The 72,089-nt window shown below is 48.5% G+C and overlaps 1 protein-coding gene across 1 annotated transcript; it reads right to left on the minus strand.

Moving 5' to 3' along the window:
• Positions 1-1,272: 1,272 nt before the first annotated feature.
• Positions 1,273-26,563, minus strand: LOC128719035 (B-cell lymphoma/leukemia 11B). The gene is made up of 5 exons (XM_053812654.1): positions 26,515-26,563; positions 17,187-17,336; positions 16,813-17,061; positions 15,449-15,703; positions 1,273-4,295 (listed from the first exon to the last, which is right to left on the minus strand). The coding sequence occupies exons 1-5, from the start codon at positions 26,561-26,563 to the stop codon at positions 1,273-1,275; spliced, it is 3,726 nt and encodes a 1,241-aa protein (XP_053668629.1).
• Between the last annotated feature and the right edge of the window lie 45,526 nt (positions 26,564-72,089).

A 72,089-nucleotide genomic window follows, 5' to 3' on the forward strand; every position in this document is an offset into this window, starting at 1 on the left:
CATTGCAATCGAAGGCAAACAACTAAGTGTCAACCGGTGTAAAACGATACAATTATCCTATTACATAAAGGGTAAAGTTTCCACAACTTAACAAAACAACGTTCCTAGGTAGAAATAAATTTGTGCAAATAATGGTATTCGAGATGCTACAAATTACAAACTGGCCAACATCCTTGCTTGCTTGTTTTTTTTTCTGCGCCTTGGTCACACACCAACCCCACACTGGCACTGGCACGAAAAACCAATCAATTGTGCTAACGTTTCCCGCCAGGCGGCGCTCCAACATCTAGTGTACGTCCGCATGGACGAATGTGTGTGCGTGTGTTTTTATGTGTATTTTCCGCTCAATTAACTACTACTTAAACCACTAGTTTTCCTTTAGTGTATCGTTTCGCTTTTATTTGTCACTTTACTTTTTGCGTTGCTGCTTGTGCTTTTTCTTATAATGTCGTGATTTCGGGGGTTTTGCTTTTTGCTTAAAATACTGTACACTTGTTTGCAAGCGTCTGGCAGCAACTGTGTCGTTTAGTTCAGTAAAAAAAAGGAAGGATAATAATTTAAAACATTAACCACGTGTGTGTGCGTGTGTGTGTGTGTGTGCTGCCAGCTTGCTACAAACTAAAAACGAGAAGAAAAAACTTCCTAATATATAAATGCCTTTACTGTTCCATCTGTATTCGTCTTTTTGTTGTTGTCCGGGCAGGGATTCATATACAGCTAATATATACAACAAACATGTCTGTATGTTTGTGCGGGAGTGTCTGTGTCTGTGGGTGTATACGTATATGGAAATGTATCTAATAAACCATCCTTAAATGTACGAAGAAAAAAAGGGCGAAGAAGATCTTCTAAAACCTGTATCGGAGTGGCAGTCGCTTGGCCGCTCAGCTATACGTTACTGTAACTTTGGTATTAATGCCTCGTAGAAACAAAAAAAAAACAGCAGGGATGGGAGAAAACCGTTTTCGGGGAGGATATAATGTATATGTGTGGGTGCTTTGTTTTAAACTGCTTACTGCTTATCGATCACGTTGTGCTTATATCATGTGTGTCGTCGTCGCCCCACATATGTTCACCGCATCCAGCTGCGAATGGACGTACCGGTCAGGGCATGTGCGGCTGGCGGTAGGTCGGCATGGTGACGGTCGCCCTCGGTTGCATGCCGTGACCGATCGTCCGCCGTCCGTCGAAGGCGGCCATTGCTGGCGGCTAGTAGATGCGGGACATCATCCGGTTGGGCGGCAGCTCGTAACCACTCCAGGGAGGGTAAAGTCATGCCGTTGCCGCCTCCTCCTTGATGAGGGCGGCTGCGGCGGCTGCTGCTGCTGCTGCGGCGGCGGCTGAAGAAGACGACGAACCGGACGGTGAACGGGATGCACTGTCGTCCGCCGAGACGCCAGCTGCGGCGGCGGCTGCTGCTGCGACGGCGGCCGGCAACGGTGGCAATAGCAACCCGGGTGGCAGCTGCGGTGGCCCAACGTGCGAGGGTGAGGCGGCTGCGGCGGCCGCTAGCATGGAGACGGGTGGCTGCGACTGTTGCTGCTGGTGATGGTGATGGTCGCGGTCCCGTTCCCGGTCCCGCTCCCGATGATGGTCCCGATCCCGGTGGGCGGCGAGCGCCATCTGCTGGGCGGCCAGCTGTTGCTGCTGGGCGGCCAGCTGCTGATGGTGCTGCAGTTCCCGCTGCTGCTGCTGCTGTAGGTGCTGCAGCTCGCGCTGTTGCTGCTGCTGCAGCTTACCCTGGTTGACGACACACTTGCGCATGTGCTTCTCGAGCGTGGAGGGCACACTGAAGGGCATCTCGCAGAACCGGCACCGGTACACGTCCTTGCCGAGCCGGCCGTGCGTCTTCATGTGGCGCGTCAGCTTCGAGCTTTGGGCGCAGGCGTACGAACACAGCTCGCACTTGTACGGCTTCTCGCCCGTGTGACTGCGCCGGTGCACCGTCAGGTTGGAGCAGTTCTTGAACACCTTGCCGCAGAACTCGCAAGTGTCGTTGCGCAGTTTGCTCTCCTTCTTCATCATCGGCTGCAGCAAACCGGCGCCGGATCCACGCCCAACGCTACCATCCCGGCCCGGTTTCATGTCGTCGAACAGTGCGTCACCACGGTGCAGCCCGGGAAGGCCCCACCAACTATCGCTTCCCTCGAGCTTCATGCGCTTCGAGGCGTCGAACGGGTTTTCGAACGGATTGAACAGCGGGACCTGGGGCAGCTGGGCGTTGTGGTGCTGCAGCATGTTCTTCGCCAGCTCCTGCTTGATGCGCAGTGCCGTGGGCAAACCGTTCAGCTTTTCCGCCAGCCCGGGGATGGCCATGGCGCTGTTGTTGTTGTCCCGATCCTTGCTCGTCAGCTGCAGCTTGAGCGCATTGCCCGATTCCTGCAGTGCCTGTTTGTACGCTTCCGAGTACTGGGCGATGTTGGACAGTCCGAACTTATCCATCAGCTCGCCAACGAGCGAGGTGGACATTGGCAGCGATGCACCGCTACCGTCCTTCTTGGACTGACTCTGCGTGCTGCTCATGCTGAGATCTTCGGCCTCATCGTCCTCATCCTCATCCTCCTCATCCTCATCATCCTCATCGTCCTCACCGTTGTCGTCGTCCACATCGTGACTCATCCGACGATCGTCTCCATCCGCGTCCAGCTCATCCATCAGCTCGTTGTCCGTATCGTCCGGATCGCTCTTGATCGAGTCCACATTGCTAGCACCCGAGTCCGGTTCCGAGACGGCCGCCGACGAACGCCGCCGCCCATGCACCATCTTCATATGCTGCTTCAGCTTCGAATCCTTCGCACACGCGAACTCGCAGCTGGTGCACTTGAACGATAGCTCCCGTGTGTGGGTCCGCCGGTGCACCAGCAGGTTGCTCTGGAACCGGAACTTCTTGCCGCAGAACTCGCACGAGTACAGCGCATTATCGGAGGCGGACTGGATCGACTGCTTGTTCGGTGGCGTTGAGGCGGAACGGGGCGTATTGCTGATGCTGACGCCCGCATCCATGCCGAGCAGCTCGGTGTGTTTCTCCGGCGGCGTCAGGCTCTGCGGTCGCGAATTGTTCGTTAGCGGCGTCGGAGGCAGCTGCGATGGGGACGGGCTGGCAAAGTGGGACGGTGAGTGTTGCTGTTTGCGCGGGCTGGGTGAGTTGGAGGAGTTGGAGGTTAGGTTCGCACCCGGGCTCGTCGTCCCGGCGAGCTGGCGCAGCCGCTGGGAGTAGTAGTCCATGTGCGGTTCGAGCCCTCCACCGGGCGTGAGCGTTAGGGCGGCACCTCCAGCCGATGGTGGACGTTCGGAGGCGGTCGCACCCGTCGCCGGGTTGAACTGCTGACTGTGTGACTTTAGCTGGTTCGCTGCGGCAACGGCCGCCGCCGCAAGGTTAAGCCCGTGGCTGCGGAACTGCTCCGACATCAGGTGCTCCATGCGAAAGTCATGGTGCGCCCGGCCGAACAGTGGGCTGTGCGGATGGTGCGGTGGCATTCGGAGCAATCCGAACGGGTTTGGATGCAGCTCGGGCGGTGGCAGTAGCGTGTGGTGCGCCCGCAGTGACGTCGGCGGAAGGCTTTGTGTCGATTCGCTGCGCGACGGTGTTAGCGAGGGCGCTGTCGTGATCACGCTGCTGGATGGTGGCGAATGGTGCACGGGATGGGATGGTGAGGGAGTGGTCGCGTTGAAGGGCGCCGCTGGTGGTTGAGGTGTGCTCGATTGCCGCAGTGATTGTGGCGTGGTGGTGAGAGCCTGCGGACTGGTCAGTGCCAGAGCTACCTCCATCGTGTGATTGACCGTACTGTGACTTCCGTTCGAACTGCTGCTGGTTGTGGTGGTCAGCTTCGGTCGCTTCGTTCGCACCTCCATCTCCTCGTCGGACTCAGCGTCCACACCGTTCGCGGTTGCGGCGCTGGCCGCCAGCTCCAACCCATTGCTCGGTGTGTCCTTTTCTTTGAGCGCTGGTGACCGGATCTTCTGCGGCTGTTCCTGTTCCCGCTCGATGGAATCTTCATTTCGGCTGCGGCTTGCACATCTCGAGCGTGGTAAGATCGGTTCCGGCTCGTCACTAATGTCGGTCACCTTCTGTGACTCCGGACGCGTCGTTGCCGGTCCGTTCGCTTCCTCGGAAGCGGCTGCCGATTCCGGTGCATCGGATTCTTCGGTCGGTGCCGCACCACCGTCCTGGTTGCCGGTGCTCGCCAACGATTCGACGTAAATCTTCACACCGTGTGCATGCTGGACGTGTTGCACCAACCGCCACGCCGAATGGTACTTGGTTTTGCACGTGGAACATACGTAGTTGCTCGGCTCTGCATGACATACAACGAATACGGGGAAAGAACAAACAGACAAAGAGAGAGAGAGAGAGAGAGAGAGAGAAAATAGATACGATTAAAAATAAATAACATTACGAGATGAATTATTTGTTATTTTGTAGTGGGTGATGGTTCTGTCGCACATTGTATAAACGTTGCGCATCCGCCGTGGATCAAAGCATTGCCGGCACGGGCGGGCGTAGTTTTCCCGCTAGAGAGCCGCAACAAAAAATAGCCGGAAAATGATATAAATATTTGCAAAACCACCAACCAGATAGAATGCAACCCGCGGGGTAAAAGAGTCTGAAAGGGGAATCGGGGTGGGTTTGGAAATGTTTTTGATGGAATTCACTCCCAGCGGCAATCCGTATTAATTCCACTACCTTTGCAATATGCAAAAACCGAAGCCGGATTAAAGATACGGCAGGGAGGGCTTTCGCATTGGCACAATATTTACATGTGCCCGTTCGTGCGGATTCGCAATGTCCTGTTTATAAAATTGCATCCCCCTCCCCCCTCACAAACCATGGGTAGTGATGGAACGTTGGTCACCGTGCATGTGCATCGAACCAGCTGCAAGTGAGTACGCTTTCACGAATGTTTTAATTAAAAAATAGCTGCAATTTTTTCCTTTTTCTTCTTTGTTTGATTTTTCCCCATTTATTTTGAAGGTTCAAGAATCATAGTAGACATTGCGTTTATGGTCGCGGGGTTGAAAGGTTCAGTGCTGGTGTGCTAGTGAAAATTTCATCCATTTGTGGTGCTCGAAAAATGTAACATACACTCAAATTTAACGTGCTTCAACTGTCCATAACCCACATATGGGTTTGTGGTTTTTGCAATTTTCCCGTCTGCTTTACTCGGGAAAAAGTTTCCCCAAAAGACCTACGTTTCGACTGCACATACGCGAACGCGTTTCGTTCCGGGCATCATTTGAATACCAATGAGCGGACACTTGGTGTAACCAACGACGGTTGGGCATTACTACCCCTCCTCGAAAGAAGGCTCCAAGGAAGCTAAATGGTGGTTCGCATTTCATCCCCCACCACACACACATACACGCGCAGAGAACATAACCGGATGCCACGGACCGGATGAGTAGCAGATGGTTCACGGGAAAAACGTTTTATTGCAGCATCTTACAACCGCGAACATATCTGTAGCACACCGGTCCACCACATCCATCTCGTACGTACGCGAGCCTGGCGAGTTCGCTTCCATTACATCCCATTACGCTGGCCGCTGGGTTTGGCGGTTTGGTAAAGTTCCACTGCCTAAAACAACCCCCACACATTCGCACCTATCGGAAACACAAAGGGGACTTTTCTATATATTGCGTTATGGAAATTTATAGTGTTTTTATTAAAAAAACAACAGCCGCACAAAAACCATTATCAAACACCGGACAGGATTTTTCCCTTTTTTTTGGCGCTGTTGGTACTGTGCTCGTTTTACAGTGACAAAGGATGGCCGTTATGGACAACGTATGGTTAGACAAAAAAAAAAGCAATAGGGTGCACGGTACGGTAACTACTGGGCCCGAGTTTGTTACTTACCGTAGCCTTCTTCAAAGTGAATTCTTTTAAAACCCCCCGCCCCGATGACGGTGGCTTCGGATTTTTTTTTATCTTAGCTCACGGTGATTGAAAAACTACCGCATCCAATTGACCGTAGCCGGAACATGGGACCATGGGCTGCCCCGCGTGAACACGGTGTGACCATAATCACCTTCGATACGAGCCCGGTTTGATAAATATCGAAATGGCAAAAAAAAAAACAGGGAGGTGAACATTTATTTTATTGTCCTGACAAGACTTAATCAGCCAGCGGAGTGCCTCCTGATTTGCTGACTCCTCTACCCCCGTGCCACCCTTTCCGTCCACGGTTTAGTGTTTCGATTTTTGACACATTTTCACCGATGCCATCATTCCGGGCACGTACAATGGGAAGCGGCTGGATTTTGTCCGGTTTGTGTGAGGGTTTTTTTTTTGTGTTACTGTTTTTTTTTTCTTTCTGCCCTCTAAAAGGGGGATGGTTGGGCAAATACCAACAAAAAAGCGACACAACCGCAGGGCGGAGAAAACAGTTGGCTACGGCATTTATGAGCCGTGGCCTTAAAGAGCATCCCATATGTGAATCGCCGCCTTTCGATAGCGATAGGCAGGAGGAATTTCCAATTTTGTTGAGCTTTATGATTACTTTAAAGCCAAATTCGACACGATTTTCACTTCATTTATCATGGCTAATCATCAGTTTGTGTTCTAGTTTTATGTGAGATGTAATAGGTTTAGGGCTGTTGTTGAAGAAGCGTTGCAAAAGAGACGAGAGACGACTGTTCTATATTGAAGTGATATATACATACATTTCCTGTAGGGCAAACATATTCATGTCTATATCATCAAAGTCAACGAACTTTATAAGGGATACGATCGGAAAAGGACATAATGCTGAAGACTGGCACTGCAGACAGTTTGCGTTGTGGGATGAATTCGGCTTGGAAAAGGGAGGAATAAACTTCCACCACAACAATGATGATATTGTTTTTCCATTCGCCAACGCCAATTTCTAGACACCGTCCCATTATAGAATTGACCGTCCCTGTGCGAACACAGTGCACAATGTGCACACCTACCAATGACAATTAATCACCCGACGATCGGAAGATCCCTTTTCTCCCGGGGTCCTGAGTATCCCCCCACCGGAACCTGTGCCGGTTAAGTGAGACATACATGCGTACACGCCCCTTCGGTACGAAAATGGGCGAAAGCGAACCCTGCAATTACATCTCGTCCCCACAGGGCCCCACGCAAGTACGTGCCAATTTCTCGCGTGCGCATTGTTCTGGCGAATTGTCCACCGCGGTGATGCTGTCATCACCCGGACGGTGAAAAACGCCCCAAGCCCAAGATCCTACGGGATGATGTCGATAATGTCTACGGCATCACACCCCATCCCGCCGTGCTTCGGTCGTCAGTCGACGTCCCGGCCGATTCTGGCATTCCGCTGCAAACGCTTGCAATTCACGGTTTTGATTGCACGACCGATTTTAAGGTGCGGCCACGTGTGTTTCCCGACCGTACCGTCGTCATCGATGCTTATGGTAATCATCTCGCGCTCGGTCTTGCCCATCGAAACCAGCAAAAAAGATTAATGAACAAATAACGCCACGATCGGTCGGTACGGGGTTGAAGTGTTCGATCGGAGACGGAGACCTTTCGCATGCCACCCACACACCGCCACCACAGCGATTAAGTGTGTGTGTCGTGCATTGATTGTGCCCTCCATCTGAAAGATGTGCACCGAATGGTAGTTGAGATGCGTTACCCTGTAGCCCTGTAAATACAGCTGAGTATACACGACTATCAAAATAAAAAAAAAACTTGACGAGTATAAGGCCATTCTCGGGCAAGTAGTCGTTGGTTTAAGGTATGATGGGTGGCTAAAAATATGCATCCCCCCAGACAAGGTGTGTATCGTACGGGTAGCGAAACAAAAAACAAGTTGACCCCTAATACACACTTTTTTATGACGCATGATCTACTCGCACCGCTCCGTGTACAGTATCGTTTTTTTCGACCGATTTTTTCCTACTCATTTGATTAATACAAAAAAAAGGACGGGTTTAAATGCCGACCACATCAACACCTTCCGGAGTGGATCGAGCATAAGGTTCACCCTTTTCCCTTTCATTTTCATTCCAGTTCGCTTCCGTTTTCGTGGAAGCGACAGACGGGATAAGACAAAACGCCAAGGAAGAACCCTTTTATATTCATAGAGCAACAACAACAAAAAACACACACACACACACACAGAAGCATGATGATGATCCTCGGGTTAAAGCGTGCACTTGAACGAGCGCACGGAAGCACGCGCGCGCACGAATAAAATCCACGTGCGACGCATAACCCCCAGCGCTACCACCTTTGCCGCGAGTAAACTCCGCGGTGAGCCAGGTGAGCCACTGTACCTTGCCAGCGTAAAGCGAAAGTGAATTAAGGAGCAAGGAATACGGCAACTAAAAAAAAACCCTACGAACCCTTCGAAAAGGTGTAGTATGGGACAGAGCGACAGACGGGGAAAAAATAGACGCGGAGAGTTGAGTAAATGTAAATGAATCGAAAGTGATGCGCCCGTTGCGTGTGTTAGCCACGAGCCAACAGGATACGTGGCCGCTTCCGTTCCGTCCACGGCCGAAGGGGGTCACAAAAACAGACAATCCTTTTTTCTCGCTCGTTACGGGTCGACAGCATACGGTGCGGTTTCGTACCACAGCTGGACCACGATCGAAATCGAAAGCAACTGATCAAACGCAATCCGTCCGAATGATCGGAGAGAATAACATCGATAAGATTACAAAATAATCAACAATACGAAATAAAAAAAAATCAGGGTACACCGCCCACGAAAATGCGTCACGAGGAGCAAAAAGGCACCGGGGTTGTAGGGTTATAAATCGATCGATTTTCCTTTCGTTTCGTTAAGGAAGCCACGATCGTGCTGAGAAGGGATGTCAATAAGAAAGATGATCTGATAATGATCAAGTTTGTTTTGTCTTCTTGGAACTATGTTAAAAAAAATGCGCCCAAACACATTGACCCATTAATCAAAAGGAAAGATCGAATCTGGTAGATCGGTCAACAGGGCCAAAAGGGGTCGATCGAAGATCCATTTTTATCGTGGGTTTGTTTTTTTTAATGTATATCCACTGAGTCACCATCTGATATTGAGCGTATTTATTACGCTACCGGGCGAGTGCCTGCCATATGTCCTTTTTCGGTGAACTTCCTTCTGCAGGATGTTTGTGGAATGGAAATGGTAAGCAATAAAGCAAAACCCTGATTGACCGTTCGAGAAAGGTTAGAAAGTGTACCGAACAAACGCTCACTTGTCGATTCTTATTTAGAGACATATTTTATTCACTCTATAAATGATTCCTTCTCAGGAACGCTTAAAATACGGATATGCTTCTTACCCCTTGATTTTTTTTTGTTGGCTTGCTCATCCCTCCCCTCCCAGTCTGGAGGGGTTAAACACATAAATCACACATCGTAACCACAATCCGGTCATTTTGCCAATCGCATCGGCCGTGGAAGCAACATCACTTAGGCGGCCTTAGCGGAACCGTCGGAACCGTTTTCCTCGAGTAGTCACGTACGCGTGGGAACCCTTCTCAGTGGGTTTGATTTACATATCCGTGTTGGTCCCGTCGGAAAAAAGGACCCAAAATAGGATATAGCTGCTGGGGATGGGGAGGCGAAGGCCGCAGCAGCAAACAAAAAATCTGACCGGTTGGACCTTTACCTTTACCCCGGGGTGGAAGGGTTACTCCCCTTTTTTTTCAACTTCCAACAAGAGCCTTCGCAAGAGGAAATAGCAACGGCGCGTTTAATCTGCCGAAGGACGAAAAATTGTTATCACTTCCGGTGTTGTCGGAATCCGCACTTAGCCTTATGGTGTGCGCTTTTCAATGGTCACCCAGCTTTTTTTTTTTTAGTCGAATCTCCCTGCCTTTTTTTCCTCTCAAATGGACACCTTAGAACGGACGTGGTGTCGAATTTTTACCACCCAAGGGGGAAAAAAAAGAAAAGGAATCCCATTATCAGCTTAGAAAGGTTACTTGGGCTACCCGGGGCTATCTTTTTTTTTATGGGTGAAACGAAAGAAGCGAGATTTATGCTTTTTCGCCCTTGTGGACGATGTCAATCCATCGTCCGAAAGCAACCGGAAGTGGAGATTCATTTTCAACACCACTTCCGACGCTCCCGCTTTTACGGCGCGCCCTTGCCATGTTGTGTCCGGAGGGGGGGAGGAGGGCGAAACCGGTGGGTTTAGGACATTGTCCGATCCACTTGCGATGGCGGATGTTTAATTGTTAACCCATTCATCTGTCCACAGTACACAGCAAAAGGGGGGACAGGAGGGGTGAGTATCGTAAAGTGAGAGCGCCGGATAGAGACGACACCCGTCAACCGGAAGCTCAAAAGGAGTCGAAAAAACGAAGGGGCCAGCACGAGGAAAGAAAAAAAAAAGAGAATCCCTTAGCACCCGGATCGGTACAGGAATGAAAAGTACAGAAAGAAAAACTACGTAACATGAATTGGAAATCAGTGAGCAGAAGAAGACAAAAAACCCCAAACGACACGCCATTAAAACAGACAACGTGAGCAGGTCGTGATGAGTCCTGTTTCCTCTAATTTTAAACCGAGAACCCAACCTCGCGGCTCGTGACCGGCCGTGGCACGCGAGCTTACGCACCATTTTTTGTCCATTTATTCCGTACCTCTCTACGAGGAGTTTCCCGGACGGGATGGGTTCGGTCGGGTGTGGGGAGGCCAAAGAAGAAAAAAAAACCATCGGGAGGATAATTAACATAAGTACGCCGTGGCGGTAACATGGCTTTAATATTTATGTCAACCGTGAATGCCAAACGGGTTTGTGCATGTTTGCCAGACGGTTGATACGCTCGGGCCAAAACCGTGTGTTTTAGGAGGGATTTTTTTGTTTATGCTTCAGGTGATGTTGTTGAATCAAATGGATAAATTTTGGGAATTTTTGACTCTATCCGAAGGTGCGTACGCGGTACGCGGATGCTTCCGGTTTTCGGCAGCGTTCAATCTCTCACCGTTTATGATCCTTCCGCCCCGGGGAAGAGTTGAGCGTTGATGCACGATTCCGGGGCGTAGGGAAATTTAATAAAACATTTTTTAATGAAGCACCTTACTTGGGAGCGATAAAGCGGGGTTTTTTGTTTGTGTAGTTCTAACGAAAATGATCCGTTAAGTGTGTGTTTGAATTAACTGTTTGAATAATATTATTCGTTTTTTTACGTTTATTTTTCACTTTCCCTGTTGTTTTATAGGAATTTTCTTTGCAGTGACCGGATGGCTGTGGCTGTTTTTGTTTCTATTAGATTTTTTTCCCCCAAAACTTGACACATTTTGAAACCACCCGGTGCGATCATCTGTGCTAACCCGGAAAAGCTAACCAGCGCTAAGCTTAATAACCCCCTTTATTTACAGTCCGGTACGCAGCGAAAAATCTAACCGCTCGCCAGATCAACGACAAATGAAGGTTAATAAATAGGTTATAGGGACTTTCGGTCGGTCGGTAAGGTTTCTTTTGTTTGAAAGTGAAATTTTTCCTACACACCATCGTGTGCAGCCGGGCAACGGTATTGGAAGAACACCGTACACACAACCCCTTCCCGGCCATGTATAGGCAAAGCGCAGGAAGCATTGTCCCCGGGAGCCGTTGCAGTTTTTTGAATGCGCCCGGATACTGGCGGGCAACAACACGGAACGGTTGCTGATGATGATGATGATCTCGGGACGGGACCGATTATGGTGGCGTAACGTACCCGGCAACGGGAAGAACGTAGGTGCACGTAGGGTGGGTTTAAATTTATGCAGCCAGATGCTGCGTCATTTACCAGCGTAAACCCCTTTCGAACACACACACAGCCGGGGTCACCACCGGCGGGCGACATGCAGTGCGTGCCTTTGTTCTCACTCTGGAGGAGAACCATTCGGTGGTCCTGCCTTTTGTCAGCAGAAACCGTTCGATGACAGTACGTGTGCGGGGAAAACGTTTCGTAATGTGACCACTTGTGTAAGGACATCCCCCCCTTCCCCAGCTCCCCCAGTACCGCATTGCGCAATGGGTGGACCAGTTCTTCATGGAAAAAGGATTGATTTCCAATAGACTCGGTTCGGTGAAAAATAAACTCTCCACTTGGTTAATGCACCGGCTGCTTTGCGTGATGCGTAATCCGCCACACATTGAAAGACACCACCACCAAAGGACTACGCGACGAGTGCGTGTATCAATTACGGTTCGTTTTGTCAATCAGCGAGCATCCATTTGGCCACGCAACGGGCTCGAGCGGCGAGTGGCGAGTGTAGAAAAACAAATATCATACCGAAGAAAGAAAGGATTATCTTCCGCTGGGAGGATTATGGGACCGTCTCTGGTCTCAGGTGGCCCATATGGCCCGAACAGCGCGAGACCGCTGGTCCCCCTGGCCCCGTCGTCGACAGTGCACTGTCAAACGCAGATGGCGAACAGGGAGTTAGTCTTTTCGGAGTATCCTTCGCAAACCGGGTTAAGTAGCCGCCAATCTTCCCTTTCGGTGATGCTCGGTGCGACACTGCTGCCCGTGACACATGACGTCATCCGTCTGTCCGTCCGTGCGATAACTCACCGCACTGCCTTCAGCGTACCGCTCGGTCGCCGTGGCCGAGGGGGGGCCAATATTGACATTTTAATTTCCCCCGGCCCGAAGTGTACCATCTGCACACGAAAGCCCTACGCCCCGGCGGTACCGTGGCCAGACGCAATCCCGCTTCCGCTGGAGGCGGTTACTCTCGGTCCGCGCGAAAGGATTGCGAAATTGAAGATCTAGCGCTATTGAAAAGAAGGATGCCAGCTTAGCGAGAGCTTCTTATTCGATCCGATATCCATCATGCATCACGATTGAAAGAGGGAATTAGTGCTCGGAATAGGATTTCACTTCGGCCACGTATCGGAAACCGCTTTCTATTGAAGGATCTCTCTGGTAGAATGCGTAGTGAAAATGACTTTTCTTTTGAGTCACCAGGTTTGGAGTTGGGGTACTGAGCGTGTTGTCCCAACTCTGGTGGCGTAAGAGCCCAGCTCCTGCTCCAGCTTTACCTACCGCAAGCAGATGAGACAAAAAATTACAAATCATCTAACACTTGAGCAAAGGGCCCGCCATGCTCCAGATCTCCGTGCGACATGCAAATCTGGCCACTCCACCTCCAGTAAAACAAGACACCGAAACTTGTTGGTAAGATGCCAGCGCGGTTATGATGCGAACGGATGAACCGCAAAACCGCAAGGGCAATAACGGAGTCACAAAGTGCCACAATCGACCGGAACCGACCGTGCATGGTGACCATATTTCTTCACGTACATGCGCGAGTTTGCACATAAAAACCCCCCTTTTTTTTGGCGTCCAAAAGAACAGCGAGACAACAATCCGCTCCAAACAAAAGTGTCTGCACGGGGCAAATTTCCTGCCCGCGGGGTGGGAAGTTGAAGCTGGATACGACGCCCGGAAGTCATCGGAAGCTGGGCTGGGGTTTGGGTCAGATGCTAGACAGCTACAAGATATTGCACGCGAGTGCAATAAAATAACACCATAAAGACCACTGGTGGACAAACCAAACTCGCACGACGGCAAGAGAATGTGCCTGCTTGAAGTAGGCACATCGCTCAGTTTGAGATTGGCGAAGCAATGGAAAAGAAATAATAAACTGATACTTTCTTGGTTGGTGGCCATGGTGTAGCCATGGTTGAAAAATATGCAAAACCCCCGATTCCACGAGGATAAGTCCTGACTATTGCGAAGAAGCGTTGAACGTTGAAGCGTTTCTCAGTTTGTCGCTCAGTGGTCAACTTCCGACTCGGAGGGTGATACATGATGCTCCAGGACGGTGAAATGGTTGGTTTCCGGTTGCTTAGCCATCAGCCGTACACACTCTTACACCTCACTTCAAATTTCCCTACTCCCCTACCCCTTGCTCGCGCCATTTCCCAACACTTCACCCATCGGAGTCATTGAGACATTAGACAGCTTAACCCTTTGCATTTTTTTTCGTTGAAAACTCTTTGATGCTTAAACCACTCGGGGTGCCCGAACCCCAGCGTAAAAAACGGTTGACGGCAAACGGAAGTTACTGTCCTTCCGGGTCTGGGCGTTCCGGCCCATGGTCCGTCGTTTGCGTCATTATCCCACCCAGTGCCGCAGCTCGTTGCCACTGGAAGCGGACGGTGCTCGGGAGCCTGAGCCGAACGATAAACAGTGCGAGCACACGTCCGCAGCACCAGGTAGCCGGGCCAGGGCACATATGAATGGGAAAAAATAAACCCCGGGAAACAAAGAACCGAAAAGGGCTCGTAAGCGAAATGCCACCTACGGTGGTACGATGGTACCAAAACGTTCGGACATGACATTCGGTGTGGGTCGTCGGATTACTTCCTGGCGGACCCCGTAGTCCGGCCGGTAGTAATGCGGGCAGGTTGCAGGTAACGGGCAGCGTGAGGACAAAGGATGAGAACATGCAAAAGTAGGCCCTACTCGAAAGGCCCCCCCTGTGCCATCCCGTCACCATCGGTGGGCACGTCCGTCCGAGGTGGAGTGGACACGAACACCGAACGGTGTAGAAGAATCGTGACACTTTCAATAGCCACCGCAAGGAGCACTAGTACAATGAGGTGTTTTTTTTTTTATTTCAGAATGCTCAACGCTGGTGTTCTACGTGGACAGGGCGAATTGTTTTTCGTGTTTGCCGAGCGAGATGGAATCGATTTTTCTTCCCACTGCACACACCGGGAAAATACACAACCGGCTGGCCGGCTTTTAATCAAATGCACGGGCAATGAAGGTTTTAATCACCCGGGGTTTGTTTCTTTTCTTTTCCCTCCAACCTCCCCCCTCCCCACACCCAGTTGACCAGAACGCATTAATGCCACTTACTGTCTTGCCGTTCCCATGGTTGGATGGATTTGCACAAGTGTTTTGCAGTGATTAGGTCGATTGCAGCTTGTTTTTTTTTTTATTTTGGTTCCGTGTCCCTGCGTAAGTACTCAGCCTTTTGCACCCGGCCGACGGGTTAGGTCATTTTGCAAAGCATGCCAATTCTGGGTCGAAAAAGTACTGCCCGTTGCAGAGTGATGCATTTGGTTGCCGGGCTTGTAAGCATCGTACAGGGGTGATGTGATGAATAATTAATCAACCGTAATTGATATGACCGGACATGTAAGCCCTTTGCTCCGTTCCGTCCAGAAGTGAAGTGGTCAACCCGATGGGGGGGTTTTTCCCCCGGTTGCCGACAACAAAAAAGCCCCTTTTTGCATAAAGAATGTGTAAGGATTCATCGGCAGATAGCCATCGCCATCAGCGTCGTGTCAAACCTGTCAGGAACCCTGCTGACCAACGGTCTAACATTTAACTGGGGTTTGTGTTGCTTTCTCTCTCTCTCTCTCGTTCGAGGTGTATACAGTTCAAGTGTACGCAAACCGACCACAGCCGGTGACGTAGCGCGGTGTATGCCATCAATGAGTGCAATTTTAATTGAAGTGGTCCGACGGTTTTCTCTACGGTGTACGGCCTACGGTGTACTTACCGCTGCTGGTGTTGTTGGGTTCGGGCGCATCGGAACCACCCTTCAGCCGGCTCTCGTGTGAACCGTTCCGGTGGGTGGTCTGGGATGGTTTTCGGCTGACGAACTCGTCCTCGCCACACGACGACGGATCGATGTCCATGCGTTCCTGCTTGATATCGGCCGTTCGGGCGGACGGTTTGTGGCTGTTGTCGTGAAGGTTGCAACCGAGCGGACTGGCTCCTCGCGACGTGCAGTGGGTGGATGCGTTTTCTGGTTCTGTGAGAATGAAAATGCATAAAAAAAAAACACACACACATTAATAAGAGTTAGCGAGAAAAAAGTTTGTTCAAAATGACATAAACATAGAGCTAGGAACACATCAAGCACAAATTTATGTATATAAGAATATATGTTTGGAAAAGACATTTAAAAAAAAACATAAAAGCAACCCACAAAACTAACTAACAAACAACAAAACAATAAAGAGAGGAAGAGCAATGAATGAAATAGGAGGTAAAACGAATTATCATCGAAAAGGGACACGGCTTTGTTTGCTTTTGGCGCTCTGGCTTCGCACTTTCGCACCACTTCAACGGCACTATTGCTTAACACTAGGCAATCATTTATTTATCGTAACATATTACAGCAAATGACATCTTGAATCGCGGGTGGCGTGGGGGAAAATAACAGATTGGATAAGGAAACATTAGAAGGTAACAAGACAGTGAGAGAGAGAGAGAGAGGAAGAGAGAATGAGAATAGAAAGAGAAAGTGATAAGAAATAGAAAGTTCCTCGTTGCTGTTGCTCAGCGCTAGAAAAACCAAGAAGAGCGTTAGTTAACTCAGTTAGCCGCAAATTGGACACCAGCCCACACACACACACACACACACACACACGCACAAACACATGGAGGTATTTTCGTTCCTGTCTCAACGCCAAACCCAACCGATGGGGATGGGTATGGAGAGTTTCCAGGTCTTTGTTTTTATAAGTGAATCGCAATCTAGAAAGCAAAACCGAATGCAGGCAGGACGGGCACGGACGCGGGCACGGAAAGGAGGGACGCTAAAATGAGATACTTGATAAAATTTGGTGGTTTTCGTTTTTTTTGTTTTCTTTTGCTAAGCAGTTATGAAAGCGATCCAATAAAATAATTAAAACAAAACAAGATATTTAAGATGTACGAAGTAAACAAAAAAAAGGTCACAAGAGAAAATACAACAAACTAAAGCAAACGCTAAATGATAGTAAAAGTAAAACATTCTAGTAGAGAGCTAAATAATAACAAAAAAAGAGAACTTTAAGGAAGGTAAACAACAAAACTTGACAACTAAAGTGGACAAAATAATAAGGCGAAAACAATAACCGAAACCAATATACTCACCATCGCCGAGTTGTTTCGGTGTGCTGGACGCACCGTCGCGCAGGAGTTCCGCCGGGCTGGTTGGGGGTGGTGTGTGGACACGATCGAACGTCGTACTGCTGCTGAGCGTGGTGGCGGTGGTCGTGATTTGCTTCACCCGGCAGGACACATTCGGCATGGAGGCACGTCGCGCCGTTATGCTGCTGCTGGTGTTGCTGGTCAACATTAGCCGTCGGCCATCCGAGTCCGAGTCACGATCGGTTCCGCCAGCTGTTAGAATGGCAACAACAACCACAACCGCACGGTTGCGACACGATCACCGGTGAGTATCGGTTAGGTAAGGCACCGGCCACGGACGGTTGCGGACCGTGATGGACTGCCGCGTCTATGCTTACCTTGCGTGAAACACTGGCCATAGTTTTCCTTGTTACACTGGAGCACTTTGTGCTGGATGAATCGCACGATGTCGGAGAGGGCGAACGTTTTCTGACACGACCCGCATGTAAGGATATCCTGCGTGCCGTCCGAATCTCCCGTTTCGGAATCTAGATGTTGGTGGGATGATGATGGTTGTGTGAAGAGTGTATGGCAAAGATGTAGGTGAAGGGTGGGCGAGGGAGATATGAAGAGGGGAAGGACGAAAAACGGAGTAAAAGGACACACAGTCAAGCAGTAGGGCAATGGTGGTAGTAGTAGTAGTAGTAGTAATAGTAGTCGATAAGGAATACACAGAAATATAAAGCAAGTTGATGGTGGCATTGGTGGTGGTGGTGGGGGTGGTGAGAGCACAGGACGGGGTAGGAGATTCAGATTTGGAAGGCGACAGTGAGTTCACAAAAATAGAGAGGGGGAAGAAGAAATAGGCGAAGAATTAAAAATTATTATCTCATCACAGCTAATTTAATGAATTTAATTAGATTTCTTTGGTTCGGTGGCGTTCGGCGGCCGTCTGGTGAGGGTCGGTCAGACCAGGGAGGAGTTCTGGTGCGTGCTGCCCGTGCTGCTATTGCTCCTGCTACATGTGCTACACCCCCATTTGCTGACGGATTGTACGTTCCGGGGTGGAGTGAATGAAAATTCCGGACGGCGGAAAGAGTTGCCACGGTGAAGAAGCATTTGGAGAAGAGTTTAAGAAGAAGTTCTCCCCATCCTCCAAGCGAAAACCATCAGAAGTCCACGGCGCTACGGGTATGTCCATTCGGGCATTCCAGCAGCAGGAGGACATCACCGTGTTGTTCTTTACGATTTTAATTAAAGCAACCTCGGTAGGGTTGAAGGGGAATGTCGAGCGGTGGCTGAGACCGAGGATGTCTTTGAGGGCTACCAAAATCTGACCAGTTATCCGTTTTTGCTAGTAGCGATGGTGGCCGACTTTAGAACTCCACCATCTTCCTAGGCGAGTACTGTGGAGTGGCACATCGCAGCACTAGACCGAGGGGGGTTTGGTTTTATTTTTATGAGCTACAAGAATAATAGCTACCTTTACCAAACGGTCCATCCAGAAAACGTCCACCAACCCGCAACGGTGTGGACAGGCAGGACAGACCGTGAGTGTGACAAAACCGGAAGGCTTCGGGCGGCATTCCAGCTTGACACTTTTATAAAGTACCCAGGGCTCCCAAGCCCCCTCCCCCCTTCAGCGTAGCGGGCGGCATAGACGCCACTACATTCCATCGCGGACTGGGAACTTTCTCGTCCAAAACGCTCAAGACAAAGGACATACCGAAGGATAACAGTTTTAGTGAGTGATAAAAGTCGGCTACCAATTTCCCCGCCGCCCCCGGGGACCGGACCGAGGGCACGGCCGACGCGTGCCCCCGGGCCGCTTATTTATATCGAGTGGTGTTATAAATTGCGCTATTTTCATTTTTCGGAATTAATATAATAAATTTCTCGCCATCTCGGGTCTCGGATCGTAACGAAACGGCGGCTTGACGTCTTGGCGCGGTATACACGATACACGAGCATCCCGGGTATCGGGGATAAATCCGTTCGATTTTATATCGTCCCCCTCGCCCGCTCCCGTACTCCGAGCAGGCCACAAGGGTGTTTCGGTGCAAGGGGAACGGATTTCACCCCAGTCCGCAAAAAGGATGCGAAACAACACCATCCTTGCACCAATGGAAGATGTGTAATTAATGTGTTTCCCTCGTGCGACATTCTGCTGAGGGTGGAGGAGCTCTATAGTGCTGGGTTATGGCGTCCTGGCCTGTGCCGAGGCCGAGGTGCAAACGACGCAATGGAACTCAGATTCGAAGACGCAGAAGTGGAAATAAAATTGAAATAAAAATCTCAGACCATCAGTTCCAGTTCCATGGTCGAGAGCGAGACACTAGCGCGGTCAGAAGTTAGGTTAGTCATTAAACGCTGGATTGTGGCGCTGTGTGCCATAAAGTGCCATTGGGTAGCTAATCTTTTTGTTTTTTTTTTGTTGTTGCTGGTTTGGACAACTCCGTACTCCGCTGTCGAAAAGGCAGGATACCAATTTCCGGTGGCCCATGGCAGATCAATCTTTGGCCACTTCTTCGCGGGCCGTGTGTGTTGCGGGGAGGGGGTTTATGCTCCCAATGAGTTGACCCACTTGAATCCGCCTTTGGTGTCTTGTGTTGCTACCGGTTACGGGAAATGGAAACACATTAAATGCAGGGTGATAGCACTGTCGTCAGACACTTCCAGCCGGCAATTGACCGTAAAAGTGCAGAAGCAAAACAATTAATATGATAATTTTGTTGCATTAACAGGGGCGCGCTGGAAGCCTTTTTCCAATGGATGTGGCAGTCACACACGCTCCTAAACGCTCGACTGTTAATTAATCTGTTTTTTTTTCGGTGCGGTTATGTTTCCTTTCGCTTGCTGACTGGTGCAATCGATAATTTATGATTGGCGTAAAGGCACAATGTAGCAATCGTAAAGTTAACATCGATGACACACTTTTTTTTTATCGTCAAAATCTGCGACATTTCAATCCACGGTCTTATGTTTATGCACCGAATAAATGTGGGGCTAATTTTTGTTTTATACTGCAGTAAAGCAATGTAGGAGCATGGCGCCACTCGCTGCGATATGCGCTTCAATTAAGTCCTGTACGAAACTACGAATGACTGCCGATAAGCATCACACGCGTGACACCATGTTGAGCGATATGGAAGAGTTGGGAATGGGCCCGGGTCGTCTCTTTATGGATAGCAACTATCAATAATTTGATAAATGAATTGCGACGTCCACAAAGCACCATTAGGTTTAGTTCATATTTCAGCAGTACAAGAAAACATTCTCGAACTAGTCCCGCTTTGTCCAGCAGTTGTGGTGAGCAGAACAATACCCAGCCCCCCCATAGAACCATCGATTGTGATGCCGATGTACAAAAACAAAACCCATCCAGCAGGGGCGAATGAAGCCGACTGGCGAAAAACTCGCACCCCAAAATGACTAATGATCGCGAAACTGGCTTTTATCAATCGAAGAAGTGAAAGAGTGCATACGCACAAGATAAGCCGTACCACAAACAACACAAAAACAACGCGAAACAATAGAACAGTTCCGGTTGTCGGTTGCTTTGCACGCACAGCCAAGCAGTGTCTTTTTTGGGCGATTGTTTTTCACGCTTGTTTGTCCATCCCCGTGCAGGCCCGAACGTCCACCTAATCGGGAGCAAATTGATGTGCAAACATGTAGGTGGCTGGTGGTAAAGGCGGGGAAAATAGGGGACGCAGTGTTGCGTAGAATAATGCTTCGGGCCACGACCCGGCTGTCATTGCGTCATTAAATTAATAAAACCACCACATCCCGGCCCAGCCGGACCTGGTTAGCGAGCGGAACGGGAGCTTCCAATCCACATCACAGCAGGCCGACAAATCGATTGGAATGGAATGGAATGGATCAGCGCCGGATCAAAGCAGTCGCCGTTTCCTTGGGGGGGAGGTGGTTAGTACAGGGTAGGTTCTCGCCCAGGGATTAACACCCCAGGAACGGCTGGTGTGTGCCTACACTTGTCGACTCCTCGGGGGACTCACCGTCGTAAATCAGGCTTATTTAATTACCCTTATTGAGAGTGGTCAATGGGAGAGTTTTCGGGTGTTGGGAGGGATGGTGGTGGTGGTGGTGTGAAAATAATCCCTCCACTAGAGGGGAGTTGTATGCTGGACACCAAACATTCACCACAAATCAATGTAATGTCCTGCAACTCCTCACAACTTCCGTTCTTGATTTCCTGTCCCATTCACTCGTTTGCTTCACGGATTGACCGTTGCCCATCGGTGTACAAGGGGATGATTGATTTTATTGCTATTGCTTCTTCAGTGCACGCACTTCCTACGAACAACGAACGCAAAAGAGAACGGCCACAAGAGACGAACGGACGAACAACAAGCTGACCGCTTGCCGGTGGGCCGGTGGAGTGAGCGAGATAATGGTGTGTGGGAAAAATGGGCGTCCACTTCGATTCACGCACCAGACGCACACCATACACGCGTACACTGACCAATGGACTGCGAAAGAAAGGGGTTGCGTTAGCGCGTGTGTTTGCCGCCGAGTGACCAATGGAGAATGCGATGCGTTCCGTGCACATGTGTACTGCGTGTGAGTGAGCCAGATAGGAAGCGGGTGAAAGAACGGGACGGGACGATGCTTGTAAGGGGTAAACCGAGGGGTGGCAAACGCACATCTGCACGTACCGGATCAAGTAGTGTTAATTTCGGTGGCGAAAGGATTACCCGACACCCATTACTTACCCGCTGACAGTTCGAAATGTCAAACGCTTTTCTTTTGCTTCTTTTGACGTGTGACGCGCTTTGCCAAAAATGCGTACCTAAACTGCATCCCTTCGTTCCATTGAACGGGTGGCCACTTTCTCCACCCCCACCCGCAACATGCGCCATTGTTGTGCACCGGGGGAAAAAAACCGGGATCAAACAGAAATGACAACCGACAAGATTGGACCGGTTTTACGTTTCAATGCGTTTTAAGGTCGAAAGGGGCAGCGAGAGCACAGCGATGGGTCGAGACATCGACATGCAAGTACCTAAATCTCGGTCAACCAATGGTGCATTTTTCGTGTGAGGCACAAACATCGGTCAATCATTGTCAACCATCATAATTTACCCTCCCCACATCACACATCTTCCACTTTGCACTTTCCACTTTTCCGATCTCCCGCACGATCCACTGTTTGATCCCTTAAAACCATATGCATCGACGCACATTCCTCGTTGCATGCTCTCGTTTCCACTCGAAAGTGCAACTGCATCCGATCAGCAGTTCTCGTACATGTGTGTGTGTGTGTGTGGTGTTGCAGCTGCAAGGTCGAAATAAAATCACGGAAAGGCCGTCCGATCTGTAGGGGTTGGTTGTTAGGTTGTTTTGGACGAGGAACTCGCGGCTACTTGGCGTTTGATCGCGCGTACACACTCGCATCGACAATTGTCGCCCGTTCGGATCCTTGCGTTACGTTTGTGGGTTGGATTGCATACTGCCTGCAGGACGCATAATCGAACGAACCCGTTTCCTATCGACTGCTATCGTAGGAAGGCTTTAGCGTTACTGCTGAAAATTGCCCACAGGGCGGCAAATTATTTGATGTCCTCTGGTATAAGGAAAACCCAACTTCTTACCAACAACCCTTGGCGATTTTCCCTTTTTTACGACACGAAGAATAAAATCTTGCCAATTCTTCTTACACGTCGCTACTGCTAAAACCTCACGTGAAAGTGAGGAAAGAACGCACATACTAACACAGCCATAGAGGAAACCTTTATGTAAATCCAAACGATTGTTCCAGCATCCTTCAGACGCTAGTTGTTCGTCTTACAGATATGAAGGACATCGTGGAATACAACGCGCTTTGGTCCATCGCAATCGTATCGTAAGGTGCTGTGTGTTTGTTAGACGAATTTTCCCCTGTTTTTATTTAGGGGTCCCAAATGTCCTTCAAAAACAGACGACAATCTTCAGAGCGGATTGTGTGTGTGTGTGTGTTTTTTCTTTGGGAGATTTGCTTCAAAAAAGCTGTGTACAAAATGGAAGTGTCGTACGGCGTAAAAACACCCAAACAATAAATCATGCTTGTGCCGAATGTCTTCCCACCGTGCCGGAAAATTGTTTAGTGAGCTTTGTTTATCGCGATCGCGTTCGAAAGAAACGGGTCACCGATATTGACAAGAAGCGCCATTGTACGCGGTACCATAACATATCTAATCTCGCCTAACCTTTACCAAAGCAAAAAAGCATAATGTCCACTGAAGGAAAATTGCTTGTCCACAAAATAAAGCGATACATACACGCACACACAAGGACACTGCGGTCACAGGAAAGAAAAAAAACAATACACAATATCGGAAAAACGTATAAGTTTTCCTGCAAACAGTAGCAATATTTCCGCTAAATGAGCTGATAGGTATCGCGAAAAACCCCGTTGCGCACCGTCAGCAGAAACAGCATCGTACAGTGGAAAAAAAAGGACCGGAAAACATTCTTCGCTGGTGTAATGCCTTCCGAATGGTACAACACAACGCCAACCGGACAAATATGCTTTTTCCACCCCCCAAACTACCGGTTTGGTTGGTCCGGAGAGCCAGCGGAATCAATGTTAATAACGTGTTTCGGTTCCAATGTTTTTCCCCGTTTCGGGTGGCGGTGGTGATCGACTATTTGATTGACTTTCGATGCATAAATTATTGGCCCTGTCCGTTTGTGAGACAATCGTCCAGAAGAAAAACAAAAACCAAGCAAAAGCAGTGTGACAAACGCACATCCTCCCTCACCGAGGCTCAGTGGACAAAACCAAGGGGGTGGACAAAATATTTTCATTTATTTATTCATATCGATTTTGATTGAAACCGAAACCGGCCAAATATTGTAGCTCGGGCCAGCGGAAGGGGGAAGGTCCTGTTAACCTTCGAAACCACACAAAACCGTACACTGGACGCCAGCCGTATCGGCGCGAGACGGACAAATTCGATTAGGAAGTTGTAAATGATATTTCGGTACGGTGAATTCGGTCTATTGCACGCCACCCACGGGAGGGGTACTATGTGTTTGTGTGTGTGCGTGTGTCTGATTTTTCCTTCCGCTGTTGTTCGTCGTACAAGAATTACACCGATCCGGATCGGTTGGGGTGAGTAAGATGGAAAACAAAACCCCGCTCCCGCAACAACAAAAAAAAAAGAAACGGCGGAAACAGAGATGTAGACGCCTTGGGCTATTTCCTGATGATTATGGACATGCACTCGGAAGCGTAGAATTGGGTGTTGCTTTCCGCTACCGAAAATATGTCCAATTTAGTACGTTCCCATCCCACGGTGGGATGACTTCTTGGTTCTTCTGACTTCTTGGTTCTCGTTTGGCGAGGGGGGGCAGATGTCAAATTATTGATTTGATGTCCTTGGCCATAGAAAGGAAGGACGACAACCACAAAAAAAAACAAAGCAAACCTGGAAAACCACCGAGGGATTAGGCATAACTGGGACAACGGCAACACAATCGCCGGAGGACATTCCAATGCTGTCGGAGCTGATTGTTTGATTCGCGATTATGCGCGCGGGTGGTTCGGGAAGCGTGATTAAAGCCGGTGCGGTACACTCCCATGTGTGCCCATGTGTGGTGAAAGTGACTGTAGGTCGGCGGAGAGCCGCGAAAGATCTCGAGATAAATGTGATAAATTCCAACCGCCACGCCAAAAAACTAGTTCACAGTAAATTTGAATAATCACTAAACAAACGGACGGACGGACTCGGAACGATCCACCACCTCCGGTCAATGGCTGTCCGTTTGTTGGGGTGGTGAGTAACGGTTGAGCGGCGGAAAAAAAAAGAATAAATAATGACACACCGACACACCGTCACGCAGCGGATCGTGTGGTGGTGGAAAACACACCGTCGAACCGGCGTTGATAGTGGAGTTACTGAAGTATAACAGCGCCAGAAAAGAATACCTTGTACATATATTTGCATTGTCGCGTGGGTGGTTGTGGTTGGCACGAGGAGAGAGGGGAGTGATGGATGGAGGGAAGGGACCCGCAGCTCGAAGCGGTAACAACCTTCTGGTCATTGGAGCAATAATCGGTTGAGGCCACCAGTACACACCAGAACCCATATAGAGCGCGTTATCACCCGCTTTTGTCGCGATGAGGTTGACGAGCGTCCGCTTAAGCTTTGGGTACGTTCCGCTCCACACCTTCTCACCCTGATCGAGAGCCGTACCTTATCAGGGTTGGTTGGTGATCGGGGGAAGAAGGAAGAGGATGGGCGGGGGACGGTAGGGTAACCAAAACCCAATATTTGCCAACCCGGACCCGGAGGATCACAGACACCCGACACCCGGCAAGAATAACCGGACCCGGAGCGCAGTGAGAAGGTGGACCGTTTTTTTTTATTTTTATTCTACTCCGGTGCTTATCAGTTGTTTGCGGGTGTGCGAAGGTGGACGCGTCGAAAGACCTTTTACCCGGTCTGCAATGCGCGAGACTTCCGGGGCACAGACACAAGGTGTCCGTTGGCCGTGGCTATATGCAGCGTTTAAACCCCCGGGGGAAACAAACCGCCACATTGTTGTTGGCCCTCGCGAGTTTATTTGCCTTGATCGTTTCGTATGCCTTTTGTCCCCGTTTTGCGTATCGCTAGCTCTGTTTCTCGTGCTCTTTCTCTCTCTCTCTCTCTCTCTCGTTGGAGTGCGCACCGGATTGTTGAACCGGATTCTAAGGTTAGTATAGGGTTCTGTTTTTACTTCTACCTTTTATTACACCCGTTGGGGAACCTGCCGGACTAATCGGTATGCTGGCACGGCCAATGTGCGGGCCCGTTGGGTCCTCTGTGTTCGTTATCCATCAGGTTGCCATACACCTTTAGCAGGTAAGCGGGATGCAAGATAGATAAGCGAAACCAATTCGAACAAGGTCCGGTCTGTGCTGTAGTGGGGTCAAATCCCGCTCTGTGGTGAGTCGGTTGGAGGGTGAAACACCCACGCAACCTATATCAAACCCCACCTCCCTTCCGTCTCCCCCAACACAAGATGTGAAGAGGGAGGAGGAGAGGAACCTCGAATCAACACGGCGACGTAACGTTCGACAACCGTTGCGGTCTTATCAAGTGTCAAACAACGGCACGAGGGTTGCACGGCTGCAGCTGCATCTGTCTTCCCACACCACGTACTGGGTTTCGCAGCCGCGATCGATACATGATGGACGCGCGTACGAGTGTATCGCTTATCAGTTATCAGGAAGATTTGTGTGGGAGTTTGTAGCACCCTGGCGAAACACTCCCCTTTACCCATTTTTTTTTTCAAACCTCCCGCTTCGATTAGCATTTTGAGGGGGGACAGCGGACAAAGTTTCGCATTTAAACGACCGTTGGGATTTAAATAATATTTCACAAACATACGCACGAGTGCTTCTTGTTGATTAGAAGGGCGTAAAAGGGTACATTAGAAGGGCACAAATTACACGTTTCACGGCGGACGCGGAAGGTCCTTTTCGTATGCATTTGCACTAAAGAAAGAGCCAGATGAAAGATGAAAGGTGACTCCCTGCTCGTGTGGTGATTCCAGCGGAGTTCCATTCACCCATGTTTTTTTTTGTCGATTAAGGAGGTACCCGTACGGTTACAATTATAGGCCGGAAGGTGACCAGCCAACCCCCAAGCGCACGTCACCCGAAACCAAAGCAAACCTTTATTGTTATTCTGTGTGCAAACGGTGGTTGGAAATGAAGTTGGGAACGGTTGCGAAACTCACGATCGCGATTGTGCGAGTAGAATCCGGCATCTTCGCTGGTGGACAACATCTTGGTCCGGCGGCTCGACAACGGTGTTCGGTGTCGAAACAGGCAAACAGGCAATAACACCAACTCTGTACCACCATGCACAATAGAATCACAATTTTCTCTTCATAATATTCGCGCTATTTCACGCGCTGGAAACGAATAGCAACTGCGTGCGTACTATCCCGAGATGCTCTCTTCACTATCGCCCGCGGAACACAGACCAATTTATCACGCACGCACACTGCGGTTTATCACAATACTGTCGCAAAACTCGTTGAAAACATACATTCACAAACTAAGGCTAAACGGCCACCGGTAAGGAATCAACAAAATACATCGAAAGGGAAAGGCAAAACGCACAAAGGAAAACCCCCCGGGAAGGAAAATGTTGTCTTAAAGTGTGCACTGTTGTTGCGGTGGAGGGACAAAACGCTTTAAAAGGTTGATTCCATCACATGGAACTGGAAAAAGCCCCCGAAAGACACTACGAAATTTCGCACTTTTCACACTGTTGTCACCGGGGCACACTTTTGGCGCGTTTGGTCATGATTTTCTTGAGGGTTTTTTTTTTCTTTTGAGTAGCCAAATTCCTGCAAACTGCTACTATCAGCACTGACCAATGGCGACGAAATTTGGGGCTGTGGCCAGTCGTTTCTTCTCCCACTCTCGTCGGACCAGTGGACGGCCCTGGTGCACGGTCAGCGTTAAGCGAGGTGGCGGCGGTTCGAGTGGATCAAACACGTACACGGTTCGTGCTGCTGCCGTACGGTATCGGTCCGTTCGCGACGACGATATTCCGGCGTGTGGTGGAGTTCTTCGTTCGGTTTGTCCTCGCCACGGTCGTCTCTCGTCTGGCACACGCACACAGTGAAACGCGCACGGCACGCGGGAAGAGAGCAGGCCAAAGCAGGAACGTGGTGTGGTGCTTATGCTGTGAAGACGTTGTCCACTGTGGACGCAGCCACACCACCAACCACGCACTCGCGCACACGGTACGGTGGGAAGGCATGCGTACTGCTCGCACACACGCAAACCGTCGGTCAGCACCGGTCTCGCTCACGCACCATTCGCTATAAGGAAAAAAGGACCAACGGACGGACCAACCGGGCACCCTTGTGTGAGTGTGAGTGCCCCTGTGTGTGGCACGTTTTTTTGTTGCTTTATTTGCGATCAAAAACGGGGCAACAGAGTGAGAGAGAGAGAGTGAAGGAGAGCGCGAGAAGAAAAAACAACCCTCATGACACACACAACTGCGCGGAATCGCTCATCTCGCAGTATACAGGCGTTTTTGTGAATAGGGGTGGGAAAAAGAGTACACACACCCATACAAACAACACATACACACACAGGGGTGAAGTATCCTTTTTTTTGGGTGACCCTAAACCAAAAAAAAACACACACACTGGACTAAAACTCTGGCTACGCTAGCGCGCGTATGAGAGAAAGAGAGACGAAAAGCGAGAAGGAAGATGGAGAACGACACACACAAAAAAGGCGAGTAACTCTCACCGGTGCACTCTCACCGTACGCTCACTCACCCCTAACGCAGGATCTCACCGCTGAGAAGGAGCGAGTGAGAAGGAACGACAAAAATAGAAGCAACATCTCACAACTCACTTGCGCTATTTGAGGGGTAGCATTTTTTTGTTGGTGTTGTTGCTTTATAGTTTTTCCCATCAACGCACAAACGTACGTGTGGTGAGAAGAGTGTGTCGCAGGGCCGGAAAGGAGCCGGCGGAGAAGGGAGAAGAAAAACAAATTCACCACAATTTTCCAACAGGACGCATAAACTTCCCTGCCTGAGGGTGGAAACGGCGGTGGTCAAGGGGTGCGTTTGCACGGGTGTTTCGTTACGTTGGCTCCCGCATACGGGAGCCGGAGCGAAACGAACATACCACAGCCGAACGTAACATGTGTATGTGCCCTAATGTTGTGGGCCGGGGCCACACAGTGCCAAGCACGCTTCACCCGTTCGGGTTTTTAGCCAAACCGACATACACGATTGGCCATCGGAGCTGGCCCTCGTCCACGGCTGTACATATGGGGTGGCTCCCGGGTGACCAAACGGGATAATGCTGTGTCCATTGGCATGTGCGGACCATCGTACGCGAGTGAGTGGGATGACCGAACGTGCGGACAAATGGAAATGGTAAGGACATGTCTTTGCCATCGATGCGCGTGTGTGATAAGAAATGCTCGAGATGATTGAGAGTTTTGTGCTGGAGAGCGGGTTTCACGAGCAAGGACATACGACAAGCGATTAGCTTGGGGGGTGGGGGTTTTCCAGGTTCTTGGTGGGACGGGGAAACGTTTCATCATTTCAACTCTTTGTTGAAAGTTTTTTGGTGCGATAGTATCATCGTTTATATTTTAAACAATAAAATAACTTGAACATGGATTTTGGAAGGCTTTTTCAAATATTGAATACTCCACATAAAGGACACTCCTTTGGAACACCCGTAGCGAGTTGTCTTTGTTCTTGGTAACCACAACCCCCGAAAAAAAAAATGCATCCGATGCCATCTTCAAACTGCACCATTTCTATTCCTACAAATAAAAAAAAACGGAAATTCTAAAAGATTCTGCGCGGATTTATGAACCCGTTTTTTTCTTCTCATGCAACCGATTCTCGTTCCATCGTCGAAGATTGAAGAAAGGATGTCTTTATAAGCAACACAAAAAAACACACACACCTCCTTCAAGAAATTCATTTCCGTCGAATGCATTGAGCGAACAGAAAATGATCCTTTCGCTGCGATCCCGATCCGTTCCATTCTCGGGGGGCGGCAGTTCGGTCCCGGTTTCGGCTACTGTGGCCCTCAGCACAGCTGGCAATCGATTAACGGCACAAATGGGAATGTAAAGAAAATAATCGTCTTATACCATATACGCCGCCGCATCCTTTCGGCAAATCCCTGTTCCTCCGGTTCCATGATGTGGGCGCCCCCGGCCGGAAAGAGGGAACGTGCGAGAATTGGCTTGTATCCGGTTGGACGATATTCTCTTGCTGTGTGTGCGCGTATGGGCTCGACAGTGCGCGATTCGATCGACCGTGGAAAGCCGTTTTCCGGCAGGAATCGCACTTCCGCTGCACCTTCGCTCCCAGCGATGCAACCAAATGGGTGAAGAAGTAAAAATTAATCAACATTTTTTCTTGTGAGCTCATGGAAACCGACGGCACGGGATTCGTTTGTGCGTTGAAGTGAAAACCACACAAAAACACACTCCTTATCATGGTCACGCAAGGATGCGTAAGAGATAGTGAATGCTTCGAGAATGGTTTTTCATCACGGTTTTGATATTGTTCTCCTTGGAAAAAAAAATCTAAGAAAAGGAAGCGATCCTCTCACAGGATGACAGTACAAATGACATACGAGTGCACACGTACTTTTTTCTTACAACAAATAAAAAAAAAACGCCAGAAAAAATCCTCTCCCAAACAATCACCGAATAACGGACCGTACAAAGCAGTTATGTGTGTGAATAGACGAAAAGAAACAAAAAAATACGCAGCCTTCAAAAGAAAACCATCGCTTCGGTACGTTCCGTAACGCAGGATCAAATTCACCACATCCGTCGTCCTTTGGCCGATCGACTTCCGTCCGACAACGGCCGGGCCCCGGCCATATTGCTCATTCTCCCGGGGCCGGATATACGCACCGAAACGAAAACGCAAAAGAAAACAACGCGCCGGCCGAACCGAGTGCTCGCGAAAGAGCGAGAAGCCACAAGCCAGGAATGAATGCTTAATTATATCTTTGATTTATATTAATAACAAAACCATTTCCTTACCGGCGACGGGAGAGGTGTGATGGGAAATGGGGAGTGGAATCTAAATGAAAAAAAAAACGAGGTAATACACACACACCCGTAGCGAAACAAAAGGAAAAAAAACGGCGTTAGAACTGATGACTGTTGAAGGAATATGAAGAAAAAACAAACGATCAAGCAAAAAAAAAACCCCGAGACTGCTTCGATCCTTTGGGTAGAAATACCGTTACTCTCCGAGGGGTGGTAAGGATCCGAGGCCCTGCGAAAGGAAGGCCGGCTAGCGAGTTTTTTAGGTGTGTTTGAAGGGCAAGAAAAAAATGTCCGGGGGTCTTCTTTTAACCGTGCCGTGGACCTTTCTTTCCCAATCACCTTCACTCCCTGGTCGACGGCATTGCATTAGAATATTGCGCGTTGAATGTGTGGCTGTTTGGATTGAAAATGCATGATTACATTTCCAATTCGAAAAGGATAGCTGTCTTGCATGTTCTCTCTCTCTTTCTCGCTTAGCTCATCTACAATATCTTACGTCCTGCGCGTAAGATGATCGTGCATCAAATCTTAATTCCACGCATTTCCTTACGATGACGGTGAAGAAACACTCACTCATCTCGTGCGGTGCCTCACATGCCAGCTACGACCGTGTAGAGACCCACCAGCCATGCGTGTGTGTTAGAATCCCGAAAACCCGAGGGGTAACGTTTGGGAAGCGTTAAAAAACAATTTATGCGCCGGTTTCGACCGGCCCAATCTTCGACTCGATCACTGCCGGGAGAACTCGCAGCCAAAGACGCGTATGCGTCTTGCGGGATTAGAAGACATCTCTACCCCTAAGGTTTTTTCCTTTAGTTTTTGTTTGCCAGATCTCTTCCCGTACGGACCTCCGAGGCCAAAAAGGACGAACGAATTTGCGCCAGTGCGTAAATGTCCTCGCGCGCCTGAAGGTAACCAGGGGTCCAGGGGATGAGATTTCTGATCCCCCAGGTTTAATTCAGAGGCTTTGAAAAAAACAAAACCCGAGATGCGGTGTTTTTTCCTCTTCTTTTTTGGCATCTCTTCTTACTCAAATCAATACCTGGAGGGGTATATAAAAATATTCGCCTGTGCGTTAAGACGCCTGGTTTATTAATAAATAAAAAAAGACGAGCAAACGCTTGATGATCATTGGCAAAAATGTTCCCATTCCTCATGGGATGCATTTTGCTAGCGCATCCTTTACGGGTAGCAGGGCAGCCGGGACATTAAGGACAGTTGGCAATCTTTTCCGCTTTTTTTTTTGGCTTGCTTGGAGCAAGGGAAAGGATGCGCCCTTGGACTTGGACAACGTCGTGGCACGGTGTCTTCCACCGGTAAGCGTGAGATACCGGGTGTGTGGACCATGATGGACCGTGAGAATTGGAAAGCGTCGGAATGGCTTTAAAACACGCCAGCAGGAACAGATGTTAGGGCAGAGAAATATTTGCACTTTGTTGTTGCATCGAGTTCGAAAAACAGTTACAGCTGAGAATAAGCTGAAAAAATAATCTAATCACCGGACAGTTCACAGCTGATCGTAAAGGGGAGGGGAACCGTAGTAGAGGAATGCATTGGATACAGATGTAGAGGGGTTCTAGGGAGTACTCTAAACCACCAAGCGCAAATCAAAAGGAACATCTTTTAGGTTTAAACTAAAACGTAGAATTTCAGGACATTTTTGTTTTATTTTCATGCAAACATTGCTAGCAGAAATGATAAGTTTGAAAAGCATAGCGTAAAGAATGGATACATCTATTCGAGTGAAACTATTGTGCCTTTTGCTGGAATTTTGGAAGAGCCTCCAGTAAGTGCCGAGCCATTGGAACAACGGTTGGACATCGAATCAACATCGTTACACAGAAACAAAGCCGTTTACTTACAGAGAAGATGGAAAAACGAACTAATGCTCTAGGTTTTGTGGGTTGGTACGTGAAGAAGTGGTGTAACAGCTGTGCCCTTACCTGTGAAAGAAAGAAAGACATTCAATTAGTGTGACGGTTTCGATACGGTCATCGAGCGACGTGCAGAATGAACCGCCATCGCGCGCCCGGACGGTGACAGTGGGCCAATTTATTGAAATGCTTTCCCATTTCATCGTTCGCAACTAATCCACTGCTCACGGTACGCGACGGTCGGAGGTCAACCGAACGGGTCAGGTTCGAAAAAGGCAACCCATCATAATGCGCTACACAGTGCTACAGAATGTTGAAGCGGCTGCCCAGTACCCAGAAAGCCTCCAGTGATCGAGACCTCCCCGCAGCATGTGATCTTTTGCGAGTGCGAGGTTTGTTTTGTTGGTTTGCTCCGTTTTCGAGCCGGGGCTCTTTCCCTTCATGCGCGGGAATCATACTCTCTGTTGCATCACCTCAGCACGCTACACACGGGTACAAGAGCCCCTGCACCACGGCAAAGGGCTTCTCCAGCTGGATCATGCACAACGGGGCACACCTTTTCCACCGCGATGTGGTCGCGAAGGTGGAAAACGTGAGTAACCCCATCTGGGTGGCGACGTGTAGCGTCGCTCTCTGACCATTCCCGTGGGGTGTTGTTCGGAAGGAGGTTCGGCTGGCTGAACCGATTCGCGAGATTTGCAAATGATAATGTGGTTTTTATATGGGACCACGAATCCGAAGCGCACACTAAACGATGCTTTTGCAACACAACATAAAACTAGACCGAAATGGAGCGTGTTGGTCACACAGGAGGTGAACGATTTGGTTTCCCACCCAAAAACTGCAGCAAAAAACGACCGCAATTTCTTCAACAACGGCAAAGCAACTGCATCCCACGGCTAATCCCTTGTCCGATAGACGCACATCAAACATAAATCATACTTCGCAAATCACTTGTTTGTGCTTCCCGGGCGGGAATTCATCCTCCAACACAGGGATTAGCTACCGAAGGAGGGAAAAGAAAGCAAAAAGGAAACGCACACAATCGACAGCAATTCGTCCATTCGTTCGCCCACGCTAGTGTCCGTTTGATGAAGGATTTGAGCTTTCGCCCGCTGCCAAGGGTTCCTTCGTTTGCCCCCTTTCCTTTCTGCAAGCTACAATTATCGCATTGTGGTCTTTTTTGTCCAGCGTTTGTGGGGTGAACGCTGGAGGAGAATGTGTACCTTCCCGGCCCGATTGACCGATTAAAGGATGCACTTTCCAAGGGATCAACCGTAAACGGGATGACCGATGAGAATGCCGGGACACGAAAATGAGGAGACAGATTTATGCCGCACCGAAACTTTGATTGATACGTGCGTGGGAAAGTGAAATGGGCAGGTGGTTTTTGATGAGATGATTGGTGGAATTCTGGGACCAGAAATTATACTTCGAAGGTGTCCAATTATTTTTATAGAATTGTGTGGAAATTAAGGATACCCAAGAAGGATCTCCTTGTTTTCCACAGTAAGTTGAACCGTTTTCAACAAGGAAATGGCTTGTCTCATCTCTGTTCTATACCGCGCTCGTTCGGGGTAATATTTCTACGGTCAAGTTTAGCGGCAACTCATCAACGAACGCTCTGTTGTGTCCAGAAATAATTTGCATATTATTTCTAGCATAAACAATCCACCCCCTGGAAATGGAACCGATACGTTTACGCCCCGTGAAGGTAGTTTGAAGGTAAACGAAGAAAGGTATCATCCCCGTGGACCTTACAACCACTGCTGCACTGCCAGACGAATGCTGCAACAGCATCAACCGCGGGTAGGACCCTTCATAAAAGTAGCAAAAAGAGCACAATTAAGTTTGGACAAAAAATTCCAAAGCAAAATAAGCGTCCCATAAAACTGTTCGAACAACCATAAATGAAAGCGGGACGGTGGGTGCGTGTGGGTAGCATTGGGCAGTGTTTATGGTTTTATGGTTTGTTTTGAATGTAGGCTAATTATTGAAACAAAGACACATCCCCCGGAAGGCGACAACGGTGACCGTGCACACACCACCCTCGGCCAGCACGCACAGGTAGGTTTCGAGGGGTAAAAAAGGCCACCGAAAAGTGGGCAATTGATCTTCGGTAGCGGACACCGGGCACAAGTGCAGCTACGGGTTAAACAAAGCGGAAAGTTACAGGGGATGATGTCCCTGTGTGTATGCCCTGACATGTCCTTTCCATTCGCTTTACCACACACCGTGCAGTGTCGGTTCGGTTCAATAAAGCAATAAAAATCCCTCCACCGCGGGTGAAGAAAGCTCTCGGTATGCATCTTTCTACATCGAGCGTGAGCATTGTTTTTCACACATACACACACAAACAAATACACGGAGGAAAACTGTGAAATGGTGCTTTTTATCTCATGGTGCGCCCACACCCGGGGAATGATTAACGCAGCTAGTTGGGTGGACAGTGCGGACTGCTTTCCTTTTTTCCCGTCCTGGCTATTTGTCTGTCTTTTTTTAGCTCGGTTACGAAAACATGAATTTCGGTGGTGAATGCCAGCGCCTGTTCTGGACACAGAAGCTGAATTCTGTGCCTTCTTTATTGGCATGCGCGTCCGTTTCGGTCCCCGGGGGTTTTTCGGTAACGTATTATGCCGGTTGTAAACAGCTCGTAAATTTAATCGGTAAGTGGGTTTTTGTCGCCGTGGCCTTTGTTTTTCGAGTTTTGGATTATTGTTTTTTTTTTGCCGGGTCATGATTATCCAACGGTCCAACGAAAAGGAATGCGTTTGTTTGTTTGCTTGCCTGCAATTGTTTTGTTTACAACCGGGAAGGATGAAGTAGACTGTTTGATTCTATTGCAACCCAATGTTTTACTTTCGTATTTATGGTCGATTTTTGGTGACATTGTGCTGGATTCATTTCTGGTCGATCATTTTAAGCGACAGTAGTTTTGTACCTTTCGATTGCTTTCCTTTTTTACCATTAAGCAAATTTGGAGGTACCGTACGATAACGATGGTTGTTTACGGCAAACAACAGCTTCTTCGATGTACCAACAGATGTGAGACGAAAACAAATTTTGCCACACAACAGCATGAACGGTTTAGCGCACACTTAAGGCTTCACACGTACGATGTTCGATCATGTCGATCGTTGCTTTAAAAAAAAAACTAGTTATTTATCAAACACACCGGTGTTAACTTTCCCATTTACGTACGTCAAAATAGAAAGCAATTTGATGCTTAAAAAAAAGCCATCAATAAAAACGCTCCCTTCATCTTGTCCGTTCTTCCCTTGCGAAGGAATCAATTTGCCGTGCGTTGGTCTGTGAGCGATTAGATATGGGCGAGCTGATGGGTAAGCAAATCTGGTACCATCTGTTGACCAGAGCTCACCCCCTCCCCCCCAACGACTGGACATTGCGGCGGCATGTCACTTTCGTTTTCTTCACCATTTTTGCTTTTTTTGCGCCACCGAAGAAGGCCCAAACCACCAAACACTGGACGAAAGCACAAGAAAAGAACAAACAAACTGGTGGAGGAGAAGTGAACAGGGGAGTGAGAAGCGTGGAGGGGGGATTTTTTCACCCCCTCTCCCCACACCGGGTGCCGTTGTTCTTGTGTGATGGAAAAGATGCAGAACCGCAAACCGTAATGACATAATCCGTTTGCTGTGTGCCGTTAAGGTCGCTTCCCTGTTGGTTCCACCGTGAGGGATGTTGATGGTGCAAGAGCATGGAATCAGATCGCTTTTCGCAGGGCGTTGAGAGGATGGGTGGATGTCAATACGGGGGAACGGTTGGTCCAAGTCACGATCATACTCATGCTGTTGCTGCTGCTGTGTTGTGTTGTTGTTTTTGGGAGGATGCAAAACGATAGCTGACCACTTGAGAACACGGAGTTTGGTGAACATGCTCAATTCATCTTGGCTGCAGCATTAGCACTAACCAAACTTTTCCGAAACCTCGCGCTCCCACTGCACGCTTTTGCATGACGGACCAAAAGCCGGGAACGCGGAAAACATCACGGGGATGGCATTTGAGCACAAAATAGACAGACAGTCAGGGCAAGGCAAACGTGGGATAAAATGCAAACAGGTTCGAAACGTTATGAAATATGTGTGTGCCCAGATGCAAATTCATGTTCGCGTTACAGTGCAGAGGAAGGAAAGCGAGAGAGAGAAAAACAACACCAACACACCCCGGTCCCGATGAGTCAAGTGATTGGGATATTCTGTCCAGAAGGACGCAGAGAAATAGGAGCGCGAACATATCGAAGGACCCGTCCAAAACCGAACCCGAGAACGTCTCGACCACATAACAAATTAAATTTGTCATGTTCGCTCTGGCCATACCGAATTTTTTTCTTTTCGTGGAAAACTTGCAAGCCGAACCGCTAGAGGACATCGTGGAGGAGACCGTGGTGTCAAGTTTTTTTTTTCGACTCATGTAAGTTGATTTAAGTGTCTTAAACGCAGCGAAGGTCCGAACAAAAAGCCTAACGGGATGGTATCGGCTAACAAAGTTTGATCGTTTTGGGTTTGTTTTACTTAAAAAAACCCTCCGTTTCTCATGGTCCGCTGGTCAGTTGAGAAGATGCGCCCGAAGAAGGAGGCGAAAATTTAATGAGATTTTTTTTTTCGGGTCTCTTCGGGTTTTGTCGGAAGATGGTTTTGTGGTGTCACGGTTGTAGGAATTGCAGGACTACATATGGTCGGTGGATGTTCGTTTCTCACGCAGAATCTCGGGTGACGAGTGAGATGTCTCGTACGGTGGGTTGTGGGCAGGTCTCTTGGGAGCGGAGCAGAAGACGATAACTCGAGTGGTCAGCATGTGGTTTGTGGTTGCATGAACACATCTCAACATCTGCATGTTGTGTCCGCGAGATGATGGTGAAGAAGGTGGCTTGGCTTATCTAATTTTTTTTTAAATCATTTATTTAACCAAAACCAAAAAAAATACATCAGCAACTCTATGATTTATCAGGATCAGGATTTGGATGTTGTCTCCACAACTCCACATGCACCACGTACTAGTGCAGTTCTTATCCTGCCCTGAAACTCCGATACGTTCCCACCGTTGAACACCGGCGTCGCCGTGTAGGAGGTCAATAAATCATAGAACCAAGCACACCGCCAACAGTCGTCGGCCAGATCACGGCGCGGCTGTGTTTATTTGTGTTTGTATTTATAAGAACGCTCGGTACCGGGGGCATCCAAGATGCGAAGTTGGGACGAAGTAACACCGCTGCTAAAGACGCCCGCAAGGCACTCCCCAGCAGAGCCCGATTGTGAACCATGGGTGGGTGAACCATTGAAAAAGGAAGAAACAAAAAAACGGAGGCAGGCTTTGCGCGACGGACCCGGGGCGACGACACATTTGCCAACCGATGCTACTCATATCCGCGTGATTTATGCGCACATGGGTACCATTAAATGCAACAATTTCATCATCATCGAGCGTCGGGATGGAAATAGGACCAGTGTACGCGCGGGGGGACGGTGGGTTGGCAGCGACTAACAAGAGTTCCGTGTGTTGTAGGCTGGAGTCTCGTCAGGAGGTCTGCAAACTGCTCGCATAAGAATCCCCAATTGTGGACGAGTCCGATTGAATGTGGTGGAAACGACAAAATGCAGCAGTGGACACAATTTGTGACTCCGAAAACTGGCGTCGGATGAGCTCCTGAGCATACGGCTCCTAGCACAGAGCCACTAAAGCCACGCGGACCCGCGACGGCAAGGTTCAGGCCGAGTTTCTCCGGGAGGTCATTCAGCAAATTCACGATTTCGAATCGGCACAGTTCGGCGAAAGGGTAGAATCAATTCTCAATCGAAATCGATAGGTCAAGCGGTGGTCACAACGGCGAAGCCTGCTAGTGCTTTGTCTGTTTAGTGTCTTTTTGCTCCGTTGCTGTGAGATCTAGATGTATCTAAAATGTTGACCAAAACGACTTGAGAAAGCAATGCTTTACCACATACCTTACCGAAATAGAAACTTTACGGAAGCAGATGAGGAAAATACATTAAAAAAATACGACTGCGCTCGAAATAAATATTAGCCAGCTACACACACACACCGCAGCGAGCGACCCACTCCCGGAGGTCCCGTTTGAATTTCCCACGTGTCTCCCACGTACCGGGTGGGTAGGTCCCGTTTGTTTTCAATTCGGTTCGTGCAGACCATTCCTGACCTATACCACACGCTACGGGTGTTGCATACACACATGGAATGCACTTTCTTGCAGTTGCTCTTCGGCATGTGCATTGCGCTTTAAAACGCTCCCATCCACCGAATCATGCCGTGCCCCTCGCTGCACGGTAGCCGCGGAGGGGATCCCATTCCATCGGGCCCACTCCAACCATCCCGCTCCGATTGCTCCCGTTCCAAGCCGGACGGTAAATTAATTGTAATGAGAAGATTCACACGATTGTATTCAATTTGAAGTGTCCATTTTCATAATTTACCGTGCGCAAGTGTTTGCGCCAGGGCGCACTCTAATCGTTCGCCTGGGATCTCTCACCTTGCAGCACCGGGTGTGCAGACAGCCGGAGTGTTGGAAACGGCAAAAAAAAACAAAAAACCACGAGCACAAAACGAAACTGGTGAAAGATTGCGAAAAAGGTTAACCAGGAAGGAAGCCACCACAGCCCCACAGCCCATGCTCACACGCGGGCAACGATGGCAACGACGGATTGCCGATCAGCGCGTCCGTTTATGCCAGTGCCGACGATCACACTTGCCCATGGGTCGGTGCTAAAAGATCATAAGTGAAACATGTAATTTATGCCTAACGGTCCGGCGGTTGTTAGCAGCGACGACACGGGGAGGAAAAGAATCGCGCCGATACAGAAACGGGGCAGTTTGGTAGTTAATTTAACGCGTCCTTTCGGAGTCCGCCGTCTGGTGTTTGGTCATTTGCTGGGTTTTTGCAATGGTTGATGGTCATGGTCGTCACGGGCAAGAGGTGTTGCACTTTGTAGCAGAAAAGAAGAAATTATCATCAGCGAAATCGTTGCGGCGGTGCTTTGATGCACAAATGGACGACTATCAGGCCGTTGCATCTGGATGGCAAGCGATTTGTCGCTCGGTACAATAATACCAGTCGATGCAGTCGCAAGGCCGTTAATAGGTTCAGGTCATTTCGGTGGAGATATAAATATAATCGACAGCTTGCAGTGGTGGTGCGTTGTGAAAGTGGATTAATCATTTAGCCTGGGAGTTGGTACAGTTCGGACTGCGAGGGACAAACCAATGAATTTCTTGAGGTTTCTCTCCTACGTCGAGCATAAGAAAAATCGAAACAAATCAGATCTACCTTAAGGAGAATAGATTACTTCGCATATTGTTTTAAAAATATCGGCATGAAGTCCATCCAGAATTGAAAAATTTCATGATTTTCAAAGGCCTACTGACAGTATATCATAAAAGATTGCTTGTTCTTTATCGACACAACAACCCTCAAGAGGTCTAGACATACCATGTTACAGGCTTTCATTTGCCCCGTGACATGATACATTTCTATTCAGTGCTAGAATATCCGTAAACCTCCATTCCAGTATAGTATCCATTCCAGTTCTTCTGACCCAAAGTGCATAAAAAATTGTTGTTTTCAAAGGATTTTGTTATGATCGAGAGATACTTCAATGATTGGATTGGGATTGACGATATACTTAATAAAAACTAGTTCATATTACATCAATATGTTTCTTCATTATTCTGATACATAACATGCACAATATTTACAATCAACAGTTAAGCATAACATTTAAGATAAACCAATCTCTATACATTAGATATAATTTACAGTAACTTTCATTAATCGTGAAAAAAATCTTTCAGAAAATACTTAATAAATGATAGGATCACTCCTCCATATGTTTGTCTACGAAGAAAAGCACTCGTGGAAAAATGGTCAAAACCGCCGTTCTCGGTTTTATCAATGAAATGCGAGAAAGCGCGCGCGAAAATCACGCGCCAACGCGGTAAATACACTCGCCACCGCGCCACGCACCACCTGGAGCGCAAAGCTGCACACACACACAATAAAAAAAAAACTCCTACCCAGTAAAGCAACGGCCTTCCCCGAACGGGCAAGAGCAACAGCGTGAAAGAAAAGAAAACGCAAATAAAAACCGCGTGCAATTTGCGAACCGCGCGCGACTGTTGCGTTTGCGGCACGCGGTTTTAAGACGCGGAAAACGAAAAGAAATGTTAACTAAGGAGATGGGAAAGAGGGGGGCGAGGATAGGAAGCGGGTGCCCCGAAGGGAAAACTCCCACGCTTCGTTGTGAGCTTTTCAACCCGCCCGGCTTCCACCCTGCTGCGAAGTTCCCTCGTTTGTCCACTTCGCACCACTTCTATCCCGCCCGCTGGTTCGGTTTGAAAAATTAACGAGACAAGTCAACCAGAACCAGCTGGCCGCGTTCGGATGCTGCGGTGAGCGTTGGGAGTGGTTGGAGCGTGGTGCAAAACGCGCGCGACGCAAATTATGCTACGCGAAATTGCAGCGCGCGTCGGCGGCACCAACAACAACAGCACCACACAAACACAAAAAGGGCAACAAACGGATAATCCTCACCTCGACGCGATGAAAAGCCGAGCGAAACAAAGCCAGCACTTGGTGAGATGCTGTGGTGAGCGATGAGCTGACGATGAGAGATGAGTGCGGAAGGTGATTAATCTTCGTTTCGGTGAGACAACTTTAAGGTAGGTCCGAACCATGTTGTGATTGTGTGTGTGTGTTTTTTTTTTGGGGAAGAACGCATTTCCAAGTTTATTTTGGTGCTGTGCGGTGTGTGTTTTCAATTCAAGAGTCCGAACGACTTTCTTGTCGGTGCGCTGACGTTGACACTTGAATGCATCGAAAATAAAGCTCTCTGGCCGTACAACCGATGAAGCTGAAGGGAGTGCGCGTGCTACGATGCAACGATTGCACTTTCACCCACACGGTGTGCAGCACCCCGGTTCGTTCGTTGGTTTCTCGGACGCAGCAAATGACGGCTGTATGCCTTGTATGATGGTTATGATTTCGCAGACTCACACGCCCGCGTACTAATCACGCAGCGTTCCTCTCACGCTGCACGCAGATCTGCAGTCTGCGTACGGCCTGCTCTCTCCCGAAGGGTCAAAAGACACCGTCAATCCGGTAGGTGGCGTTGCAATTAAAAATTAGCGTTAGCAGCACACAATTGTGTGCAGCGAACTGGCGGCTCTCCCCCGTGGTCCCGTTTCACATGGGACCAACGGAACGGGGCGTAAAAAGGGCAGCTTTCAACGCACCGCCCGGGCTTTCCCGATGGGCACAAATCATACACGAGGGGTCGCACAATCGCATGGATGGATGGTAGAGAAAAAGGGCAAAGTCACTTTCGTGACATCGTTTCAACACCAAACGGGATCCAATTCGCTCGATCTCGATTCCAGCTGGCAGGGAGAAGCAAAAACCTCCGTTAAAACACCGGCCGTATGTGGTGCATGATGGCCCCACACCACCTGGCACGCACTCGGGGGGTGTTTTTTTTTTTTAGCGCACAGAGTTTGCGTGAAGAAGAACGGTGCCCTAGGTCCACTGATAAGATCGACCTGAAGCGGGTGCATCTTCGGCGGCCGACTAATGAACTTCCGCCAACTTCCGCAGCGGACGAGTGTGTGTGTGTGTGTGTGGGATGCAGTTCTTTTCCACACCAACTCCCACGATCATGGTTTCCCAGCGTGTATGTTTAAGCAAGCAGGGCTGCTTTGGGTGCATGTGGGAATATGGTCGCTTCCGTGACCGCTTCTAATCACCGCAAAGTAAAAACCCCAACGAGCCAACTGAGTGAAAATAGCGAACGAGCCGGCTTGAATTGCGAGTGTCGGTTCCAAAACGGCAACCAAATGGCACACAGTGTCACGGTGTACGTGGCGTGGCAGAAACATGGTTGTCTTACATGGTCGTCTTGTTAATCCTTCCCGCGTATCGAGGTATGGGCCGATGTCCAACTAGAACTTTGCCCTTCCATACAACACAAATCCGTTTGGTTGGGCTCTGTGGTTCCTCTGTGCAGCATGATTTATGATGTCCAAAGTCGTGGACGAAAACCGAGACGGTCAAGCAGCGTATTAGGGGGACGACGTTCCTCACAGTTCCCACGACGGTTGTACACTTCGTTGGGCGAGCACATCGATCGAGTAACGATCGGGATAGAGAGGCCTTTTGGGTGCGGTTCCGTTCCGTTTGTGGCTGAGCAAATGCATTCGTTATGAGGGTAGTGTGCACAGGTGCGATGTATGATAAATTGAAACTGTTAGCAGGATTGGATTTTTCACGGTTCGGCTCGTAAGGCGAGATTAAGATGATTCTGCACAAAGAGTAGTTTAATCGAGCATCCTAGGAAGTTGGGAGCATCAGTCGCGTCTGGTTGAGAGCTAGCGGGGTCCGGAAAAGAGGGCCTGATGGTCCAGATGAGAGAGCACGAGTGTATGAAAAGAAGCGTCTCGGGTTCAACTCCCGATATCGTACACATCACATGTATCTTGTCAATCAAAAAAACTTTTCCTCAGTACAATATTTACAGTACTACTGTTTCAAAGTTGTGTGTAGGGTGGAGCAAAACCCACATTAAGGGCTTAAAAAACATAAATTATGACAAAAGTGGGTTTGAAATGATAATATTTAATACAAAATATTTTCATTCCAAAATTACTGAAAATTTTTAAATTTCCATTTTCTTTTTGCATTATTAGTTCTGTTAATTGAACACATACATGTATTAAATATCTCGTTATTAAAGTGAAGCATCAGCTGCTGGAACAGCTGGATAAGAACAAGATTATATAAGAGAGAAAAAGTGCATATAAGTTATTTTTTAACTTACAACCATTTGCACAGTATAGGTATTGAGTATTGATGCAATTATTAATTGAGATTTTGAGGGTATCTGATCGTAAACTCCATCTACAGACTTCAGGCCTCTAAGCAACTTAGGATAACACTTAAGTTATATTATTTAAGATGACATTTTAAGAGCTATACAAACTCAAAATCTACCACATCTTACCTTAAAATGCACTCCCATATTACCTCCCCTAAATCCTTCTTCATTGACATTCCTTGAAGACCCATTAAAAACAGCACAATAAAACTTGTAATTGTAACCCCACAAACACGGCACACACACACCCGTGTCAAGTAGTATTTAAATTAGTGTTGTTTTATAAACCCATTGCTAACGAATCGTTTGCTGCATTTTGCCCTAGTGCAGCTACAAATACTTTCACCGCTCCGCGACATTTAATCAAAATTCCTACACTAACTAGTTTTCCTTGTTGGGGTTTTTTTTTGCGCGCGTACCGCGCGTAGTCCACCGCTGCCACAGGGGTGGTGGTGATTTTAATTTGAACTTAATTTCCATTCCACACGCCGCTTTCAATCCGTACCTGGTTGTATGGCTCCAGCCATTTTACCCTTCCTCCCTTTCCCCGCTACCCCTCCAAATCTTTCCACCTTTCTCTCCACCGCAAAGCTGCCAAAAAGGGGTTTGCGAATTCAATTAATTCCCCGTTTCACCAAAATGCACCTTCGCCGGGATCGATTGCCTAATTAACTATGCTACTTCGCGAGTGCCATGCGGGCAAACGGCGCACATCTAGCGCGTGTCGCACGACGCATTGACATTCCACCCATAAACCATGGAGCATGGAAATGCTTGGCCGGTGGGTGTGCGTGTAGACGAGCCTCCTCCACCGGCAGGAACAAGGCAGAAGACAAAGTTATTTCATATTTGTCGCCAACAGTTACGCGTGTTTGCATAGAAACAGCATCGTCCCCGACCTTACCCAATGGGAAACTTCTTCGGTGGTTGCAGGTTGTGCCGTTGGCCGTGCTGCTTTCTTCTTGCTGTACGTACTTTGCATCCCCGTCTGCGCGCTTGTATGCCGCTTACGCGATCTTTTGTCATCTGTTTGGGCCATATTCCGAGCCACGAGTTCGCTGTGTTTTGTCGTCCGGTCGCTGCTGGAGCCCCCAGCAGCAGGATGGGCAGAAAGGTCTTTCAATGGGTTTATTGAATTCGATCAACATAGCCAACCCTGGGCATCCACATTCGTCGGATGCTGCTTCGAAACTGCTCTTGTAACGCAAACCTAATGGCCATCCACAAGCGCGTCGTCGATCGAGCGTGAGAAATTATATGCACGGACTGCTCCGGGTGGACCGTTCGTTTCGTTCCTTCCCGGTTGTTGTTCGGTACGCCGTCACCTTTTGGGTGCGATTGTCCGGATTTCGGGTGCGCCGTGGGTGGAAAGCCGTTGGTAAGCCTTTATGCTTTATGCATACAGTGAGGCGCACACAGCTCACTCACTCCCCACCCCCTGTTCAATGGTCGGCGAAACCAGGAAAAGAAACGAAGAAAATGGTTAGGAAAAAGGGGTTTTTGTCTTCGCGGGGCCTTTTTTTTTTCGCCGGCCCTTTTCGGTTCGTTCTCCTGGCTCGGGGCCTTTTGTCACTTGCAGAGACGATGGTCGGGGCTTTTTTCCCTCTTCTTGCTTCGTTCTGACCATCGTTCTGGCGGTGAGAATGGTTCCTTCGCTGCATCGTTCTTAAGCCCAACTCGACGACAACCGAACCGAATTCAAAAGTGACTTCAACCAGAAAGGACTCCCGCGTTCCACCCGTTCGCTTTACCCGTTCGTGGTTGACCGTGGGTCGAGGGTGAAACTATAAATAATATTTACTATTATAAAAGTTGATTTATTGTGGGCAAAATTGAAAGCCTACCGAGGGTACGCTCGCGCTCTCGGCTCTTCCGAGCCGAATGTATGTTTTTGTGCTTCCGCGACTGCTTACTGGCCTTATGTGGCTGATGCTTTTGAGTCGTGATCCGCCGTTTAGGTAGTGGCACGGCCGAAACCAAGCAAAACAGCGCGCAGGGCCCGGCGAAAACAGAACAGGAAGGAGTTAATAGTTAGAGTGACAAATTTTTGTCCTTCACCCGGGGCGGCCGTGTGGAGATGATTTAGCAGCAATCGAAAGGTGTTTGCCGTGCAAGAGCTCCAGATCGATGGTGTTTTGTTTGCATCGTGTTGGGTTGTTTCCAGGAGGTTTTCTCTCTTCTGTGTGGATTCTCAGCTCAGGACTGATTTATCGTGGCGCGCCAGGACAATGGTGCGAGGTGTGATTTCGTTTTGATGGTTTTAGGATTGGTGTAAGGATGTCGTGTGAATTGATGCATTCGGGTAGTTCCCCTTGAGCACGCTGATCGCTTGATCGTAGTCGGTTAAGGTTGATTTTAATAGATGGTGTGTGAAATTACGTATCAATCAGGATGGTTCTGTATGTCGAGGATGTGTTTTGTTAAGCATGTTTGTTAAATATTCTTTAAAGCTGATTTGTGGTTTGATTGAAAGGTAACAATTTCGTGAGAATTTTCTAGTCAAATGTCTAATGCTAAGTCCAGGATAATAATCACGTTACGATTAGAGTGAGTCAATGATCAGCTGCTGCATTTCTCGAAACAATTCACACCTGTAAACCACCTTGGAAATCACACACTGTAATATTCTAAACAATTTCGAGTACAAGATAAATCATAAATTTGCATGCTATTGCGTTAAACGATGCGCAATCGGCAAACCGCGAGCTTGATGGCACGATAAACTGATCGGAACAAGTGATTGGAATGCCAAGAAGGGGCATACAAACATGCCTGAATACATCCCTGTTGGCAACCGTTTCGTTTCGATTTGTTCGGACTCAGCATCAGCGTTGTTCCGGCCATTGCAATCAAGTGACACATGTATGGGGCGAACAATGTGCGCGTTCACCATACGATATGGTCGATTGTTCTACATACGCTCATGTTTCACCCCTTTCCCCTTTCCCACCCACCCCAATCGTCACACAATCGCGATAAGACGCGGTTTTATCAGTTTCATTACGGTTCGACGCTGGAGGGACGCGATAAAATTGTTCAACATTGTCGCCTTCAGCGGTCGGAACAGGTTTCCGGTTTGTATCGTCACGCATATTCGCTGCACTGTTTGCACTAACCCCGACGGTGGACGGGAGACTGGGCCATGTTCTTATCGCCGCCACTTTGTTCGCCGCTTGCAGATCGTTCAACTCACCGTCTGGAAAGCAGCACCGGAAAGAACCGAACAGAAAAAGAACCGATCGCGGCTTGGGGTTGTTTGGAAGCTTTAAGCGTTTTGTATCCCTCCTAAGCTTAAAAACGTTTCCATCGAAATGCTTTAAAATCATTGATTTTTTCAATCCCCCCGAAGCCGAAGACGTGGCCCTGTTCTGCTGCTGGCTATTATTATGTGCGCCAGCTTTGATGCTTTTTCGCTTTTTGCTCGCCGAACGCAGACCAGCAGAACCGTTTGGCGTTTTGGTTGGCAGCCGCGACACGAAACGTGCCCAGCCGTTTTAAAACAACCACACGCGCAAAAGCACACCACGAGAAAGAAATGATAAAAGGACGCAAAAAACAGCAGAAGCGCGTTTGGTGAGTGAAAATTTTTACCGCGCGAACTTTTCCGCGAACATCATCATCGCCATCATCATCACCGTCATCATTGCCGTCTTCGTCGGAATCCGATCGGTGGAGGGGGTATAGTATGCAAAAGTTTTCTTTTCACGCTTTACGCCTCGCGTTAAAGAAGAATATATACAAAAATAATCGTTCGGGGAGGCAGGCCGGTTTGGCGGGGGTGGGCCGGTGAGCTGTGAGTATCCTTACGGTTTGTGAAGTGAGTGCCCTGTGTGTGTCCCCGTCACATTTTATGTATTCTACTCGCGAGTGAAATTGCAAGTCCTCGTCTTTCGCGCCCCGGTGCTGTGCTTTCGGTCGCGTTCTTTGCCTTCTTTTTTTTCCCTCCCGTTCCAAGGATCGTGTGCACGTGGCAGCGCGAGGATGGTTTTTTTCTTTTCGTACCCGGGAAATGTTGTAAATTTAATTTTTGTCTCCGTTTTTTGGACAACATCTCGGATCTGCGGGCACGTTTTTGCACTTTTTCATCGCGAAGGAAGCGAATTGTGGAGGGAAATGTTCACGATGCGTTCGGAATTTTTCCTTCCTGCCGAAAGACTTTCCCTGAGCTCACTTTTGCTTTTTGCACCAGCGGAAACCTTCAGTTGTGCTTGAAAAGGGGGAAGGGGGTTCTATGTGTTTGTGTTTTAAAATTCACCGACAACGTCAAGTGAAAGTGCAGAATACTTTCATCATCTGTTGCGCACAGAACGGTTGTCCGCACGAGCGGGCCATCCCATGGGAGGCGACCCGGGAGGGCCTCCTTTGGCACGGATGTTTCGCTAATGTTTATCTCTCGCATCTGGTACGCAACTTTGATCTGTTGTGCAGTAAACAAAGTTTTGCCTACAGCTTTTCGTACGTTTGGCTTTAAACATCCTGCCCTGGCGTTTTCCCCGATCGATGGAAGCGAAATAAATAAAGTCGCCTCGCACAGGCGACATCGATCAAAGACGGAGTTTATTAGAAAGACCCATTAAGAATTGGTTCTGGCCGACGGTCCGGGTACGCCGGTTTTGTGGGCAAACATTCTCACGATTAATTTCAACCCGATCGCCATTCGTTTTCCCTTTTTCTTCTGCGATGCCGAAGATGCATCCTGTGTACCCGGTGCGCCGAAGATGCATCCTGCACGATACAAACACACCACCCGCACCGCTTCCCAGAGCTCGCACAACGTGGAACATAAATTTAAATTAAATTCAATTGCACCGCATCGGAAGGGGATCCGCTGCTTCCATCTTTCACCTGCAGAACCTCCGAGGGGACATGGGACGTCTGCAGATTCACGGTTGGTTCGATAACGATCGCCCCATTCTGCCTCCCGTTTCTAGGTTGGCTAGTGAGATGGACGATGCCGGTAGCATTGGATTCGAATTATGGTGGAACCCGCTGTATCGAATCGGCATCGGGTGCAATCCATTCCGCCGGCTAGATCTAGATCTAGCGCATGGGACCCTGCGTTCCGATTCCGCGCGAACCGCGCTAGCAGCAGAACGCGGCAAGGTACAAAATCAATTTACTTCTGTTTTATGGATTCGACAACGGTTTGCGGTTTGCGCTGTGTTCGATCGGAAGGAAGATTGCACACCGTTATCAGCACGACCAGTCCGAAAAAGGAAGGGTGGAGGAGGTGGGGGGAGGGAGGGGATACCATCACAAAGAAGCTGATTTGGAAGGAAAGCAAACATAAATCGCATCGAGAATTGTGCGGCGCACACTTGGAGAGATCATAAATCTTGGCTAGCGCTGTAGCGCGGCGAGGACATTACCGGGAGATGAATGGGGATGCTATCGGGGGAGGTTCCGTGGCCAGCACGTGGGAAACCGAACGAGACAATGTTCCTTCATGTAGGGATTCCTTCCTTTTTTGCTAGAAACAAAATCTGTTCGCAAACTTTCCAAAGATTCCAACAAAAATGATCATCAGTTTGCGAAAGGTCATCGGACTTTGTTGATCCTTCAGGATGGCAGTGTGTTGAAAGTGTAGTTGCTGGCCTTCGGGCTAACCCATCCCTTGACCACACTCCCCATCAAAAGAAGCTCCTCCACTGTGGAACACTCCGCTGTGCAGATAAAAGATCTCGGCCTCCAATAGCCGCATTCAAATGCAGCCACAGTAAAATGTAAACTCCGGTGTACATAGATCGTAATCTCACAAATCGATTCACCAATGGTTTTGCAATGGGTGCATTTTTTTTGTGTGTTGGCAGTGTTTTTGATGATGTTACTTTTTTACCCACCTAGCTCAGGCCAGCCAACCAACCGGATGGGGCTTTTGACTGTTCCCATCGGCTACTACTGGCCGTTCAATCGACGCCGGTCGGCACCCAACATGACATCTCGGAGGCGCATGGAAAAGCGCAAAAAATACGATACACCTGATCGCAACGGACTCGTTGTGGGCTCATTACTGAAGCGGGAAGTAAAGGGATGCCTGCGCTTGATATACGCGCTGGAAATTGACGGGATGGAGCTGGCGTGGAAATTATGCAGTTTAAAATATTCAAATCGAGCTGCCAAGAAGGCTAGGGACAACAACAGAAAAAAAGCTGAAACCCTAGAAAAAATAAGCGCTTCTTCCAAGACCTTTACGGGGCGGCCAAAAGGGGTAGTTCGTAGTTTTTTTTTCGGACCACACGATCCATTTGGAGCGCATTAAAGGATCGCTTCACTTATCTCGCGTTTGCTGCACGTTGAACCGAACCATTCCGAAACCCCGATTGTGTCCACAGTCGGTGGAATGATAAGCATCAGCGAGTAGCTGACGCTGGAAGGAATATCATCGGAAGAAACCAACCATCACCGGGAGGAATAAAAAACTGGCCACGGTGGGACTGGGTTGCACAACAGAAGAAAAAAAATACATTGTACGATCGTCAAAGGAAAAGGGAGCGCAATCGACTGTCCTTTCGGAGCTTTGCAAAGATCGGTGAGATGCAAATTGAGCAGTAAAGTGATCTTGCTGAAAGTCCATCTGGAGTAGTTGAAGGGCAAAAAACCAACCGATTCCCTTCTCCACCCCAGAGGCTATTGAACTGGGCGCCGGAGCAATTGAAAGCAAAAATCGGGACGCTTCGCATGAGATTTCTATCAATTTTCATATTTCGGACCAGCGGCATCAGCGGTGATCCAGAAGTTCGCGAAAGGTAAGCAAACCACCACCACTGGCAGGCCAATGATCTTGACCTTCGGACGCGAAGACCATGCCGGCGTGGAGACTTTGGGACTTAATTATCTTAATCTATCTTTATCCATCTCCAAAATGGATTCCGGCCGTTGCATTTCGACGCGCGGAAAGCTCACAGGCCGGGTGCCGCAGTTGCACTGGGACCCGTAGACCAGTGGGTCGCACACCAGAGGAAAATTGCATCCCCCACAAACACACCCGTTTCGCTTTGGGCCTCGCGATGGATGCGATGGGCTGCGGAAAAAAGTAAGACATAAATTTTCCATTCCCTCCTGAAGTCTGTCACATTCATCTACATTTCAAACGGGGCGACGACGAAGGCGTAGCAGACGATACGGTCGTCGTATCGGACAGTTGCGCTAGCGCAAAAGGCGGACGAACTCTGGGCTGGCAGTTTATTTCTCTAATTGACCACGGAACGTCACATTCATCTCAATTTTACATGATAATCCCGGCCACGCCGTACCCGGGCCGATTGAACTCCGGGGCCCGGGTTCCTCTGATACGTGCCGCCGGTCGGTCAGCTACGACGAGACAACTGTCACCGGTTGTGGCCACATGTGCCTGGCGGTGGTTGAGCTTTCGGCTTACGGTGGTGCCACTCCGGTGGGAACCCGCGAGAACCAGCACGAGAAGACTTCATTTCCTCGGCATCTTCAGTTGTCAATTTATGGACAGTCGCAAGCGGGCGCACTTCGTCAGTGCCGTGCATGCCACGACATCGGGACGGCGGAATTCGCGGGAAGAACGCTGTGCAGTAGCACTTCCTGATGGACGGATGGATGGATGGATGGGCGAATGGTACGATCATCATCGGCGGATTCCTCCCTACCCGAGCGAAGTGAGAGGCGGTAGTCATAAAGTCTCATGCAAGATCTCTCCATTTTCCACCAACATTCCAGGGTGTTTGTGGGAAACGAAATTACGACATCTTACTGGCTCATTCCGTATGCAAACAATGTGCCACATGTGTGCACATCCGCAACACTGCCCAAGATGCCCTCCGTGCGCACCGTGTGCCATGACCTTTGGCGGATCACTCATGCATCCATCCATCCACGGCTGGCCCACGGCTGGGGCAGGGCAGTGTGTTCGTGACTTTGGAGCTTATTAATTGCCAACCCCAGCGGCTTCCCCAGCGCAGAGCGCAGTTGGAAGTTCCAGCGGCCACAAACGCTTCCCATGGGCTTGGTGCGTAAAGGGAAAATCTGTCTAATCTAATTAACCGATCTATGCGCATTGCATTGCGCACCGAGCGAAAGAAGGTGCATTCTAACGGTGCTCGCCGCTCACCTAACGGAAGGAAAGGTCTTCCAGTTTTGTATGGGCCGGGTGGACGAGATCTCCACCGCCTCCCCTTTTGCGGGTTGCGTGAGATGAAACACGTTCGTTCCCACATGTGGTACGAAACATACGCAGCTGCCCTTCACCTTGCTGGTGGGTGGGTGGATGTGGCGTCCGGGGGCCTCTTTATCTCAACCCCCGTGAGCTACACCTGTCCCGACCGAGCAACCACAATCTGTTCGTGGTTCGTGTTCCGTTTTGCGTTTCGGCCCAAATCGGGAATTGATGAAGTGCATTTTAATAATTATCTTCATCTTGGTTGCACTCGCAGCGAAACGGAAGCGCCACTCGATCGGGCTGTGCATTGCAATACGGGAGGCATCCGAGCCGTTTGCCGATGATAGCCATCGGTGCTCCGTAAGCAATGCACAATTTGGGATTACCATTCACCTGTGTGAAGCGCGTGGAATGAAAGTTGGTGATGATCTTTCGCGTTCGATTGTGTGTTTCGCGTGCTTTCATCTGCGGGGATCGAATGGTTTTGTTTGATGCGTTACGTGCCGAATGTGGTGATGGAATACAATTCTTGAAAGTTTGACAATATTACACGTGATAAATTTCGTAAACCTTTGATTTGTTGCATAAGTTTGCTGCGGAAATTCAGATTTCACACTACCTGTCTAGTAACAACAATGTCAATAGTTGAACTTCGTACAAATTTAACTAAATACCTTCAGGTTCGTGAGTATGTTGAAGGTGCTAAGGTATGAGAACTTAGTTATTTAACAAATTGGGTGTATAAATTTAAAGTTAAAAGTTTAAAATTAACGTATGTTCCAGGTACGACTACTTCAATCCGCAAATCAGTGCGTCTATCCAGGTTTATAAGTACATTTAAATGTAGATTTCTGTGTCTTATCCCATCCATTCCGGCTAACATATTTTAGTTTTACATTCAAGACACTGTTTGTAAATATAGTAGTGGTAAATAAATGGTGGACTGAAATCTGTTATCTAATATAATTCAAATGGCTCAGAACATTACGAACTTGAGACATATTTTACATATTTTTACATTCAAGACACAGTGTGTAAATATCAGTAGTAAAATGGTGGACTAATATCTGTCATCTAAAATAATTCAACTAGCTCAGAACACTTTGAACTTAAGACCTTGGTTTAATGAAATTTCTCAAAAAACTTTCAATGGAATAGCAATTAAGTACGAATGATTTCCAAACATCAACAGCCCCTCTGAGAAACCGCCAGGCCAGGCCAAACGCTTCATAACCGCGTATTCCTTCAAGCGTTTAAAAGGACATCTCACCAACGTACCAAATTCTTGATCACTTTTAATTAAAAACCGCGCTCAAGTGCATCCGATGCACTCGATAAGCCCGTGCGGTCCCTATGTCAAGGATGCAATTTTCAGGAGACGGTACTAGCGAGGTCAAACAGCAACACCCCGTACACCGGGGCTTACCGACTGATGTTGTCCAGGATCACAAAGCAACAACAATAAAAAAACACCCATTGACCAATGCCACGCAGGGTAAAGGATTGGAACGCGCTTGGTGAAGAGATTGATCAAATCTCGCTTTTCAATAGCAAGAAAAACTCAAACCCATCCTCGTGAACCATTGCCGGGAACGTTTCTCGGGCATTGACAAAAGTGCACACACTTGAACGCATGTCAACCCCCGGTGTTGATGATTATCCGCTGCGGTGTACAGCGTGTGTGTGTGTGTGTCGAGGGAAGGTTTTTTGGGTGGGGTTTGCGTTTGGGCGCAGATTTTATCCTTCCTGCAACGCTGAGGTTTTACACGGTTCGTCGTCAGTTCGAGTTCGGTTTGGCAGGACAATCCGCTGGAAACTCCGCGCTGGTGGTCAGATGGTTTTTGGAAGGAGAGAAAAAACAACAACACACCATCCCGTGCAGGAAAGCTTGTCGTTCGATGGTTGTTATACGGTGCGATGCGCTAACAAACAGCACAGAAAAAACACACAAAATCATAAGCCAATACACCAAATGCGACAATTCGTACGCGGTGTCCTTCCGTGCGGGTTCGTCCTGACGTGTCCCGGCAGCGACACGAGGAAGAGGACACGGTTTTTTGTTCGCCGCGGTTTGCTTCCGACCCCCTGGTATGGGTTAGTCACCGTTGGACGACAAGCGTTTCCGCTACGGTTGCGCTGGAAGTGGAGTTCTATTTTTGTCAATTTTCCACAACAACCGCAAGGCGTTGTGACAGTCTGCAGAACGGACGCTCTATCCGTCCATCGCGGTACACCAAAACAAAAAAGTCAAACATTCGATACACATGCCTTTCCGCGTGGAAAATGCCTGTTTACCACCGGGCCGGGCGATGGAAACGGGAAGCAGTGAAACAATTGTGCGGCTGTGGTGACATCGTTTCGATGGTAAATTTTTTGGTTGCACCACCCGAATGTGCCACGGTGAAAAGGGCTCGCCCCCGGCCACATGATTATCAATCGGCATCATCTGCAATCGGTCCGCACCGGTCAATGGGTGAGTAACGGTGCGGTGACGCAAAGGGCACCATCACCATGGTGAGCCCGGGGAAGGACCCCGCAGGGAATGGGAATGATTTTGTTGTGCCGGTTGTCGCGAATTTCGAGTACACCGCGGAGATAATGGGATTGTTTTCCGAAAACCCTTCGGTTCGGCGGAACGGTGGATGGTCCGTGCTCGGTCTGCACGTTCGAGTTGGGCCGTTTTGCATAGGCGCATCAACGGTTGGTGACAATGGGAAGTTTTAACAGGCAGGCTGGCAAATGAGCAGAAATATAGCACAAGCTAAAAAAAAAAAAATCATGCCGATACCGCTCACTTGCTGTGCCGGGGTGGAACTATTCAAACGCTTGTTGTAACGCTTTCAAACGCCTGTCATGGTTGAATTGTATGACGAGTGTCGGTTGTATGGACACAGTGGTTGGGTAGCGCATGTGAACGAATTATCTGCCGGTTTTGAATTGTATCCTTAATTAAAACGTGTTGTAAGCTAACCTAAGCGAAGAGCCCGTTTACTCGTGGCGGTCCGAACACGCTATGACACTCACCTGCAAATAGAGAATAGAAAAGAGGATTAATTTCGGTATAAGTTAGATTTTCTACACATTCGTTGTCGAGAAATTTTTGCCAATGTACATCAATTTTTGTCTCAAAGTTATCAACTCTTAACACTGAAATATCACTGAAAAATCATTGAATTTAATTGTGTAGGTTTAGTTTTCAAGGAGTCAACTCTCCAGTCCAGGCTTGAAAGCAAAAATGACTGATATCACCCCTTGTCTACATTCTACAAGTTTTCAACTCAAATACTAATCAGATAAACTTATATAGAAAATAAAATTTCATCAGACAAAAATTTATTTAGTCTTAGAGACAAACACTTGATGCACACTGTCAAAAATTGGTGACTTTGAGACAAAAATGTTTGCGTTTGTGACAACAACGACTGTAAGTAGTTTTTTAAATAAAAAATGTTCTAAACAACTTGACATTTTTTAGACTATAAATGCTTATCTAATCTGATTAATTATAGTGGATCAATACACGGTACCATCTGACACATCCACATCATTCGCAACGCAACCCAAATCAACTGCCACCGGTTGGCCAATTGCGGTGTAATCGATCGGTTGATGCAAAACTGGCTGCAGTGTCATCGTTACCTAACAACTCCAATTGCCCGCGGTGCGGTTTTGGCCAGTGCGCCAGTGTCGCCAGACGGACTAAGCTGTGGTTTTCGCGCACAAACCGGGTCCAAATGCGCCTTCGCTCGCGGGCCAAGATGCGCGCTACTCCAATTTCTACTGATGCACCGGTGGCACGAACCTTTTTTTTTGCGTAACCTTCGCGAAAGTGGCACGCGCTGCCACACTGTCCACAACGGGTGAAGCAAAAATAAACACCAAACAGTTGCGCGTATCGATTACCGGGTCTGGGCTCCAGCACAAAGTCCTTCGAGGTGCGTTTCGACTGAAAACCTGCTCCAGCAATGCGAAACCGAGAAAAAAAAACCTACCGAAAATGGGTGCCTACATTTGTACCAATGCCAGGTTTTGGGTGTGCGCGTGAGGGTTGTTTTCTTGAGAAAAAAAAAGAAAACCCACCTCGAACCATCAATCACCGGTCCCCCCCGCTCGTGGCAAAGGCGAACATCAACACCAACCAAAGCCACATCGACCCAATCGCGCCATTACACCTTTCCCGGCGCAGAGCCAATCAAAAGCGTTCGCTGTTACTCACGGTTGACACACATGCATGGGTTTGCGCGAGTTGCTGCTTTTGACCACCCGTGAACATTGACGCGCAACGGGGTAAAACCTTGCGCGACAACGAACGCTACGCATGTATCGAAACGCGCGGTTTATTAAACGAACGCGGGAACGAGAAAGAGAGCAAGAAACAACACTCCAGCGCCAGCGCGGGACCTCAAGTTCGATCCGCCGTAGGCTTTCTGGTGCTTTCCCTGCCCGAACTGAGTGACTTGGCACGGCCGACTGCCACCACCATCATAACGAGTATTCAAATTAGTTAGCATGTTGTTACTTCTGGCTTGGTTTCCACCTCTTTTTCGAAATAGAGAGCAAACAAAAAAAAACCCCATTGTTAGCACGGTGTTGTCCAAGCTGGTAGTGAGGGAACCACGCGGCAAGGACCTCAACGCAACCAGAGGGACGTCCGGATTAGGGGCGAGCAATTTGATTCGCGCCTTTTACGCATGTACATTGGAAATACGACTCTCAAGCCCACTGTCGAGCGTCACCAGACGCTGTAAAACCGGGCAAATCGGGGCTACGGCTCTATGGTGGACATAGTGCGAACGAAACTTTACATGACAAAGCCGTGTCGCAACGTGGATTGAGGTGTGACTTGGAATTAATTGGCCCTCGGTTCTCGGGGGTAGCAACGGTGCTTGATCGGACATTTTGTTGCACCGGTGCGATACGGTGGACCCAATCAGACACGTACAGCGACGAGCGTCCAATTGCTGCTGTCAGCAATCAGGGTGAGTTATCAGTTAACTGAAAGCAACCGCGGTAAAGCAGAGTAGATAAGAATTGTTCCACTAACACAAAAAACAAAAACGGTTTATAAGACTACGACTCAATGTCCTATATGAGACATTTAATAAGTATCCTTCTCCTTGCCGATGTACCTTTATTGAAATACCTCACATCCAATCACGTCCAATATTCTCGTCCACGGCAAAACGACATCCACTCGCCCGCGTCTAGGATAATCTTTAGCCACCGATCGCGCTATTATTAGTTCCCGGTTTGCTGTACGTGAAACGATATATTCTTCTGGCGAATTCGCGACTACATGACGCCCGCGTATGCTCGTACTGCACGTCCCGTCCCAAACATCAAACAGTCGACGGAACCTCATCCCCAAAAAATGTCGAAGGATGCCCCCAGCAAAGAAGGTAACTGGAGCAGAGCTCAGCTTGGCCCTGGGTGCAAAATTTATGATTATAGGTTAGGTATTGGCCTGGCATGCACTGGAAGTTCGCTAACCCCCACCACGAAGGACATCCCAGAGAGCCCGAGAGACAATCGAAGACAGCACATTGACAGGAGGCGACCGAGAAAAATGACCGAAAACCAGAGTTGTGCGGAAAACCGAGTGTCATCGTAGACGCACTCGCTAATAAGCGCGAGAGCCAGGTGCATCGATAGGAAGCAACCCAAAAAGTGCGCACAAAGGCAGGAGGAAATTTACATAAAATTAAAACCCTTTCGCTCTTTGCTGCCGGTTTTGCATCACGAACGGTATCTTCAGATTTCGTTGTCTGTGGTCGGGAACGGTGTCCTTCCGGCGGTACGATGCGCCTAGGGGTTATTGGAGATTCTTCTTTTGGGTACGTTGGGTGATTGGGTGCAATATGTTGCATTATGCGCGTCTCGGTGGCGTATCGGCAAAATGGAGGGAGGATTTCATCATGATTTTAATCAATGGATGGAGAGACTTAACCGCGCGATCTCGGATGACGAAGTTCTAATAATTGCTTTATCCGATGGAGAAGTTTACGCTCTATTCGGTGCTCATTTCTCAGCTTTAACTAAGCGTGCGAGAATATTAATCTGCACAACGTAAAGCTTCTTTTATCAACCTTATATTTGTGACTTTCCTTTCGCTCTACAACCACACGAACTGAATCTCCGGAGGTCAGTCAGGCCACACACCCTACACACCTTCGCCGTTTCCTAACGTTTCCCCGATATTCCTCGATGTTCCTCCGATATTCCTAATGAAGCGGAAAATATTCACAGTTATTATGGCTGGGCCCCGTGAGCCGCACCTGGCCAGACCGTACCGAAATAGTACGTACCATTATGCGGTTTATTTTTCAACCCCCCCACGGCATGTGCCGCCGGAAGCAGCCGAAGCGTGAAGCGCACAACCGTCGCCTAACCATGCCACGGCAGACGGTAAGACGGTGTAAATGCGACTGGCGAACGCGAACGTACCGGCCACGGTCACGAGAGCAACATAAAACAACCCCCTCCCATCCGTTTGGAACGGAACGGACCGGGTGAAGGATTCGGTTGGCCGGGAAGTTCCCGGTTGCGGACGCCACGAGTCACGCAGGGCAGGGTGCCTAAGTAACCGGTGGTGGTGATGTTGTTGGACCTGGCCGCGCTTGGTCGATATTGTTTGGCCCATTTGGGCAGTGTGTGCGGCTGTCAACCGACACGCGGGTGGTAGGTGAGCGACGGAACTGGTGAGCGACACGGGTGTGTTTGGTTGTTTATTAAGCACCGAAGTACGTAAGAATGATTTCTTAAAACGAATAACTTAAATGTTAAAAATTGCCTTCTTATCGCAAATAAAGCTCACACTGACACTCTCCCTTGTTTTAATAAAAGCCAGGTCCATAAAAAAGTAACGAAACTAAAGTACAAACAAACCCTCTCCGGTTGCTGTGTTTTTCCCATTATTTTTCACGCTTGATTTGGCACTGGCCAAGCGAATGACCGGTAGAATAAATAGAGCACATCCAAGAATGGAACGAATTGTCTTTGCTTCGCCTCAAGTCCACAACCGTGCCTTCCTTTGCGTGCCATTTCTGGTCACCACACACAGTTCCGACAGGACAGGAAGTAAAGATTGGAGATTTATGGAGCATCCAGTCTTCGATCGACAGATGGCGATCACACAGATTTGAAGCACACACCCTTTTCAGCAGGGGTTTTGGGAGGTCCATTCCCATTCGCCCACCTCATTCGCCTGCCGGACCCGACCCGACCCGTGCGCTGTTGGGAAAATTTATAACCCATCGAAGCAATTTCGATAAAAAAGCCAACCCCTCAAGACTGACTAAAAGGGTTGTTGAGTGCGCAATTAGATTGGCCAGGTGATCGTTTTGCGTGTTTGGGGGGGGGTGAGGGTGACCTCGTGCACATAAAAACAAACAATACCGAATGATGATGATCCGATCCGGGTTTCTTCACTTTGAAGGACCACTCCCCACACTGTCAAACTCGTGCGATGTTGTGTGCCGTACCGAAAAAGGGCAGTAATTTAGCAAAGAATTGAAAAAAAAACACAGAAACCCCCCCTCAACCACAAAATGGGGGAGGAAAATGGAAATAATCATCGTCTTCGACCATCGCCGAAGAATGACGCCCGTTGTACGATTGTGCGAATGAAATTTAACGAAAAGCGACCAAAGGCTGAAGGTGTTTCACATGTTTCACGTGGGTCCAAAAAGGCAAAAAAAAAGGCAACCACAAGAACAACAAAATAGGGGATGAGAGCGAAAAAAAAAATAGTAGTGTAGTAATGCAAGAAACGAGAACACATGCGCAGGTAAAACACCAAATGCGCCGATACCGCGTGTGGGTATATGGGAGCGCCAACAGTTTAGCGATAAGCGCACGGACCGTTCCGCATGCATGTATAGAAACAAGGCCAAACTTCGACATCGCCGTGGCAAAGTGGTCATAAAGCGAGGCCGGAAGAGACGAACCACCCCAAACACCCCCTGACCAATCTCTCCCCAACACCCGTACGAACGAGGCCATCGCGCTATTTTCTCCAGGGGTTTATTGTGTGTGGTGCCTTTTTTTTACCTTGGTTTCTTATAATGTTCCGGACCGCAGGCCACGTCAACGCGGTGCGTCGGTTGGGTCGTCGTTTGTTTTGTAATTAAAACCAATATTTGCTCATTACCTTGCGCCCTGCTTGGACCTGCGCGGGACATCGGTCTAAAGAAAACGCAAACGCTCCAGAACAACCAGAACAGGTCCGTGTCACTGCGGCGCGTTGTTCTAATACCCTGTAGGGTGAGTAGTGAAGGAGGAAGAGAAATGGTCCCGGGTTCATGTTTTTACAGCTTGGCTAGGGCTGCTAGTGATATGACGCAAGTGATCGTCTCTTTCGGATGATCAAACATACAGAGCAGTTGGTCAAATTTTGGACTTTTACAACCCGAATTTGACAGCGAATGTTTCGGGGTGTCTAGAATTTAGTGGGTCCGGGAAGATGTACAAAACAACAACCAGGGTGACAAAATTGTCGACGGCCCGCAGAAACGAGCACAACCAACAACTACTGGCAACGAGGTCATCCAGGTGACGGTAAAGACGATTATGACAAAAGCACATTCACTGTTTGTGCCCACACACACACACGCTGGCTACGAAATAAAGTGGGTCAGAGTTGTGTTTTTTTTTCTAATGATTTTTGCACGACTGTTGATGGTTTCTGTGGCCGGAGATACCGGAGGCTTTCGTCGCCCCCACCTGCGTCTTTGTGGCGACTAGCAATGGAATGGCGTCCAAACGGTGACATCCGAGCCGCATCATGGTCTGAAGGCTGAGTCAGAGAAGCGATAATGCGGGCTAGTTCCAGTGTTTCGCTGGTTTATCGCGATCGATCGCGTCTTGTCAGCAAAAAAATAAAATAAAAAACCGAAGCAAAACTGAAGTTGTGAGTCAATCAAACGCTAGAATTTTGCGTCTCGGAATGCAATTCTACTGTATCCGAATGCTTCCAGCCAAGCGCGAGATCGATTGTTTGCGACAACTCATGAGTAACCTTCCGGTATTTAAACTCTCCACGTTCGCCAAGTGAGTAATCAACTAACCCACAAGGGCTGTACTCTGCATCTGCAAAACACACTGAATCCTTCCACCGGCAACCCGGGGGCCCGATGAGATAATTTCGGTCAAATTGCACCCTGCACAGACAAAGGCAAGGTGCATGAGTTCATGAGCGTTAGTATTACTTGTTCCCGGGCAATCCTTTCGGTTCCACCGTGGTCCAGCGAGAGTGTGCACTGTGAGGCGCTCGATTCCCGGTGCCGAAAGCCGTGTCTCGACTTAATTATCGTTATTAGCCTTTGGCGGTGCTTACCGGGCGCGCACATGCTCGATGTGCGTTCAATTACGCGAAATGATTTCATCAATCACCGATCAACGTTGCTGGCTTGGCGTTGGGAACGGGCTTTCAGCGTAGCGACCGGTCTGTGTGTGGAGCGTATCGTTCGCAAGGGGATGGTGTTTTGCATAGACTCTGCTGACACACCCGTTCGGGGTAAAAACACCCCCCCGCCATCGACGATGATGTTGTCAGCCGATAGATAATTGACAGTGCTGTTGGAACTTTATAGCGAATTTGTTTCAATCCTTCGAGCCAGATGCAGAGCCGTGTGAGTGTCCAGTCTTTATAACGATCCGTATCGTATGATGCCAGCTCATCACTAGCGATTATTAAACCATCCCCTAGAACATACCGATCCCTTCGTCCATTTAGTTTTGCCAAACAACAACAAAAAAAAACCCCAAACGGAAGGTCAAAAAGTCATACCAAACCCAAATACAGCACCCATGAAAACCCAGCGCACAACAGCGATCTGGCGCGATCAAAACATCCGTGAACATTTGACGCCGTTAGCGCGCCCATTGTCCCGTTCGGCAAACATATTGAATTACACCGCGAAATTATACACCGAATCCGGCCGTGTCCAGGCTGGGAAGCTGCAAAGCTGGACGGCCACACTCTGCGCGCGTCGTCAATTTTCGGCCTCGCTAACGAAAGGGAAAACGCGATACAAAGCAAACAGAACACGGTACCAGCGAAAGGCGAGAAGAAAACAAAATCCTTCCTTTGCCAGCAAAGGGCCCGCCGTGTAGACCGTCGAGTGCGTCTTGCAGTTGGAAGGTTTGGGGAGAGAAACCCCGAGAACAGCAACGGACGCGAAGGTAAATCTTGACCTCAAATTAAGGAAAGGTCGCCTTCGGCTGACAGAAATCACTTCATTCATATGCACGGTTCTTCCGGTCCGGTCACGCATTGCTTCGCGCAAACCGTGATTGTCTCGATCGCCGTGCAGAGGGGCGACCGTGTGTATGTATAATTATTTCATCATCCCTTTTTTCGCTCAAATGCGGGAAGACTCCTTTACCCGGGGTTTTTTTTATTCTTCCGGGTAAATACGTCATGTTCATGCCTTTTTCCTTACCGTGGTGCAGTCTCCGTCCTTGGGGCAGCAGCTCTTCGCAATGGCTTTGGGCATTGCTTTTGTTTAGCCGAACCCTTTCTTTCCATGATGTGGAAGTGAGGGAAAAAACCAAAAAACCGCTTGTAGGAAGTATTAACGATCAAACTGGACCACGTACCATGGCCACGCCAGGGTAGACGAACACGCATGTGATCGATGACGATTAAAAGTTTTGTTTATTCCCGCACCTTAAAAGTGCCTGCCGAAAAGCATAAATCCACCAATGAGTGCATAAATCAGCGCAATTAGCGTGGTCTGATTGTAGTTTGTGAATTAAGGCACATAATTGAAGCTCCCACGAGATAAGGCAGCAGGAAAAGAAGGGTCGTACTGTTCTGTGACCGAACCGAGGGGGAAGGTCATTGCTGCAAAAACGTCAATGGAACAACCTGGAATTCCACCGGTTATCCTTGCATCAATCTCAACAGTAAAAATGGTTGCATTGGGGTTTTTTTTTTGTATGTCTCGTTGTTCTAGCATTGTTTTATGCGCAATTTCTGCAGATGCCGTGTTTTTTTTTAGCTAAAGAATGGAACTTCAATGAAGTGGTCAATTGAAAAAGAGCGCACTGGAAGGATGGCGACGATGACCACCGGAAACGAAGAAGTGCGGCCTTCGAGCACACTACGACGGTGAGTGTGATTTGAAGAAATTGATTGAATGAATGTGGGACTTCCGGTGCATTGGAATGCGTGGAATTTAGCGTCGATTAAAGTGAAACCGTGGGAAAGAATTGTAATGCGAATCGTTTTATAGAACTTCGGAACCGTGCCTTACTAGTCTTTAAATATAGCAAATTTCCAGTGTGGAGTAGGGAGACTAAATACCCACCCTTCAAATATCTCTCGGGTTCAGGTTGCTAGCAGCTAGCAGATACAAAATAAACAACCCCCGAGGACCTTCTAGTGGACGATGACGACGACGACGCCGAGCACAGTGCCCAGGAGGACACGTCACTCGGCGACGCCTGTTGGTTTGGCTGTTGTTGATGGCTGTGCTGGTTTGTTTTTTTTTGTTGTTGTTGTGTATTCGCTGGACCTGCTCCCTCGCATTTCTTTCTTTCTATTTAATCGATACCAACAACCAAACAAACGAAACCAACTCACACCCAACCAGCGCACGGTAAAGCGACCGTGCCGGAACAGCGGCATGAGACACAAATAAAGGGGAACGATGACCGGACGATGAAGACGATATCCTCGCTCCGTTCTGGATGTCCGCCACTCCACAAGGTGGGGTCACGATAAGGTGAGCTGAAGTGGCCAACACGAACACTGGATGCCTTCAGGACGAAGCAGAGACTCGTGCGCCACAAACAACTACCGGACCGAGTGCGGTGTATCTGCGCACACCACTGCACAGTCCAAGGATGGTCACAGACGGCCAGGGAGGCACACGCTGGTACAGAGACAAAAAAGTGACTTCAAGCCCCCGTAGCACAGGAGTTTTGAAATCTTCATCTAAATCTGTTCTGGGGGCCCTCCGGGCAAGGTGTGCGTCAACGAAGGCGAAAAGTTGGCAAGGAAAAGTCCAATCAGTCGAATGGTGGTTGGGCAAAGTTTTCGATACATGTTCCATCGCGTTCCCTGCCGAGTGGGGAGAGGGGAGGAGGAAGGGAGGGGCATTTCACATCGTGTGTGTCCTGTGTTTGGGACTGCTAGACATTACCCGTGGTACACCGTGTGCCAAAGTCCTTGATTGGACGATACAAATTGGCTCACTGGGAAAGCTACCACACTGCCGAATGTCCACCGAGGGGGACATGGGGAAGGATTTGGGGGAAGAATGAGAACCGGGAACGTGACCGTAACATACCGCAGGAAGACCCCTCCCTTTGTGTGTGTGTGTGTTTGAGCATGTCCTGAGCGGATAAATTGTATTACAAGAATCGATCAAACTTTGCCCTGGTCCTGGGTGGAGAGCCATGAGCTCTGACCAATTTGCTTCTTTTCTGCTGCTCCAGCACTACCGCCCGCCGCTCCGGCGATGTCCCAATGGTTTGCCGATGGAGGTGGACACAGCACAGGGTAAAACAGGACGCTCAGCTCAAAGATGGCGTGCCAAGTGGGATTGACCTAAGCAACCGTTCGGGTCACGAATCTTTGATGGTGGTTGGACGTTGGAATCGATCGAAATAAATAATACAACATGAGAAGGAGAGAGCCCAAGAAAAAAAAGCATACACAAAACACACAAGACACGGACAAAAATTTTCCGCAGGCGCCAATGACGCTGCAGAGATCGTAAAACAACTGGGAAAACGGTACCGCAGAACATGAACGCACGGACGTAACAGAGGCGCAACTGTGTTTACGCATCATATACGCAAAACCGAAAACACGTGCATCACGAAAACTGTTTGGCACTTGCCGGAAGGTGTATTGTGGGCATAAAAGACGCAAGTAAAACAAAAAAAAGGAGCAAAAGCAAAGCTTGTTTTGAGTACAAAAAGAATTCATACTGAAACAGCACGGTAGAGAAATCGTCGATGAAGGTGACACTTTCGTTGCCATTTTGGTGTGGCGTGGAGAGGACCTCCAGGCATGTATATGGGATTCAAATCATGGCGACAACCAAAACGTTGATCCTGTTTTGCTCAAACGTTGAGCAGCTTCTTACGGGTGGTCCGGTTTTTTACCTTTGGCATCGTTGCCATCAAACGGGAACGTGCCAAAAAAGGTGCAAAGGTGAACGATCTTAGTTGCAGCATAGTTTTAGCACCCCTCTCCGGTGTTCCCATGGTGATCTTGGGTGGTCTGCCGTTATCTATGCTTAGCTGCATCCGTTAGACTTTTTGTCTTTCTTGGTTAAAACCTTTCCAACAAGAACAACACATCCGACCACATTCGTACAACAAAGCAATTGCCATTCATCTGAGTCAACACGCGGACTCGCACTTGGACCAGGGTCTTTCGATGGAAGGTTTTCTTGGTATCTAGCCACAGACGGTGCGGATGCTGGTATGACGCACGTGAAGCGGACAGACTATTTGCTTGGCCAGTCCAGCAGCTCATGTACCGGTGCAGGGTAATACGTTCGGAACAGCCGTACAACTTGTGCAAACAGTACGTCTCGGTTCGGCACGCGACAAACCAACGCACCTACGGAGCACTCGATCGATCGAAGGATCCGAGAAGATTCAAATTCGAAGAACACACCACACCTTAATGATCTGTATGATCTGTATCGGTGCTGCACAGATTCCGGTGACACGTGTAGGGCTATTTGTTGTTCTTTACTGCTGAAGGCTTCTGTCCTCTTGCGCGTAGCTGTGCAAACTGTGATATACGTCAATGGAGTTGTTTGCTGGAACTTGCATGCATACGTTCTAAAAAACGCGCTTGTTGACTGTTGGGCCAGAAGGATTCCATTCCGTAAGTACGCAAAAGAAGCTTAAAAGTGGGCTGGAACAATGTTAAATCCAAAAAACAGATTCTTCCATTTGCTTAACAACATCCACCACAGTGGCAACGCAGGCAGATGTATAGAGATTTCTTCAAGATTTCGTTGTTCTCCAATACACAGGTGAAGCATAACATCGTGTAGAATTTCGTACTATTCCAGCACTGACATTGAACATTCCTATCCATCTCCCTAGATGATGCAGTGTTTGTTAGATTGAATTGAAATTAGCATCAACATTTTACAATAATGTGAGTGATTGTTGTGGCTTTTATAGGACACAAAAACAACCACCCTTGATCCCTGACAAAGTAGTGACCACTTTGACTCTTGTTTCTTGACAGCTTTACCGTACATCATCAAGAGAATGGAGACACTTTGGGAAGACTTACTGCGGAAAAGAACCAACCATCCAACCCCTTATAACCCATACAAATCCATCATCATCTGGCTAAGGAAGATTAACCAAAGAATAAAAAAAACTCCCCTTCAAAAAAAGGGGTTATGGGTCATTGGACTGGACCTTTGTGGTCACGCGCTTGGTGTAGGGTTTTAGCTTAGTTGATTCTTAGCCGTGTAGTACGGCCTTTTGCCAAAACAAAAGAACCATAAACCCCCATTGCGCACATGTCCATGTCCATGTAAAATTATGGCTATTCAAATTTTCTACAATGGTCTGCTGAAGAAGTGCAGCAAAACACAAGCGGGCAAGCAGCTTGAGCTTCTCGGGGTGAAGGGAACCGATTTATATAAAAACATGGGTAGGGTTTCATTGCACCGGTGTCGTCTTTTACGACTGACCGACGGTCATTTCCGGTCGGATACCTCCGTGCCTCGCCGGGGGAAGCAATCGTGAAGAAGGCGATTAAAGGTTGTGGAAGAAAAAAAAAACAACGCCAGTGGAAAACCCCTTTTTCTTTACTCGATGGGTTACGCTCGTGCCACGAATTAACGGATATACAGTGTGTATCAAGTGCCCCTTACGTTATGCATGATTGAGCATGCATAATGGTAATAATGGCTTTATTTGGTTGATTGAACTATAATAGTTTCGTTTTGGGTTTGTGGACAGAAGAGATGATATTGTTCTTGAATTATTTTGAGAAAGGAGATAATTCAGAAATGAAGCAAGTCAGTTATAAGATGTTCAAATGTCCTTACATAGTTGGACGAAGTTATTTTCTTCCGATCGAGCAACACTAGCACAAGCACATTTGTTTAATTGTATCTCACTTGTCCACCTCATTGGAGCCCAAAAGCCAGTGTGAAGACTTACATGCTAATTTAACGTAAAATTTCGCTAAGATCCGATGACGGTGAGATTAAATCTAAAATCTATCCCGTGGTAAAATGTGTTAAAACTACGCATTCTGGCTGATAAAGTTTCGTTCGCCACTCAATATGTATTGGGTCAGACCACAAAAAGTAAGATGTTGTCTAGCGATGTGTACATTAATTTGACTCCACAAACACGGGGGACTCCACAATAACCTTCACCTTTTAGAATTGGTTATAAAGATTGCTTCGGTTTTTTCGTGTCTCTTTCCAAGAGTTTCTCAACCTAACAATAAGCACCTCGTTGTGTATGACCAATCGTTACCATTTGACCGTCTAAGTGTACTAATTGCGGTCATTTTTCTTTGGACGAATTCAACACGCTTTATCCAGCGGGACACCAAACAATCGATCAATACTCTAAAGTAGATCGTGGCAGCACATTCGAAGCCATACATTGACACATCTTCGCCACAACTTCGTCCTAAAGTGTTATCTATCACACAAAAGTGTCCTGCGGCACCTACTAACTCCCAATGTTCGACCATTACCTTACGCTGTCCCAAGCCGTATTAATTACCCCTTTGCACACAAACTTCTACACCGGGGCTCTTATAATCTCACACATGCCCATCAACCATTACTACTCAACACCCTTAGCTTGCCCCGTGGCAAACGACGGTCGGGACGTAATGGTACGTCCGAAAATCCGAAGGACAGTTTCGACAAGTTGGTGAAGCTCGCACGGACCAGTCGTCCTACAGCACCACGGTTAGTTGTTTAAAAATTTGCTCATCCTTTGCACGAGTGAAGAAGTGCTAAGCCCTGCTAGAAGGAATCACAGCTTTCCTGGCTACACTCTTAAGCTACTAAAAGGACACCGTTTTGCATAAATACCTTGTGCGATTCGAACTGCTGGCATTTTGATTCTCATTTTGGCGATGTGTTGTATTATTCGCTTTTTTTCTCTCTCTCTCTCTCTCCTGTTTCGTTCCCGTTACACTAGAACTATTTGCACAAACACGTTTTAAAATTTTCCACCTTCTTCTCGAACCAGTTTTTATTTTTTTGTTTTGACGGATTCCCGCGTTGGTCACCCAAAATTCATTAACTGAGCTTTTCTTTCTTGCACATCAACACGGGCGTTCGCACACAATCACACACACAACACAGACACATACGTAACCGAAGCGCGCACAAATACACACCGAAAGCCCACGCTGGTTGGGGGCTTTCCTGGGGTTTTTCTTTTTTCCACCAAGGAGCAATTTTCTCAAACGTACCAAACACTCACTTTAACATTTTCCGTGTACTGTTTTACGCGCGATGCCCCGAAACGGACCGCTTTGCAGTAGCTTAATCTGCATTGGTATCGTCCGTGGAAGGACTTTATGGTGAGGAGAAATGTAGAAGAAGAAAAAAAACGACACTACACTTTTATTCCTGATCACTCGGCAGCAACAGCTGATCCTTGCTTTTGTGTATTCTGCCTCTCTGGCTCTGGTCCTGTTTTCGCGTTTATAAGATGTTTTTTTCTGTTCACCACTCAGTTCACACTCGTCTTTATAAGCACACGCTTGCCTTGGTAAAAATGGGATTAAAACGATTCACCGGACAACGGAAAATAGTGGCAAAATAGAGACTATTTTGTATTTTCTTTTGCTGCTTCTCGGCGGTTTTTTTTTATTTTATTTTGAACGGTGTCTGCTATCACTTCTCCCACGACAGGACCACGAGTGGCGGACAGGAAGGTACACGCGCTAAAATACGCGCCCGCGACAATAAAAGAAGTGGCGCACGAGCTGGCTTCATTCACGTACTGGCTGCTTCTCGCCGGTGCGCAACTTTCGCGCTTCGCGTTATCCTTGCGGTTGTGCTTTGTTTTGTACGAGCCCAGGGCAGGCTCGTGCTCTTCCTGTTTGGTTGTGTGTGCGTCGTCGATTTTTTGTTTTGTCGCTGCCTCCTTTGCTTATTTCTGTGTGTGCGATTTTATTTCACGGCTGCACTTGCTTTCACCGGCTGATTCACAACATTCTACCGTACGGTTGTTGTTGTTTGACGGCAACACCTTCAGTTCGCGAGCGACACAATCAGACGATCAAAAAAGAGATTTATTCGCAAAATTGTTGCAAATAGTGCGAATAGTTTTGCTACTAAAAATAAAACACTTTAACTCGTTAGCTTTCACTTATACTGTCACAGACACCAGTGTACGATTGTTGTAATTCTTGATTTGATTTGGTAGCACAGCTCTTAAAATTAGGTTTGCTAAATAATTTTGATTTGCTGCTTAATTTGTTGGTTTTTTTTATTGCAAATTTTCCCGGGTTATTATTATTTTTTTTGTATTTTATTGCATGTTTCCTTTATTCTGCTTTGTTTGTTCCAATCCAAGCGCAGGTGTGTTGATGCAGGAATTCACTTTGTTTATAATCCACTCTCCACGATTGTTTACATACTTCCTGTTGTTTGTTTTATTTATAATCACCACGCAAACAAGTTTATTAAAATGTCGCTACAGTTTTGTTTTCCCAATTTGCTTCGCAATCACTTCCTTTTACCCAAACACACCGTTCACTGCTGTCCCGAACTCGATCGCAAAATATCCACCGCGAATACTCGTTGCGAATGGTGCTGGACTTTGGTCAAAAGAACCGCGCGCGCGGAACGAACCGGCTCGCAGGAAACTGACTGACAGACTGACTCGCGGCGGCCACTGCCAGCGCCGAACGGTGTCCCGCGCACGAGTTGGCGTGCGTTTGTGTTTGCAAACGGGGGCGATAGGGCGAGAGTGTGCACTCACACACACACACCGCGGACGACGCGATTTTGTCCAAAGCGATCGAGAATTCTATTGTGCCGTTCTGCTGCTTAGACGCACCGACGACCGACGTTTGGACATCCTCACTGCGCGACAGTCCGTTTGCATCTAATGTCTGGCAGCGAGCGGTCGTTATATCACCGCCCTTTGCCTTTAGTCGCCTTCACCGCGCAGCCCAGGCGTAGAGGGGTTCGTCGCGCGACCGACCGACCGGCCGATCGACCAACCCCCGTTTGTCGCACCGTGACCGTGCCCGCGAGGGTGGCGAGGGTGTCGTGAGTGTGTGTTTGTGTGTGTCTTGCGGAAGAGGGAGACGGGTGACCGCGACAAACGCTCTTGTAGACGGCCCTCACGCAACCGGGACGTTTGCTGCGAGGAAAACCAAACGGCAAACGAAGCGAAAAGCCGGCCATGCACATCCGAGGCGCGGTGGTGTCGCTTTTCACCACCGTTAACGTGCGCTCTTTCGCACGCGCGTCTGTCTTTTCTCCCGCTCACTCACACTGTGGCTCAAACAGCGCAACGTGGGTTGTTGAAGGGGTGGGCGCCTGGCGGTGGTGCCGGGCCTTTCCAGCAGAACGCGCAGCATCACGGGCGCGAAGGAGAAGAATGGTCCGCGCGATGCAAATGAGAGTGAGTGCCCGCCGGTGAGCAAGAGACACTCAGGGACTGTAGTGCATTAAACCGCAGCATCCCAACGTCCGTCCATAGTTGACTTTTTGGAAGTGAGCGGAAAACGGTAGGGAACGGTTTTTCCATCTTTTCCTGTGGCGTTTTACCGTTTCATTGCCTGTCTCACTTTCTCGCTATCTGCTTTTCTCCGTTACTCTGTCTCTCTTGCTTTCGGAGGAAGGATTCCGCATATGAGTGTGTGAGTTTTCTGACCATGTCCAGATTTTCCCGTTATCCTGTTCAAAAACGCACACACACACACACACACCTACAAAGGAACCACTAGAATTGTGTGCCAGTGTGCGAGTGGACTTCAACCCCTTTTTACCCAACGTCCACACTCCGTGAGCACCCACCCTCAATCACAACCCTTCCGCCAAGTTTTTCCCACTGGCCAACCACCATTTTCCCCTTGCACATGTACCGTTGCGACAAACGGACAACCAAAAACCGTTCGTTTGTGTTTGTGCGTGGCCGCGTTTCACCCCTTTGTGGGTTTTTGTTTGTTTGCTGGTCTGGCCGTTCGCGTGCGTGAGTTTTGCAACAAAACAGAGCGACGCAACATCGCGCCGTGCGTGGCGCCGTGAGAGAAACATGTTGCGGGAACTCAACCTGCACCTTCCCCCCTTTTCGAATGGGTGGTCAGTAGCCGTGTCTAGTCGGTTCCTTCGCTGTACGGCGCACAAACACACGTACAAGCGAGCTGGACCTGCGAGTTACCTGATCGATGCCTCCGGTTGTTGTCCGAGTTCGAGTGGCCACCGTGGTACAAGGGTTGCAATGGAGGGGATGTTCTCACCCCTTTTTTTGTTGGGAAGGTGCGCACATGCGCACGCTGTTGTATCGTATACACCCCAACGTACCCCGACGAGTGGCTCCAGTAAGCGTTCGCTCTCTCTCTCTTTTACACATGCTCTCTCCAGCGCGTAAAGGCTCTCAAAGGCTTTTTGGAAGGCAAAAAAAAAACTAAGGGGAAAACCACAATCGCGAGCGCAAAGGAAGTTTGAATGAAACACCGTGAGGGAGTTTGTTGATGTTGGATGCCACCCTTTACCCTGGGTGCGCCTTCCGCCTGCTATCCACCGTCAAGGATGCGACCTCAGAAGGCAGCGGACGGTAAGGGGAAGCAAGCGAAACGTTCCGAGTTTATCACAGACTCGTCCTTTTTGGAACCCACTGATAGGGTAGGGGAAACGTATGTGGTGGAAATTAGGGGGGGGGGACGAGTGACGTAGGAGGCCGGTGCATATTCATCGCAGACGCAGGCTTCTTGATTTTCTCTCGTAATTTCTTTTAATCGTTAACAGCGTTTAACGATCCCTTTTTGGCACACCGGCCCTTTCCTGACTGGGCTCCCCCCGCTCCCCTCCCGTCACAACGGAACGAGCGGATGAGTTTTGCGTGGATTCATTTTTTTCCTGTGCTGTTGTTGTTCGTGGAACTTGGGGCAATCGAGGCTTGGTTTTTTTTCGTGGTCTCTCATTTTCTTCGAAATGATTTTTTGTTTGTTGTGTGAATGTAATTCTTCCCGCTCGGAGGCGGTTTGGCAGTTCTGTTCCGCTACCAATCGAGACCACGTTCAGTAAGGTCAGTTTTATTGGTGAAACTTTTTTCTTTGCTGTGAACAATTTTTTTTCTCCGACGCCTGAGGTTTGATACTTTAAGCTTTTCTTTGATGGTGGGGGGGATTTTTCGGGGTTACACGTAAATTTCGACACGAAACTCCAGAACAAGGTTTGTGGAGTACTATTTTTATGCAGAGCGTAGCACAATAAAACCATCATATTCAAGCGATTTTTCCTTCTGCCCCATCTTGCACAAACTAGCTGCAACTTACATCCGTTTTAAGAGCAACTTCTCGAGCGGTGCCTCTCGCTGCTCAGTGCAAATTAAGCTTCATTCCAGGTCCAAAAAACCATAATCCCATAAACCAAGCGATCGCCTTCGAAAGGCAATCGTTAAGGAGAGTGTGTTTGAGTGGGTGCACACTGATTGGAAAGTCGTGCCGTTGCAATTCCGAGTACTTAACTGCAGCGCACCGGTGCAGTAGAATACGTTCGCTTGATGTTGCAGCTAAGCGAAGGTGATTGGTGATGGGTTAAAAGAGAAATATGTTTTGTTGTATGATGTGTATCTGGAGCGCACGTTACACGTTACATTATAATTACTTGAACTCTAATTTGGTTGGAGAATTTCTT

Source organism: Anopheles marshallii, chromosome 2 (assembly GCF_943734725.1).
Source record: "Anopheles marshallii chromosome 2, idAnoMarsDA_429_01, whole genome shotgun sequence".
NCBI lineage: Eukaryota > Metazoa > Arthropoda > Insecta > Diptera > Culicidae > Anopheles > Anopheles marshallii.

What these genes read in the sequence shown, in the direction of transcription:
- LOC128719035 (XM_053812654.1), bottom strand. Translation starts at nt 26,563, where the DNA reads ATGTTGTCCACCAGCGAAGATGCCGGATTCTACTCGCACAATCGCGAT. An exon ending in TGGCCAGTGTTTCACGCAAG is followed by an intron (nt 17,062 to 17,186) that starts GTAAGCATAGAC and finishes CCATTCTAACAG; the next exon opens with CTGGCGGAACCGATCGTGAC. An exon ending in ACCGAAACAACTCGGCGATG is followed by an intron (nt 15,704 to 16,812) that starts GTGAGTATATTG and finishes TCATTCTCACAG; the next exon opens with AACCAGAAAACGCATCCACC.